General features: G+C 36.0%; 5 protein-coding genes and 1 pseudogene across 5 annotated transcripts; 2 read left to right on the top strand and 4 right to left on the bottom strand.

Moving 5' to 3' along the window:
* The first annotated feature begins 34,145 nt into the window (after positions 1–34,145).
* On the top strand, positions 34,146–38,569 carry AMT2.1 (ammonium transporter AMT2.1). The gene is made up of 4 exons (NM_001361527.1): positions 34,146–35,054; positions 35,611–35,896; positions 36,486–36,589; positions 37,911–38,569. Exons 1-4 carry the CDS (start codon positions 34,413–34,415, stop codon positions 38,337–38,339), a joined length of 1,461 nt encoding a protein of 486 aa, NP_001348456.1. The 5' UTR covers positions 34,146–34,412; the 3' UTR covers positions 38,340–38,569.
* A 2,079-nt stretch (positions 38,570–40,648) lies between these two features.
* On the bottom strand, positions 40,649–44,608 carry LOC100789587 (BAG family molecular chaperone regulator 4). The gene is made up of 5 exons (XM_014778022.2): positions 44,516–44,608; positions 44,250–44,420; positions 42,651–42,907; positions 42,418–42,564; positions 40,649–41,033 (listed from the first exon to the last, which is right to left on the bottom strand). Exons 2-5 carry the CDS (start codon positions 44,410–44,412, stop codon positions 40,836–40,838), a joined length of 765 nt encoding a protein of 254 aa, XP_014633508.1. The 5' UTR covers positions 44,413–44,420; positions 44,516–44,608; the 3' UTR covers positions 40,649–40,835.
* Positions 44,609–49,956: 5,348 nt separating this feature from the next.
* LOC113002129 (transcription factor bHLH140) lies at positions 49,957–50,847 on the top strand. The gene has a single exon (XM_026129086.2). It carries the CDS (start codon positions 50,020–50,022, stop codon positions 50,548–50,550), a length of 531 nt encoding a protein of 176 aa, XP_025984871.1. The 5' UTR covers positions 49,957–50,019; the 3' UTR covers positions 50,551–50,847.
* Positions 50,848–55,516: 4,669 nt separating this feature from the next.
* LOC113002148 (receptor-like protein 53) lies at positions 55,517–57,521 on the bottom strand. The gene is made up of 3 exons (XM_026129107.1): positions 57,513–57,521; positions 55,907–57,187; positions 55,517–55,540 (listed from the first exon to the last, which is right to left on the bottom strand). Exons 1-3 carry the CDS (start codon positions 57,519–57,521, stop codon positions 55,517–55,519), a joined length of 1,314 nt encoding a protein of 437 aa, XP_025984892.1.
* LOC100788882 (receptor-like protein 6) lies at positions 55,607–59,209 on the bottom strand. Its single transcript, XM_026129250.2, has 2 exons — positions 58,769–59,209; positions 55,607–58,603 (listed from the first exon to the last, which is right to left on the bottom strand). The coding sequence occupies exons 1-2, from the start codon at positions 59,207–59,209 to the stop codon at positions 57,587–57,589; spliced, it is 1,458 nt and encodes a 485-aa protein (XP_025985035.1). The 3' UTR covers positions 55,607–57,586.
* A 446-nt stretch (positions 59,210–59,655) lies between these two features.
* LOC100788355 (probable hexosyltransferase MUCI70) lies at positions 59,656–68,136 on the bottom strand (annotated as a pseudogene).
* Between the last annotated feature and the right edge of the window lie 3,953 nt (positions 68,137–72,089).

The raw sequence follows: 72,089 nt of genomic DNA, 5'->3' as shown, positions 1-72,089 counted from the left end.
GAAGTCACGGAAACTTACGGATTGCGCAAAAACTCCTCTTTTCGACTTTCGCCACATTGCGGAATTTCACGGATCGCGCAAGCTTGCTTCCTTTTGGATTTCTGAGACGTCTCGGGACTTCATTTATTGCATGTCATCTAGTAATAATCCCCGGACGAAATTAGGGTATGACAGTTGCCCCTCTTTACTTACCTCTCATCGAAGATAAGAGGAAAGCAAAGATAAGACACTGATTTCGTCCGCCTTGCCTTTCCGTGATGACGACTCTCGTCTCTACTCCTTCTTTTTTTCTTCTGCACAAAACAAAATACAAGCAACAACCAGAACAAATGAATATAATACACACATACACATATACACATACTTGGCGAAGAAACCGATCTGGAAAACAACAGAATAACGTGCTTCCCAGTCACCAGAAGCTTCGCACTTGATAATGGAGAACACATGAACAGCGCTAGGCAATGACATTCATGGTGCTCCGAACAAAGGTGGAGTATGGAGGATTGTCTTGAGGGTCCGCACTTAGGCAATCATGAAACTCAGCTCCAAACTCGAAAGTGGAGGACACATGAACAGCCCTAAACAAGAACATTCATGTGGCTCCGGAACAGGATGAGAATGGAGGATTGCCTTGAGGGTCCTCTCTTAGGCAATCATGGAACACAGCTCCAGACTCGAAAATGGAGAAACACATGAATGACAACGCAATTCATCCATGTGGCTCCGGAAAAGGATCAGGATGGAGGGTTGCCTTGAGGGTCCTCTCTTAGGCAATCATGGAACACAGCTCCAGACTCAAAAGTGGAGAAACATATGAATGACAACGCAATTCATCCATGTGGCTCCGGAAAAGGATGAGAATGGAGGATTGCCTTGAGGGTCCTCTCTTAGGCAATCATGGAACACAGCTCCAGACTCAAAAGTGGAGGACACATGAACAGCCCTAAGCAATAACATTCATGTGGCTCCGGAAAAGGACGAGAATGGAGGATTGCCTTGAGAGTCCTCTCTTAGGCAATCTTGGAACACAGCTCCAGACTCGAAAATGGAGAAACACATGAATGACAACGCAATTCATCCATGTGGCTCCGGAAAAGGACGAGAATGGAGGATTGCCTTGAGGGTCCTCTCTTAGGCAATCATGGAACACAGCTCCAGACTCGAAAATGGAGAAACACATGAATGACAACGCAATTCATCCATGTGGCTCCGAAAAAGGATGAGAATGGAGGATTGCCTTGAGGGTCCTCTCTTAGGAAATCATGGAACACAGCTCCAGACTCAAAAGTGGAGAAACACATGAATGACAATGCAATTCATCCATGTGGCTCCGGAAAAGGATGAGAATGGAGGATTGCCTTGAGGGTCCTCTCTTAGGCAATCATGGAACACAGCTCCAGACTCAAAAGTGGAGGACACATGAATGACAACGCAATTCATCCATGTGGCTCCGGAAAAGGACGAGAATGGAGGATTGCCTTGAGGGTCCTCTCTTAGGCAATCATGGAACACGGCTCCAGACTCGAAAATGGAGAAACACATGAATGACAACGCAATTCATCCATGTGGCTCCGGAAAAGGATGAGAATGGAGGATTGCCTTGAGGGTCCTCTCTTAGGCAATCATGGAATACAACTCCAAACTCAAAAATGGGGGACACGTGAATGACAACGCAATTCACTCACGTGGCTCCGGAAAAGGATGAGAATGGAGGATTGCCTTGAGGGTCCTCTCTTAGGCAATCATGGAATACAGCTCCAAACTCAAAAGTGGAGAACACATGAACAGCCCTAAGCAATAACATTCATGTGGCTCCGGAAAAGGATGAGAATGGAGGATTGCCTTGAGGGTCCTCTCTTAGGCAATCATGGAATACAGCTCCAAACTCAAAAGTGGAGAACACATGAACAGCCCTAAGCAATAACATTCATGTGGCTCCGGAAAAGGATGAGAATGGAGGATTGCCTTGAGGGTCCTCTCTTAGGCAATCATGGAATACAGCTCCAAACTTGAAAATGGAGGACACGTGAATGACAACGCAATTCACTCACGTGGCTCCGGAAAAGGATGTTGGCGGGACCGAACGGTCCACCGGGTTTTTCCACCTAAAGGATAACATGCTTTTTGCAAAGAAAAATAAATCATTCGCGAGAGCACCACATCTTAGAGAAACAATATACTTGTGCCAAGGGTAATCTTCCTTGTAACCGAGAATGAAGGGTAGGATGTCAACTTCTAGCTTTCAAACGAACACGCAGGGGAAACATGGGGCTAATCTGAAAATAAATCACTCATGGTGTATAAACTGACAAGGCAAGTGTCTTAACCTATTCCCAAACTAATAATTGCACCATGACTCTATTTTGCACGCGACTTCCTATCGAATCATAGATCAAACGTACGATCACGGACCAATAGGATTTTCTTGAGGTCAACGTTTTTTGGAGAGGAAGCTGGGTGTTTCGGTCTTTTCCTCTTTGTTCATGTGGGGTGGAATATTGCCAGTCAAGAATGATTCTGAGTGGCAATCTGGCTTTGGAGACTTTCTATTCTCTTTCTTTCGTTGATCGAGAGTTGCTTATTTTCCCTTTTCACTTCCTTTCAATCTTTGATCGGGAATCCTTCTTTCCTTTCTTTTGTTCTTTTCTTGATCTTCATTTTTTCTCTTTTTCTTTCTTTCTTTCCATTTCTTCCTTCTCTTTCTTTTCACTTTTCCTTCCCCATCCCTTTCTTTGGGAAATCAGGTTTAGCATTCTATTTGCTCTCCCTTGAGGAGATTTCACTGTCCTTTGCTTCGGGGAAAGGAGGAGGTTTCTTTTGATAGGCCAAGGTTCAAAAAAAATCCAAGGTTGTGTTTTAATGGGGTCTTTTATCGTGGGAACCCCAATCTTGATATCTGGGGCGAGACAAATTTAGGGGTCAAGGTGTCGCTCTCGGCCCGAACTTCCGTATTATTCCATAAGGCACGCGTGACAATGATGATTTGAAAACAACGTGCAAAATCAGTCATGGCTACAGCCAAGTGGGCACTCAAGCATCCTGTTTATGGCATTGTGATTCTACGGTTGGGAATTTACACAGACAAACCCAACGCTTCCAAATTATGTTCTTTCATCAGCTCAATGCATTCATCCATCTTTATCTCGATTCCTTCCGGAAAATAAACTCTTGGCATCAGTCCCTTGTTTCCAGAAGATGCGTTTGCTCTTTACGAATGATTTATACTTCTCAACTATGACATGTCGACCTTTGCGGTCTTTCTTTCTTTTTCTTTTTGTTTTATATGTTCATTAACACTATATACCCGTGGTCCTTTATGAGGAAAACTTTCCTTTGTACATCTATATGACAAACTGTTTCTGTACACACATTAGAATTCTTCCTTTTCACGTCACACGGTCTATATACAATCCCTATTTACATTCAAAGATTTTTATTTCTCACAACACACACTTATACACAAAAGTACACTCGTTGCTCACACGCACAAGAATTCCTTTCCACGCATCATTTACACACAGGAATCCTTCTGTACACATTTTCCTTCTACATACATGTATAGATAAAAACCTTTTTCTTTTCTTTATGAACATGACTTTTATTCACAACGCTTCTTTTTTCTTTTTATTTTTGGTTCATTTCATTTTATTTTTTAGGACGACGTTCCTAAATGAAAAATTCTACGTGATTCCGGAATTTTAACAAACATTATTGACAACAACGAAACAAGTACTAACGTAACAGTTCAAATGATATGTATGTGCAAAACAAAAGTCAACACATGAAACAAACGTTAGTCCCTTAGTCAAATAAAACAAGATGATATATACCAAGAAAAAATGTAAACAAAGAGAAATATGGATCAAAGAATCTCCCAATCATGCGGCTCCGCTCCCTCCTAAGAAATCAAGTAAATCTATCATCTCTTCGTCCTTGCGGGCCTCATCGGGAGCCTCTGCTGGTGCCCCTGCTGGTGCCTCTGCTGCCTGGGCCTGAGGCCAATCCCCAGGCCACGCGACCTCTGCCCTAAACTGGTCCGGGGTAGGGCACGAAAAAGAAGTAAAGCCTTGACTCTGCAGGCTGAGACTCATCTGATACAGACAATCATGAGTCTGTACATGTGCCCGGTGGTTGGCCGCCTGCTGGCGAACCAAGTGCCACAAATACTGCTCTGTATCAAACAATCCGGCTGGGCCAGCCTGATGAGGTGGCGGCGCGTCCGCGGCCTGTGGAGCATCACCCTGAGCCTGTCTCTGGGTACAGTACTTCTCAATAAAAGCCCGGGTGATGGGCGGCCGAATTACCTTGGTAGGTGCAACGGGGACTCCGAACGACTGGCAGAGTCCTGTGATCAGTGCAGGAAATCCTAGGGCCCTGTTGGACTTATCTGGGTCCAAAGGGTGCCTGGTAGGCGCCATACCTGCAAAAATATAGATGGCATCAGCGATTAACTGAGCCACATGGATGCTCATCCGCGTCAGGATGGCGTACACCAGCTGACACTTCGGCATGGGGAGGTCGGAATTATGATCGGTGGGCAGGATGTTGCTGAGCAGCAGAGTCATCCATATCTGAGTCAGGGTGGTCATGTTGGTGCGCATGATCCGCACCCGTCTTCCGGCAGCAGTCCGGGCAAAATCCTGCCCCGGTATACATAGCAACTGGGCGATGGCCTCCTCATCGAACCCATCAGACCGGTTCCTCCTCTGGCCATACTCGCACTCCTGGCCCTCTTCCAACACCAACGGATATCCCAGGAGCTGGCCGATAGCGTCGGCATCAAACGAGATCCACTGACCCCTTACCCAGGACCTCATGTCACGCACACATTCCTCTGTTGGCCAAGCATTGGCATAAAACTCAAGGACTATTTCTGGATCGAACTTGGCCATGGGGGTAACCAGTGATGTCCACCGCCGGCGCCCTATCTCCTCCTAGAAATCAGTATACTCGTCGTCCCTGAGCTGGACGCGTCGCTCCCGGAGAAACGACCATCCCTTGATGGCCTCGAAGCGCTGCTAGTGTACAGCGCTCCTAAAGCGGTGACTGTCATACTCAGGAGCGGAACTAGTCCCTTCGGCCGCCTTATCCTTCCTGGACCTCTTTGAGGCAAGCTTCCTCGGGGCCATTTCCTGCGAAGGCAAACATTTGGAAAGTTAGTTTTACCAAGGAATGCTACTCTTAAAACAAAAATGGCATACAACCTCCTCCAATAAACACAAACATTAATGTAAATTTAGAGCAAGCTTATGCACATACTTCTTTACGAACGTTCACTTGCACAAGACAGTCTTATAACTAAAAAATGCACCCATGTACAATCAAGGCACCTTCGTTACCTAGATTATTTATATGTACTTCCAAGGTGTATTTGTTACCTACATCTCATGCACTTCCTTGGCTAAATTTACATACATGCGTACTCAAAGCATTTGGGGTACAAAAAATTTCACATGTGCACATTCCGGTATTTCTAATACTTATGCATATACAAACTTTGTGATGAATCTTGGCTATCTACACAATAAGGTGATACATTTCATGCTTTTTTCAAGTGTTTTTGCTACCTAAAGCCGCATGCAAATTCAAGTATATTTTCTTTTGCTGACTAAAATTGTATTCAGATTAAAAGGTATTTTTGTAAGGTATTTTCTTTACATAACATGCAACATATATATATTTTTTGTGAGACATTTTGACTACCAAGAATTACATGTACATACATCCAAGTATTTTGCTACCACACCCAAAGTGTAAATTGCCAAAGGTATTTTGCTACCTATTCTAAACCTATACATTTATGATGAGCAAAATTCCTAAACATCTAGGCGTAGGGAAATTATTGTAGCGTGGCCCATAGCTGATTGCTGGCCAAAAAAGGGTAACTTTACCCAATATGCACCTCCTCTTGTGTTCTTTTGCATAAAACTTTGGTTCCTAGGCCTAGGATATATGTGGGGCAATTACTCTAGCCCTTTCGAAACTGAATGCATGTCCCAAAAAATATGTGCAAACCAAATTGCCCCATGGGTTGTTTCCTTACAAAAATCACGCGCTAATGCCATTGAGGCATTTCAACGAACACTTGGTGGGCGCGCATTTAGGCATCAATAGCAAGAGAACGGGGACAATGTGGCATGTCCCATTGCTTCAAAATGCTTTATAGGACTAGGGCCATCCCATACAAACCCCCAATTCAACCCAATCAAGCAAGAAAACAAACCAAAATTTCCCCCACATATTTGAGCATATTCCCATATTTTAGAGCACCGAAAGGAGATCAAAATACACCAATGAAAAGCTAGAAAGCTTAGGGATGGAATACTTACTTGTTGGTGATGAACAAAAGCGCAAAACGGAATCAAAAAATGCGAAAAATGATGACCCTAGGGCTGCAAATTCGTAAATCCCGTGGGTATGGCTGTTGAAAGGGGGGAAAAGAAGTTTTTGAATGCAAAAACGTCCCCCCTTTCGTCACTTTTATATTTTGGTGCAGGGGTGGCTCGCCCAGGCGAGCTAACCTGCATTTTTTTTTTTGAGGGGAACATTAACCATGTCCCCTCCTTTCTCATGGATTAGCGTCTTGCCTAACTTGAACTTACTTAAGTTAGAATTAGGCGTCGATTACTTATTTAAAACAAACAAATAGTAAAAGAAACTGCGAACACAAAGGATACTGGGCTGCCTTGCAGCGACGTTCTCTGCTTGTTTAGCGCCGGGGAGGGGCAACGGTCAATCGGTCGTGACCCTAGTCCCACTTGCATCCGTCCCTATGTACCTGCAAATAAGAAACAAAACTATGCGGCCAATCGTGATCGGTCATCGTCTTACCTTGGTTGATTTTTGCCATTGATTCGTCTTGATTTCTGACTGTGGCCTGAGACGATTCTACTCTTTGCTATCACAAGATATGCATGTGCATGTGCATGTATGAATGTTTCTAATGCAATGATTTTATTTTAGTGAAGGCTGGTTAGGTTCAATTTTAAAATAGGCGTTTGGGGCACCCCATACACTGAGCGAAGAGGGCTCATGCTTATAAAAAAATCTAAAACACAAAGTTTGAAACATCAAAAGGGGGGACTAAAACCCCGCCCATCTTTTCTCTTCAAAGAAACGAGACAAATACAGTGAATGGGAATCCCTAGGGGAAACCAAGAGGAACGAGAAAACTTAAAAATAAAAAACGTGCAACGGTCCTCAGATTGCCCCAGACTTCAAGCGTAATATCGTTTAACTACATCGGAGTTCACAGGCGAAGGCAATTCCTCGCCATCCATATGGGTGAGTATCAGAGCACCCCCAGAAAAGGCTCTTTTCACCACGAAAGGTCCTTCATAATTCGGGGCCCACTTGCCTCGGTTATCTTTAACAGCGTGGGACATCTTCTTCAACACGAGGTCCCCCTCGTTGAACTTGCGCGGGCGTACCTTCTTGTCGAATGCGTTCTTTATCCTTCGTTGATACAAACGCCCATGGCTCATGGCGACCAAACGCTTACCTTCAATAAGGTTAAGTTGGTCGTAGCGTGCTTGAGCCCACTCTGACTCTTCTAGGCCTGACTCCGCCATTATCCTCTGAGAAGGAACCTCTACCTCAAATGGGAGTACCGCCTCCATCCCATAAACCAAGGAATACGGCGTTGCCCCAGTAGAAGTTCGCACCGAGGTTCTGTATCCGTGTAGGGCGAAAGGCAACATCTCATGCCAATCCTTGTATGACACCGTCATCTTTTGAACAATCTTCTTAATATTCTTATTCGCAGCCTCTACAGCCCCATTCATCTTTGGCCGATAAGGGGTAGAGTTATGATGCTGGATCTTGAAGTCTTCGCACATCTCCTGCATCATCTTATTGTTCAGATTGGTGTCATTGTCAGTAATGATCTTCCTGGGGAGTCCGTATCGACAAATCAACTCCTTCTTTATGAATCTAACTACCACATTCCTTGTGACGTTAGTATAGGCGGCTGCTTCGACCCATTTGGTGAAGTAATCTATCGCCACAAGAATGAATCGGTGACCATTTGACGCTTTGGGTTCTATGGCCCCAATGACATCTATTCCCCACATAGAAAAAGGCCAAGGGGCGGACATAACATTCAGAGGATGAGGCGGAACATTGACGTTGTCCATGTATGCCTGACATTTATGACACTTCCTTACATGAGCGCAGCAATCACTTTCCATGGTGAGCCAATAATAACCGGCCCTAAGGATTTTTCTGGCCATAGCATGCCCACTGGCATGTGTCCCAAAGGAACCCTCGTGGATCTCCTCAATCATGAAATTCGCCTCTTTGGCATCTACGCATCGTAGGAGGGTCATGTCGTGGTTTCGTTTGTACAGGATGGTACCACTTACAAAGAAACCAGTAGCCAATCTCCTCAACGTCCTTTTGTCATTGTCAGAAATCCCTGGTGGGTATTCCTTGTTCTCGACATACTGCTTGATGTCGAAATACCACGGTTTCCCATCCCGCTCTTCCTTTATTGCATAACAATATGCCGGCCTGCCTTGAGATTTGAATTCGATGTATGGCAGATCCCCGTGTGGGGCAAGTTGAAACATGGATGCCAGGGTGGCTAGTGCGTCAGCCATCTGATTCTCTTCCCGAGGTATGTGGTGGAAGGAAATGTCGTCAAAGTACTTGGCTAACCTCAAGATGTGAACCTCGAGGGTGTATAACCAAAGCTGAGTCTCCATACACCTTGAGTAGTTTTACATCAAAATCAATGGCCGCCTGAACCCCGAGGGCGCACGCTTCGTACTCGGCCATATTGTTGGTACAATCAAAACCTAGCCTAGCATTGAAAGGAATACACTGATCATCCGGGGATACAAGGACTGCCCCTACTCCGTGGCCCAAAGCATTTGATGCCCCATCGAAGCAAACAATCCATTTGTCTAGGTCCTCATGCGTCCGCTTCTCTTCAAACAGGGCCATGATATCTTCATCTGGGAACTCGGGGTGCATCGGCCGATAATCCTGGAGGGGTTGCTGGGCCAAATAATCCGCTAAGGCACTTCCCTTTACCGCCTTTTGGGTGACGTAAACGATATCGAATTTAGACAATAGTACCTGCCACCTGGCGATTCGTCCCGTGAGGGCTGGTTTTTCAAAGATGTATTTCACGGGATCCATTTTGGAAATAAGCCACGTGGTATGGCTGAGCATGTACTGCCTAAGCCGATGTGATGCCCATACCAGAGCACAACACGTCCTTTCCAACATTGAGTAGTTCATCTCACATGCGGTAAACTTCTTGCTCAGATAGTAGATGGCTTGCTCCTTCTTCCCAGAATCATCATGTTGACCCAACACGCACCCCATAGACTCGTCCAACACGGTCATGTACAGGAAAAAGGGGTCTTCCTATTACAGGTGGCATGAGTACCGGGGGATTCGCGAGACTCTGTTTGATCTTCTCGAAAGCCTCTTGGCAGTCACTGTTCCATAGGACTGCTTGGTTCTTACGTAACAGCTTAAACATGGGCTCACAAGTAGGGGTGAGCTGCGAGATGAATCTTGCGATATAATTCAACCTGCCTAAAAACCCCCGAACCTGCTTCTCTGTGCGCGGTTCCGGCATTTCAAGGATGGCCTTCACTTTCTCGGGATCTATCTCTATCCCTTTCTGACTTACGATAAATCCTAGCAGCTTGCCTGACTTCACCCCAAAGGTGCACTTGGTTGGGTTCAGTTTTAATTGGTATTTCCGCAATCTTCCAAACAGCTTACGCAGATTGACAAGGTGTTCGTCCTCAGTCCGAGACTTGGCAATCATGTCATCTACGTAGACCTCTATTTCCTTATGCATCATGTCGTGGAACAACGCCACCATGGCACGTTGATAGGTTGCCCCAGCGTTTTTCAATCCGAAGGCCATCACTTTATAGCAGAAAGTCCCCCAGAGAGTGACGAAAGTGGTCTTCTCTATATCTTCGGGTGCCATCTTTATTTGATTATATCCCGAGAACCCATCCATAAACGAGAAAAGGGCGAACTTGGCTGTATTATCTACCAATATGTCAATGTGTGGCAGGGGAAAGTTGTCTTTAGGACTGGCTCGGTTCAAGTCCTGGTAGTCCACACACATTCGAACCTTGCCGTCCTTTTTCGGGACTGGGACAATGTTGGCCACCCACTCTGGGTACCGTGCCACGGCCAAGAAACCCGCGTCAAACTGCTTCCTTACTTCTTCTTTAATTTTTAAAGACATCTCGGGTTTCATTCTTCGTAACTTTTGCTTAACCGAAGAAGACCCGGGATTCAAAGGCAGCTTATGCTGCACAAAGTTGGAATCCAGACCGGGCATGTCTTGATATGACCATGCAAAGACATCTTGATACTCTTTAAGAAGGGTTATCAAGCCTTGGCGGATAGGCGCGGTCATACCGGTTCCTACCTTTACTTCTTTCTTTTCCTCCGTGGTTCCCAAGTTTACCAATTCAGTTTCTTCTTGGTGAGGCTTCATTTCACGTTCTTCTTGAGCGACCAACCTCTCCAACTCTGGTGACAGGGCGTCCTCTTCCTCTTCCTCGTTTATCGTTTGGCTTATATCTCGATCGAAATCGATTGAGAAACCCTCGTTGTTAGGTTCCTCAAAGAATCGACCCTCACATCTAAACAAGATAAAAGAAAGAACATGCAAAATGATATGAGAAAGGGTGGTACTGCAAGAACAGATGAACAAGATCTCTTTGTTTATTTAATAAGGTAGGTTTCACAAAACGAAAGAGAAAGGAAATCTATAGGCTCTAATTACATTAAGTCCGTGGTATAGACTTCTGACTGGCTTACCACGTGCCAGTTCCCCACTTGGGAATCGGGGTGGCAAGGTTGCACAAAACTTGGTGGGTCTTGAGGGAACTCCTCTTCTATTGCGGCCACCTCCTCCTCGGACAACATTCCAGCATTGGTGAAACATTGGCTAATACGGCCAGGCCATACCCTATCTGCCCGAAATCTTGACGGCATGTTCCTCCTCCCCGGCATCCCGGGTTCGTACCCTAATCCATACTTGTATGGATTTCCTTTGATATCGACCACGTCGGCATTCCCGAGGCAGTCTTTGCCTAGACCTATTTCGGGCTCAAATCCGTTCCTGAGCATAACACGTGCCACCATTATGGCCGCGTTGGAGAGAGAAGGTAGCAACGGACTTGGTTCCACAGAGGCGCAGCTCACAACCTCAAAGGATTGAAAAGCCGTTTCCAACGATTCTTCCGCCGCTTCTACATACGGTGCGGGGGAAGGGCAGCTTACTAACATATCCTCTTCACCCGACACTATCACTAAAAGTCCTCCCACTGCGAACTTTAGTTTTTGGTGAAGCGTTGAGGGGACCACTCCCAGGGCATGAATCCACGGTCTTCCCAAGAGGCAGCTATAGGCAGGATTTATATCCATTACTTGAAACACCACATTGCAAGTGTGGGGGCCTATCTGAATGGGAATGTCGATTTCCCCCATTACTTCCCGCCGGGTACCATCAAAGGCTCGTACCACAATCGAGCTCGGCTTTAAATGTGACGCACTAAAAGGAAGCTTTTCCAAAGTGGTCTTCGGCATCACATTTAAACTCGATCCATTGTCGATAAGTACCTTTGCGACAACGTGGTCCATACATCTTACCGACACATGTAGAGCCTTGTTGTGTCCTCTCCCCTCAACGGGAATTTCTTCTTCCGCAAACGCGATGTAGTTGTTGGTGGTTATATGATTAACGATGCCTTCGAAACCCTCCACCGAGATATCATGTGCTACATGGGCATCGTTAAGAACCTTTATCAACAGCGCACGATGAGGCTCGGAGTTTATGAGTAGTTCAAGCAAAGAGATCCTTGCTGGAGTTTTATTCAGTTGCTCGACTACCTTAAACTCACTTTGTTGGATGAGGCGGAGGAACTCATGGGCCTCTTCCAAAGTCACGGTTTTTCCTTGAAGACCTTCTTTCTTTTCGGCTCCTCTTGCCATGGGAGGCTCTACTTCCTTTGAGGGGGTGGCTATGTCTGTGGGCTCTTGGACCATGGGTGCCTTCCCTTTAGAAGGCAATTCCGCCGGGTGAGGGGAAGCGAACACCCGACCACTGCGGGTTACGCCACTGACGCCGGTGATGTTGGTTACCTTAGCTGATAGGGAGTCAACTTCGGTTGTAACTCTTTCACTAGACGCGGGAGGGGTATACTTCCACGGAACGGCCTTATTGCTTTGATATGCAAATGGCGTTGGCTTGGGTGTCGTCCGGGGGTATATGGGTGTGGAGCCGGTCCCTTTCCTAGTAAAACATATCACTAGGGCCTTGGGGGTTAGAGGAACCTTCTTCTCTTCCGACTGCATGCAAATTTGTGGTTCTTCCTTCCCTCCTATGAACACTTCAAGTTGCCCGCAATCCATGAGCCGCTGAAGCAATTCTTCCACCACGGGACAGGTTTCCATGTCATGCGACTCCCCGAGGTGAAACAAACATTCATCCCTTTCATCCCCACCTCGGGGGACCATGCACGCCGCTTGCAGTGATTGATAGATGAAGTGTCTAGAAGTAGCCACGTCTCCTAACCTCTTTGTCCGTGATGGCCCATTCTCTTCGACGGCGTTCACGCTAGCACCCCCATGACTAGCTAGTGGGTTGGTTTTAACATTTGGGCCTTCTTCCTGAAATGCCAGCCAGCCGGCACTAATTAGATGCTGCACCTTATACTTGAACGGGATGCAGGAGTCAATATTGTGTCCGGGAACTCCACTGTGATACACACACTTGGCACCCGGATCATACCACTTGGGGTAGGGTGGCTGGAGAACTTTCCCGGGTATGGCCACCACCAAGTGATTCTCTAATAGTGAAGGCCATAACTCGGAGTATGCCATGGGGATAGGAGGGAAGTTGTCTTTCGGGTGCTGTGCATACTTATAAGTCGCGCCGGGGGCTGCATTAGTAACTGGCCAGGGTGCGACTGGAGCTGTGCGTTGGGTCGGCGCTCTTTCTGCCGCGGGTGGGCCTTTTACTTGAGTCGGGAGGGAATTCCCGGCTCGGATCAAAAAATTTGGGGGATTGGGCTGGTATGAGCTTTGGATATTTTGGGGTGCTTTCATCCATGTTGGGGCGGTGGTGACCGCGTGGGCGCCTCCTTTCTTTTTCCTTGTGCCCACTGCTGCGGCTCTTCTGTTGTTGTTGGGGGCCATATTGGCAGCATATTCAAACTTGCCTTTTCGTAGCCCGGATTCAATCCTTTCTCCGGCGAAGACGAGATCCGCAAAGTTAGCTGGCATGTAGCCTATCAGCTTTTCATAGTAGAATGTGGGTAACGTATTTACCATAATTGTGATCATCTCCCTTTCCGTCATGGGCGGCACGACTTGGGCTGCGAGATCTCTCCATCTCTGGGCATACTCCTTAATGGACTCATGCTCTCGTTTAGTCATACCCTGAAGCTGGTTCCGATCGGGAGCCATGTCCGTATTGTACTGGTATTGCCTAATGAAGGCAGTTGCCAAGTCCTTCCACGAGCGGATCTGGGAAGCTTCCAGATTAGTATACCATGCTACAGCTGCCCCGGCCAAGCTGTCTTGAAAGAAATGGACCAACAACTTTTCGTCCGCAGAATACGCGCCCATCTTCCGGCAATACATCCGGAGATGCCCTTTTGGACATGTTGTCCCTTTGTATTTATCAAAGTCTGGTACTTTGAATTTGGGAGGGATGACGATGTTGGGCACAAGACATAAATCTGCCAAATCTGAGAATGGGTAATTACCGAGGCCCTCGACTGCTCTTAACCTCTCTTCAAGCGCTTCAATCTTTCCCTTATCTTCCGCAAAGGGAACAGATTCTTTTACGGGTGCGGGTGAGGCCGGGATATGGCGGACTATGTTCGGCTGGGGTAGTTCATGCGGGGATGGATCTTTGAGATGGAGCAGGGGGCCAAGATGGGTATCTCCTTCCCCATCGTCTTGCCCGGGATAGTCTTCATAAGGTGGGAGTTGCCCCTCAAAAGTAGGGGCTTGGCTCAAATCTTCCGGGGTGGCTCGGGGGGTGAAGTCCGGAGGCAGGCCATAAGGATAAGCTTGCAGACTATACCTTTGACCGAACACGGCCGTGTTTCTGTCTAGGCCCGGATTCAAGGCGGGTTGCAGCACCGGCTCCGCTTCCCTAACTGTACTGGAGGCGGTTGCGGTGGCTTTATCCTCTATGGTTTTCTGGAGTTTTAACATGACCTCCGAGATGGAAGTCATTTGATCTTTTAAGGCCGATAGATCGGCCTTCATCTATTCCTGCACGCCCTCTTCATTATCCATTTTTCTGGATCGAGTGTTATAGGGGTGCCTTGGTGTTTTCTTAGTTATGATGAAATTCCTAAAGAAATAAACAACGGTGAATATGCCACCAAAACATGAGTATGCAAATGGATGATCGGAGCACTTGGATCCATCCCAAGGTTTTTTAGGTAACGTAATGAGTCCAGAACTTCTCGTTTTATAAAAAGAACAAAAGCTTTCATCTAGCCAAGATTATACAAAGGTGTTACAAAAGAACCTAACGATTCCTAATTATATGTGTCATCAAATCTATCATGTGCTGACAGTAATTGATTAGCCCACGAATCTCCTCGGGGGCAGTACACACTTCGGCCATGGCTTTTGCTTTGGCTAAGAGACGCGGGAGGTCTTGACTTCCATTTAAGGTCAAGGCGAACCTATCCATCCACATAGTCGCTTCTTGATGCAGCGCATCAATCACCCTCCCTCTTGCTTCTTTTTCAGCATACACTTGTGCAAAATCCTCCACTAGCTTTTGTTCATGGGCCGTGGACTGGTTCAATTCTTCCTTGTATTGCCCTATGATGGCTAGCATGCTTTGCTCCGTGGCTTCCAAGTGTTGAGCCAAACTCCTTTTGGACCTTGCGCAAGCAACTAACTCTTCTTTTAAGATCATGCCATGCACCCGTGACCGATCTCTTTCCTCTCTTCGGAGCTTGAGCTCATTGTTGCTACCCCACAATGCTCCTCGGAACTTCTCTCGTCCGTATTCCTCCTTGCGAGCCCTTTTGGTTTCTTGTTCAAGGGCTTTTGCAGTGGCCGCGTTTTCTTCTTGTAACTCGGTGCACTCCTTCCGGATGTGTGTAGCAGCTGATTTGAACTTCTCCTTGGCGAGTCTCGCCTTCCCTAGCTCCAACTTTAGAGCTCGGACTTCTTCATCTTCCTCCGGAGCTTCGAAGTTCTCCTCATCGATAACTTTCAATTTGGAGAGCCAATCTAAGCCTCGCGTGTGAATTCTTAGCCATCCATGATAACCTCCGATGACGCCGTTTCGGATGCCTCTAAGCTCCTTGTCTTTCCTCAACGGACTCCTCCACGCCTTGTGGATTCTTTGTATAACCTTGAGACCTTGCGCACCTAGATCTCTCATAAGGAAAGGCGAGAGACTTTCTTCGGTCGGCGCTCCCCTCATGGGATATCCTAGCTGTCTTATGGCGAGTGCGGGATTATAATTAATACAACCCCTAGTCCCTATCAACGGAACATTAGGATAGTCCCCACACGAGAAAGAACTCCTTCCTTGCCTTCCTTCCAACGAGGAAACCAATTGATCGCGCTGCCCCCTATCCCAGCCAAATGTTGGTCCCAAACGACTCTTCCTTTTTCGGCGCACGAGCGATAGCTTTGAAGTGGACACGGGTGTCTCGCGTCTTGTCGGAATAGGTGTGAAATCAACCATACACAGAGAGCGGGTAAACAACAGACAATTTGCACGTTGTTTTTTCCACACCTCCGGTCAAAGGTGTCAAATAAATCTGCCAAGATAGCCACCACTGGACTTTCCTTGCTATGGTGATATGCGAGGAAAGCATCAATGGCGGCTAAGTCTACCAAGCCGTCAACGTTCGGAAAGAGGACAACCCCAAAAATCAGCAAAGCTAAAATATCTGCAAACGGCCCCCACTTTTCTTGGCTTGCCATATCCCTTGCTTTGTCTTCCAAGTACTTCCGAGGCAGGCCCACTACGCCGTTCCGAGTTTGCTTCATGCGATCCAACTCTTTTGCTGAATCTCCAATCACAGCTGCAACCTTGCTCAAGGAAGGAAGAAAGCCGGAGAAAAGATACGGTTTTCTCCCCCCGAGAGGGCATCCTAATATCTCTTCAAACTTCTCAATAGTTGGCACCATTTGGAAATCCCCAAACGTGAAACACCTCACCGGCTGGTCGTAGTATCGGGCGAGGGATACGACGGCTTCCGTAAATACCTCCGCTACGGTCAAATCTAGAATCTTCCCGTAAACTTTGCGGAAGGCTTGCCTTTGGAGGGGCCCCATCAATCGTCCCAATTCCATGAGGCTGGTGACATCTAGACTTTTAATCTTGACTTGATAAAACCTTTTGCCGTTTTGATTTGTCCCCATCATTTTACCTAAAAAGGGGTGGATCAAGACTCCGACATGAATGATGCAATGCGTATGCATGAAACGGAAAAGAAAACAACACAAAGGGGTAATTCACACATACGAGACCGCCTGGATCCAATTTTAATGCTACGTTTTGGGCATGACGGCGCCTCAACGTAGCATTAAAAGGGTTACGTATTACTCTAAAGAAACCAAACATTACTAGCAAAAACTATAAACCAAAACGTGCATGAGAAAGAATGGCACAGGAGCGTGTTTGCTCTTTGCCCCTATTTGGAAACCTATGGGATAATATCTATGGGTCTCTAGTAACTACTTCCCAACCATTTATAACTCACACGGCAGTTCTCTAGAGGTATCATCACTCAAGATAATAATATTGTGGCGGTATGGAATACCAGCGACAACACATTATAAAGAGAGAAAGCTCTAAACGAGGTTTCACTATTATCAAGCAAGTCGGAGACCTAGCATGATGATAGATTCACCTCCACTCCTTAAATTCCCATGAACCCGGGTGTAGGGCCCCCTCTTTTTTTTTTTTTACTCAAACCCGTGGGTGCTTAGAATGCAGTGTAAAGAATGCAAAATAGACAACAGTTATTTACATTTTACACAGTTCAACAAATGCACACATAAAGTTCACAATTCCACAATTCCTAAAATAGGCCTAACTCACAAAAATAGTCCCCAGTGGAGTCGCCAACTGTCGCAACATGCCCTTCGCGGGCAAGCGAGGGTGAGGCTCGCGGGTGCGCTTTCCAAAGGAGGAAAGATGCATGGAGTCGCCAACAACGTTTATTTGTGGAAAACGTCGGGAAAACCGAAGGAAACCGGTCAAAAATGAAAATTCTAAGTTCGGGAGTTGTATTTACGCTTGAGGAAGGTATTAGCACCTCTTACGTTTATCTCGAAAGACAACAGCCTTATTTCTAGAATTGTGGAATTGTGTTATCTTAACTTTTATTTCTTTTTATTTTTTGAGGTCGACAAAAGCGGGGCTTTTGCTCCTACGTACCCTCCTTTGGAGAGGAAATCAGACCTACGTAGTTCTTCCTTATGCGTGAATCAAGTGATTCTTTTTACTTGAAGAGTGATCATTTTAAGGCGTTGGACCTTACAAATGATCCTTTTTTACTCAGTAAGAAACTGAAATGATAAACTTTCAAAAACCTATTTTTGTGGACGAGCTTGACTAGGCGAGTTTGATTTTAGCCTTAGTTTCACTTTAGTTATTAGTCAATTCAATTAAGAATGAGAAATCCCAAAGAGAAAACGTCCGATTGATTTTCCGCTTTACTTTACTAAAAATATTTTTTTTGGTTATTATATTATTATTTTACCTCTTTTTTATTTCCAACGTGGTTACGGCACGAACGAACGGTCGGAATTCATTTCAAACGAAAGTAACGGATGATACAATTCAAACGATCGGTGGAAATTTATTTTATTTTTAGATTAGGCGAGAAATGACTTAAATAAATGGCTTAAGAACGTCAAAAGGGGGTATAAAAAGTAAATGAAAACGAGAATATAAATACATGAAACACAATGTGGACCACCACGGGTACATATAATGAATTGAAAAGCTTGGTTTGAGGTACTTACCCGTTGAAGATCGAAGAACAATGAAGAACGAATGAAGAACGTCGAAGAACGGTTGAAACCTTTTGCGAAATTCTTCACGGAAACGTTACGGAAACGTTTTGGAAGCGCCTCGGCTTAGATTTTCTTCACGGAAACAATTTTTCCAAGCAAATTCGAATGAGAGGGAAGTGCCTAAGGGGCTGAACCCTTTTCTTCTTCACTTCCTCCCCTATTTATAGCAAAATAGGGGAGATGCTTGCCGCCCAGCTCGCCCAGGCGAGCTCAGCTCGCCCAGGCGAGCCAGGTTGCTTCCTCCAGAAGCAACAGCCTTCTGGAGGAACCATCTAGAAGGCCCAAGTGGGCCAGATTGCTATTTACACCCCCCTTTTTACTAAATGCACCCCCCTTTTCTATTTTTTTGTAATTCTTTTTCCGTAATGTTACGAAACTTTACGAATTTCGTAACGATACTTATTTTCCTTTCGTAAGGTTACGAATCCTTAAGGATTATGTATTTACTCCTTTTTTACCTTTCGAAGAAGTCACGGAAACTTACGGATTGCGCAAAAACACCTCTTTTCGACTTTCGCCACATTGCGGAATTTCACGGATCGCGCAAGCCTGCTTCCTTTTGGATTTCTGAGACGTCTCGGGACTTCATTTATTGCATGTCATCTAGTAATAATCCCCGGACGAAATTAGGGTATGACACAAAATGAGGTGAAAGAGGACATTCTGAAATGTAATTTAGGCACAAAAAACACCAAAAAAAAAGGTTAATAAAAATGAGAGATATGAAAATATGAAATTTGAACATAATTACATAATTAATATTGCGGAAATTAAACTACAAAACAAAAAAAATATGAAAGGAAGAACAAGATAGGCGCCACAAAGAATGATGTTTGATAAGCCTTGAAGATCGCAACAAGAATTGAACAATTCTTGAGAAGATCAAATGGTTCAAGAAAGAACCCTAACAGAGACAATTTTCATGCTTCAATCTTAAAACCCAACAAAAGTCCCTTGTCTATTTGCTTCAAAAATGATTCATACAAATCAATTCTTGTGCACTTGGTAGAAAATAAAAGAAAAATAAAATCTCAACATTGTAAACATAACTAAAATACATTAGTGGTTAAGTAAGATATAATTAAACTTGAGGTCTAGTTCTTATGCACATGGGATTTGAGGGAATTGAATTTGGGGAGGATCCACCTATAAAAAAATCCATTGTTGTGTAAGGAAAATGCATTACACGATAATATTCATTGTTCTCCTTTATCCAAATTCTTATGTACTACACGAGCTATATTTCAAAGAAAATTGTTGTGTGAGGAAAGTAGATGAAAATAAAGACTTTTTCATTTCTATGTTGTAGATAATATCTACATTTCCTGCTTAACAATTTCAACACTGTGAATAGTGAGATAACATAAAGAAAATGTACTAAAATGTAGTCACAATTTTGAACTGGTGATACATTCGGTTGTTATGTATCACTTTTTCTCATTTCTATTGTGTTGTACTTTTTGTATGCCTGAACGTCTGAGCTTAAAATCCTAAGCAATTTATAATTTTGATAAGAGTTGAGAGGTCAAGAAATTACAGAGTTAGTAGTTAGTCTTTTAGTTATATTAAAAGTTAAATAGTTATAGTTGGAAGGCCAGAAGCTTAGGTGAAATTATAGGACGGTTAGTAGAGGAAAGACATTCTAATTTGTTAAGCATTTGTGATCTGAGCATTTGTTATTTTGTAGAAAAAGAGGCAACCCCTTGTGAAGGAGGAGTTCTGGGAGATTTTATCTTCTTTTCTTGTTTGTCAATCATTATTCAATAAGAAATAATTTTGAATTTTTTAATATATATTGAAACAAATTAAATTAATTATTGGTCTATCAATTAGACCACTGACCCAATAACCTATTACTTCAACCAAACCAAATCAATGATGAGATAGAATTTGTTTCCAGTAATTTGATGCACTGATAAATTAGCAAGTATCCGTACGAAGTTCATAATCTCTCAACTGCATTTACGAGACCTAACTATCAGTATAAGTTGCTATCCTTGTCCTGGGTGAGTATCACATACAATTATGAGTATTGCCAAATAGTTAAAAAAATGGTACAAAAATTTGGCGAAAAAAAATATGTTAATACTTTCATTGGTTGAATAATAAGTTAAAAAAAATTTAAAATAAAAAATAATTATATTTATGTTGCTTTGACACCCTATAAAACAAGAAAAGGATGCTTTGCCAGTTTTCGTACTCGACTAATTAGTACCATCCAACTTTATCTTACATTTTATATCGTGACCTACAAAGGTGATAACATTAATTTGGCAAAATGACGGAAAGAAGATAATGCTTTTCAAAATTATTAAATGAAAATAAAATTTAAATTAATATTTAAAAAGAGAAAATAAAATAACATATCACTTTTGAATAAAAAATTATAAACCGTGTTATGATTCTTTTTTATTAAAGTCATAAAAAAATTTATGATTTCAATTTTTTATTTTTTTTCACAAACTTTAAATTTGTAAGAATTTTTCTTAATTTTTAAACTATTTACGACTTCAAGTCATAATATTTTTTATTTTAATTATTTAATTAGTATATGTTTTCTATTTTAGTTTTATTTAATATTTTTTATATTTTTCTAATTTACAAAATAAATAATAATCTTTAACATTAATAAAAAAAATATAAAAATATTAAATAAAATTAGAAAAAACATACATTAGTTAAATAATTAAAATAAAAAACTATTTACAACTTTGAAGTCCTAAATAGTTTACAACTTAAAAATAATAAAAAAACTCCCTTATAATTTTAAAGTTCTGTGAAAAAAAAAATTAAAGATTGAAATACTAAATTTTTTTTACTATTTCAATAGAAAAAAAAGAAAAACAAAGTAGAAACATAATTTACAACTTCAGAAGTTGTAGGTTATACAATGAATCTTATCTCATTTTAGATATTAATCTAAATTTTATTCCCCTTTAATAATTTTGAAAAAAAATTACCCCTTTCCATTGTTTCCCCCGTTAATTTCGTTCACTACCTACTAAGGAAAACCACGACCAATGAATATTCGTCCCAACATCGCACTAGATTCGGTTTACATCTTTGTACAATGATCACGATATTCATTGTTGTATTAAGATAGAAAATAAAAAAATATTTATTAAAAGTACAAAACTATACTCTACATTTAGTTGATAGTACAATATATTTATCTTCTTAAATAGTTAACAGTAGTAGAATTTAGTTGTTGTGTACTATACTATGGCAAATTGCTCAAAATGGACCCATTTTATAAACTTATTCCTGAAATAGGACCCTTTTAAAAGTAATTCCGACATGGTGCTCTTTTTCACATAAACTACATGCATAAACCATGCAAACCGTCATTGGCAATGGCGAGTTCGTTGCGGATTGGACACGTGGAACGCAAACTGCCAGCGGTGTTGGCAACTTCTCTGAACGTGGCATCTCGCCACTTCCACTGGGGACACAACCAGTGGTTCTGAAACCGCTGGTTTGACCGGCAACTTGCGGAGCAGGCGCGCAGGGCTACGGTACAGGAGCAGGAGCTCCAGTGGTAGGGGTGCAGTGCAGACTAGGAGCTGCAGCTTTGACTTCTTGGGCTTCGGTTATCACCATTACTGCTGGCGAATTAAGCTCCAGTGGTGGATTATAAAATCCACTTCAACGAAGGCGCTGGAGAAAATTGGTACTTGGTAAAAAAGTGAGCTTTGAATTTTGACGGAGAAAACTTTCTGGCAAGAAGGAGAGGCTTCATCTTTTTTTGCTTCGTGTTCTTCCAAATTTCTAAAAATCTTAGTAAGTTATTTATTTGATATGTTGTGTCTTTTATTTATTTAGATTTTTCTGTTAAATTAATTTTGTATAGTTTAGTTTTAGTTCTTATGTATAATGAAATAGTTTTAGATACTGTAACTTATTAATTTTGTATAGTTTAGTTTTAGTTCTTATTAATTAGTTTTAGTTATTGTATAGTTTAGGTTTAGTTTAAATTTTATATATTACGTTAGTTTTAGTTATTGTAAGTTATTAGTATGTTAATTAGTTAGAATGTTAATACTAATTAGTTTTAGTTATTGTATAGTTTAGGTTTAGTTTAAATTTTATATATTACGTTAGTTTTAGTTATTGTAAGTTATTGGTATGTTAATTAGTTAGAATGTTAATATTATTTAGTTTGAATGTTAATATTAATTAGTTTTAGTTATTGTATAGTTTAGGTTTAGTTTAAATTTTATATATTACGTTAGAGCGGGTATGGTATTTATTTTTAGTTAGAATGTTTGTATGGTATTTATTTAGTTTGTATGGTATTATTGATGTTATATATATTGCTTAAATTTTTGTTTCCATAGTAATTTTTGGATTTATTATAATTTATTTGTATAATATATGTTATTTAATTTAAATTTTATTAATTGGAAAAAAATTGGTCATTTATTTAAATTTATGTATATATTTTAATTTTTAATTTTGTTATTTGTAGAGTATTTTAGTTAGTATTTTAAGTTTTGTATGTATTTTAATTTATTTGGATAGTATATTTAAATTTTATATATTACGTTAGTTTTAGTTGTTGTAAGTTATTAGTATGTTAATTAGTTAGAATGTTAAATTATTTAGTTTGAATGTTAATATTAATTAGTTTTAGTTATTGTATAGTTCAAGTTTAGTTTAAATTTTATATATTACGTTAGAACGTTATTATGGGTATGGTACTTATTTTTAGTTAGAATGTTTGTATGGTATTATTGATGTTATATATATTGCTTAAATTTATGTTTCCATAGTAATTTTTGGATTTATTATAATTTATTTGTATAATATATGTTATTTAATTTAAATTTTATTAATAGGAAAAAAAATTTGGTCATTTATTTAAATTTATGTATGTATTTTAATTTTTAATTTTGTTATTTGTAGAGTATTTTAGTTAGTATTTTAAGTTTTGCATGTATTTTAATTTATTTGGATAGTATATTTAAATTTTATTATTTGTATCATATATTTTGTTGTTCAAATTGATGTATATTGTTATTTATTCATATTTTAATTATTTGGTATGTATATTTAATTAATTTGTTGTAAGTGTATTAAATTTTTTAATGTTAAATTTTTGTTGTCAATTTTTCGCATTATATTTTATTTTATAATATCAATGACATCTTCGTCGTCATGTTCATCAAGTATTCAAATTAAGTCTGGTCCAATAGATGGAGACGTTTTATGGATGCAACCTAAGCATGTTTCAGAACATGTTTGGAATGGGAAATCAGACAGAAAATTACACATCGGACGAGTTGTCCCCATTTATCAAGGACAACAAGAATTACCAAAGGAAAATATTATTCATCTGCTTCTCCAATCTGATTTTTATTGGATAATGAAGATGGTCTACCTAAAAATAAATGCGTTATTAATTACTGCCTTGATTGAAAGATGGAGGCCCGAAACACATACATTTCACATGAGTTGCGGGGAGTGTACGATTACTCTTCAAGATGTCTCTGTATTATTAGGTCTGCGTGTTGATGGGGTACCATTAATTGGTCAAACTAATATTGATTGAGTTGAATCATGTGAAGAATTGTTGAGAGTCAGACCACAGGAAGGTGAACTTTAAGGCAGTGTGGTTAAATTAAGTTGACTGGCTCACCATTTTTCACAAATAAATAACCATGACGATAACGTAGAACAACTACAAAGGTTTGCCCGTGCATGGATTCTTAGATTCATAGGAGGTGTCCTTTTTGTTGACAAAAACAGCAACAAAGTTTCCCTAAGGTACCTGTAATTTTTACGTGACTTTGAACAGTGCAGCACGTATGCATGGGGACCTGTTGTGCTTGCTTTTTTATATAGAGAGATGTGCAGCGCCACCGATTACAAAATTAAATCGATCGAATGTATGTGCATCTTAATCCAAATGTGGGCATGGGAAAGATGCATGACTTTGGCTCTAAAGAGGACTCCTCCCGTAATAGAAAATAAACCACTCGGACACAGGTTAATTGTTTAAAAAATAAGATTTCATTTGAAAATAATTAATAATGTAACGCGTCGCCACTGATGATTTCATATTTTTTTGTAGGTGGCTGCGACGTGGAAATTAGCATATTAGCAATGATGATATGCTAGTTTTTACTCGCAAATTGGATATCATGAAGCGACATGAGGTAAGAAGATCGTAATGTATTCGTTAAATAATAAATAAAATGTCATGCTTGAGTGAAAATTAACAACTGTTTTGTTGTATGCAGTTTCTGTGGGAGCCTTACACAACAACTGTTATGTCAACGTTGCCTCCAATTTGTTTGGTTGGTAGTGTAGCGTGGTGTGCGGTGGTGCCACTCATTTGTTTCCATATTGTTGAGTGGCACCAACCTGATAGAGTGTTGCGACAATTTGACATGCAACAACCTATTCCCGAGTGTCCTTCGCAACCACTGAATATCCATGGCCTAACGCTGAAAGGCAAACAAGATGAAAATTGGTTCTAGCTGTTGGCCCCAATGATCAGTCAATTGAACAATCAAGCTGAGTTTAGGGTCGACGTTTATCCTCGACAGGAGGGCCTATTGAGTTTTAACTCCGACTACATGGTTTGGTATAGACGAAAAATGAAGATGTTTGTCGACCCAAAGAATGCAAACACAACTACATTGGTATTTATTTCTTTTTGAATATTTAACTTCAAATTATTTTTTAAAGCATCGGCATTAATTTCCTGACCTTAATAATTGCAAGCTGAAGTTGCGAAGACATTACAGTATATGGTGTCACCACAAGGGAGGAACACATGGACAGTTGATGATCTCGTGCCTTATGTGGAGAAGATAACGATTTTATCCGAAGAGCAAGAGAGAATCACTGAGCCTGTGGCACATGGTCCAACATCAGAGCGTCAATTTCCACCACAAGAGTTTCATATGCTTCAATCAAGTGTTGAAACTCGGGGTTTTGGCAGACGAAGGGAGGTTGTTGAAGCGGAAGAATTTTCCCAACAAATGGAGCAGCATGGCCATGGAATGTATTACACGCCACCAACATTTTCTCAGTATCCTTCACAGATGTATCAGTATCCTTTCGAAGGTCATGACACTGATATATCTGCAAGCGAACATTCGTTTGGTGGTGTTGCAAAAACACATCCTCATTTTTCATGGCCGACTATGACCCCTTCACAGCAACATGATGCCCCAATGGCAACACCTAACGCCCCATTGGCTCCACAATGGAATGTACCCAGAACTATACCTGATATGGGTGACTTATTAGGTGTTGATTTACGTCACGAGTTTTCTACTGAGGCTGAGCAAGTAGAAGCGGGGAGACATCGCAGCAGAAGAAATCCTGATCGTCAAGCGCGAAGATAGGATCGACCATGTGGCACATCCTCACATCATCACGGACACCATAATGAATGATTTTCATGTCTCTGTTTAAATTTTTTGTTGTATGTTTCTCATTTGAATTTGACACTTAATCTATCGTATCTCATTTATTAAGTCTTACTCATGGATACAGTTTATGTTGCGCATCAAACTATAATAATAAACAAAGTTTAAAAAAAATAAAGTAGACAAACGAAAATAAGTAATGGTACTAACTAATGATGAACACCAATGTCATATGTCCACTATGATCTAGATACTCCGTTCAACACTTTAGGGTTTATGGTTAGGGTTAGGGTTTAGGGTTTATGGTTTAGGTTTTAGGGTTTATGGTGTAGGGTTTAGGATGTAGAATTTATGGTTTAGGGTTTAATGGAAGGGTTATGGTTTAGGGTTATGGTTTGGTTTAGGTGTTAGGGTTTAAAGTTTATGGGTTACGACTTAGGTTTAGGCTTTAGGGTTTTCTGCGTAGGGCTTAGGGTTAAACTAGAGAAGCCATTAAGAGACTGCTACATTCCAAAATAAGTAATGTTAAAAAAATAACTAAACTACACAAACCAAAATAAGTAATGTTTCTAACTAACGAGTTCATTGAAGACCACAAAGTAAATACATTCAAGACAACTTAAACCAATACAAGTCACTCGTGTAGCATACATAAATCAATTAAATGAACAACTCCCACGGTCAGATTGCATTGGACATCGACGCTTGTTGTGCCATTCTGCTCCACATCTACTACATTTTTGTCAGTGCTCAGATGGTTCGAGCCAATCCATCTCATTCCTTATCCTTGTTGATTTTGGCCGACTTTTCGCATGAATTGTAATTGGGTCAGGGATATGTGTCCATGCATCATCAGAAGGAGGAATAGCCGCTTCATTCCCAAGAGGTCACCATTGTGTGGAGTAAGCTTTTAAGATGTGCTCATTTGTGTAAAGAACATCTATATATTGGTAGTAGTTCATGCTCACGTAACCACAAGCTACAATAATGTGTGAACATGGATAGTGAAGTGCAGAATACCTTCCGCATTGACAATGATGACCATTCAAGTTAACTGCCCACTTTTGTCTGCCACGTTGCGTTATAGGGTTGAAGGTCTCTTCTACTTCAAACCTTGTGGAGTGGATATCATACATGCGAACGATGTGCGAACAAGCTTGTTCTTGATTTTTTCTAAGTTCTTTAATGAGCTTAGAACAATATACTTGTCCTTCATTTAACTGTCTTTGGGCTTGGCGGCCACGATCAACAAAGTACTTTCGACACCTATTGTATGTTGATTTGACCAACACTGTTATGGGTATGTTGCGACAATCCTTCAAAACCTTACTGATACATTCTGAGAGGTTGGTTATCATGTGGCCATATCGACGCCCTTCTCTATCGTAAGCCATCGTCCATTTTTCCTTTGAAATGCGATCAATCCATGTTGCTATGGCTGGACTCAGTTGACAAAATTTTTCTAAATTTTGATCGAAAATGTGCTTGCAAGGAGTGTAGCCTGCATAAAATTAGTTCAACAATTTTAAGTATATATGAAACTTAAATTAACGTGACCATCATAAATGAAATCTTACCCAATTTCTTTAACATTTCTTTTTGTTTGACATTATTGAATTTGCGATTGAAATTTCTTGCTATGTGTAGGACGCAGTAAACATGATAACCGTGGGGAGGTTGCCAACCAAGTGCTTCGTTAGCCACAACAGACTTTATACTCGCGTGACGATCAGATATGAGACAAATACCATTTTTATTTGTGACGTGTTCACGCAAGTGTGCCAAAAACCATGACCACGCTGTTAACGTCTCACCTTCGACCACAGCGAATTCTAAAGGAAGGACACCACCATTTCCATCTTGTGATGTGACCATTAAGAGGGTCCCATGGTATTTACCGTACAAATGTGTGCCGTCAACTTGTATGATTGGCTTACAATACTTGAAAGCCTCTTTACATTGACCAAAAGTCCAAAACACTCTATGAAATTGGCGGTGTTCACGACTAACCGTATTCCCAATAATAAAATCGTCATGTAGTATTTGAAAATATGATCCAAGAGAATGATTTTGCATGTGTGTTAACCACGATGAAAGTTTTGCATATGACTCTTCCCAATCGCCATATTCTATTGCAATGGCTTTTTGTTTCGCCAACCAAGTTTTTTTGTATGACACCTTGTAGGAAAATTCACTGTTAATCCTCTCTTGAATCAAAGAAACTTTTATTGGTGGATCTTCCCTGATCATGCCTTTCAATAAAATAACAAAATTTATATGACAATTAACGCAAAAGTAGGATAATATGAATATAAAATACGTACCTACTACATAAGTGGCAATTAAATCTGAATCAAGCTTCTCGTGATCTTGTGTCATGGTCATATTGAGACATGTGTGTGGTCCACCCCATTGTGTGACTTTCCATGAATAAGTTTTTTTAGATAAAATTGCCCTCATATAGAAAGGGCAAGGACACTCTACGCTTTTATTTAAGCAACAAACGACATACTTGTTCGATTTGCTTTCAACCACTTTGAAACTTTGATGCACCTTCATAACATATTGTTTGACTGCATTCTTGATCGCATCTTTACTATCAAAATCCATGCCAACATATAATTCTTGGCCAACATTAAAACTTGATGGCATCTCCAAACTACAAATGTCCTCCTCATCAGGATGACTCCAGTTGATATTATTATAATGCAAAAAATCATTCCAAAATGGATTTTGAATTCCTTGTACACCTAATAGTCCAAAAAAAATTCAAATCATACTTATTTAGCATTAAATACAATTGTCATCAAATGATAAATGTATTCACGTATTTTTTTAGAGGAAATTATACCTTGTGTTGGGTGAACAATTCTTACTGGTTGAATCATGTCGGTGACTTCATCGTCTGTATCAGATATACCGTCAATACTATCATCTTCTTCTAAAGACTCTTCCACGTATGAGTTAGACACAAGATAATCATCATCATCATCATCTTCATCATCATGTAAATTGCTCACATTTCTTGGCGGTTGCGCCTCATTCTTAGATAAATTATTTTCACATGATGTAAGAGAATTTGCCGAACGAAACATAAAACCACCGGCCACATCCTTTTCTATGTGCAATTCCAGAACTGACATTTGATCTTGTTGTTGAAAACTTTCAAGCATGGTTTCAACATCTTCGTCATCACAAATTTGCAACGCAACATATTTTCCAAACACTAAAAATCTACAACTGATAGCAGAAATAATTTTATTATTTTCTAACTTTACCTTATCTCCAATTTTTTTCTTCAAAGCATTGAAACTAATTTCACGTTTAATTTGAATTGCTTTTTTACTGTCTTCCAATATTACACCATCATTCTCTTCATATACCCTTCCATTGAAATACAATACTGTTATAACTACAAAAACAATATTTTAAATAATTAATCATAATAAATTCAAAATAATAAAATGTAATCATAAAAAGTCCCTTTACTGGAACTTCACATTAAAACTTTATTCTAAAAAAATTATTAACTTCAAATAAATATAATGGTAGACACTTAAAAAACATGAACAATTTCAAAGTAGTAATTTTAAAGGCAAAATAAACCATAAACGAAGTTAGTATTATAAATAATTAATCTTAACAATCATAACTTCAAAATAAAAAAGGTAATTAAAAATTACTACAAATACATTAAAATAAATATGATGTCACCCAGAAACTTAAAAGTATAAATTTAAAAAGGCAGAACAAACCATCAAAGAACACTTTCAAAGTACACATTTTAATTACATTACAAAGCATCAACGAAGTTATTATTATAAAGGCACAGACCATCAACACCAACCTAATCTAATTAAAAAAATACTGCACACTTCATATTGAAATTTTTTTCCATACTAACTTACTTACTACAAATAAATATAATGCCAAAAAATTTTTATTTTAAACACCATTCAAGTCGAACGCTTATAAATTTTTAACACACACCAACAAACTATGAACATCAACCTAATCTAATTAAAAAATTACTACAACTTCATATTAAAAAAAAAATTCACGCTCAAAATACTTACTTCAAATAAATATGATGCTACAATTTTATTTATTTATTTTAAACACAGTTAAAAGTACAATATTCATTAATTTTTAACACACTAACAAAGCATCAACACCAACCTAATTAAAAAGTACAATATTCAGTTAAAAGTCAAAATATTTTTTCCGCACTCAAAATATTTTCTTGAAATAAAGATGATGACAAAAAAAATTTTATTTTACACACAGTACACTTTTACTTCAACCCATACATAAATTTTTAACACAAACGAACAAGCATATGAGATATAAAATTAATTTATAGAAAAATTAATTCAAAAAAAGATTTGATGTCGCAGTTGCTTGATTGGGACTTTCGAACCTTCAATGGAACTTTCAAGACTGACAAATTTAAACAAGGAGACAAATTTGGAGGATTTTGGTAACTTCTCAAGAACACTGAAACTGCAAGTTTTCAAAACACTGAAGCCGGGATACGTATTTAAAGGCCCAGCCTAAACCGCCAAAGCAAGTGGGGAGTCCCCTTTTATTTTGCCCAAATCGCCAAAGCTACTAGTGAGTCCCCTTTAGTGTAACTCGCCAAAGCTAGTGGCAACTCCCCTAAGCCCAAGAAGTCAAAGGCTGCAGCCTGCACCTGCATGTCCTGCACCCCCGTAGCCTGCACCCTTCCTGCTGTCCTGCTCCGCAAGTCGCCAGTCAAACCAGCAATTTCAGAACCACTGGCTGTGTCGCCAGTGGAAGTGGCGATATGCCACGTTCAGTGAAGTCGCCAGCACCGCTGGCGGTTTGCATTCCACGTGTCCAATCCGCAGCGAACTCGCCATTGCCAATGGCGGTTTGCATTGTTTATGCATTCAGCTTACGTGAAAAAGAGCACCATGCCGGAATTAGTTCTAAAAGGGCCCTATTTCGGGAATTAGTTTATAAAAGGGACCCCTTTTGGGCAATTTGCCACTATACTATCACTGTCTCAACTAACTAAAAATCATTGGTAGGATAACTTTTAGAACATACTAGTATCTTGTTAAGGAAAAAATGGAAAGGAATAAAGGGAAAAGAAATAAACAAATACAGATAATTTTGTAAATTATTTGATTGATTTTTTTTCTTTCATTTCATATAATTATATAAGAAGTGAAAGAAAAAAATTATAAATATTTTTTAAAAATACACATGTTGAATAATTAAATATTGAGTTTTTTAATAGCTAAATCATTTCATCAACAAAATAAACTTACACAAGTAGTGATCAAGTTTAGTAAAAAAAAGGGGTACAAAACAAACTGGAGTTGTTACTTTTGTCCCTTTTTCTCTAAAAATTGGAAGGTAAATGATGCAGGCCTCATTCTGTTGTACCTAGTAACTTTGGGGCTTTTTTAACAATTGGGGGTAAAAAAATTCAAGAAATTTTCATTTGGGGGTATATTTCAAAAAATTACTCAAAACGGGATAAGTTATAATAGTTGTTACGACTTATGAAGTCAGAAGTCGTAATACTTGTTACGACTTATTTTTTTTATTTTCTTAACTGAAGTCGTAAAAATATTTACGATTTCAGTGTAAATATATTTTTTTTACGACTTTAAAGTCATATTTTAAAAAAAAAAAACCAAAGTCGTATTTTGTTTTAAGACTTTAAAGTCATAAAACTATCTTTTTTTAATAAATTTTTTTGAGGCATGTAACCTCTCTTTTTTAAAAAAAAAAACGTTGCTTTACTATTTGTAGCCTGTTTTTAATTTGTTAACATTTATTTTCATAAATTTGTTTTTTTTTTAATTTAATAATGTTTATGATTTTATTTTTTTAAAATAAAAAAGTTAAAAAAATATATTTAAATATATAATAAATAATATTAAGTTGATTTTATTAGTATATTTTTTGTGAAAATATTAAGTTAATATAATTTACTTTAAATGTTTTTTATTTAAAGTTTAAATAATCTATCAATAAAAATACATTAAAAAAATTTGAAAGACTTTAAATTAAAAATTGATTATATTTAAATAAAAATTACATATTTGTTAGACTAATAATGAGACGATGTCTCACAGCAAGTTCTTCTAGATATGCGTCTGGATCTCTCATCTTGTTGGATTGGATTTGTCTGTGTTTGTTGTCCTCTCGGTCTGCAACCTCTACCTTCTCTTGTTATAGGATAGTGACGTGTGTAATTGTCTGTTGTTATTGAGGAACATGATGACCACTGTTGTCTCTTCTACCTCAAATGTTTTTTATGGCTCCTCACAGATGTTTTAAATAATCTATCAATAAAAATACATTAAAATTTTTTGAAAGACTTTAAATTAAAAATTGACTATATTTAAATAAAAATTACATATTTGTTAAACTAATAATGAGACGATGTCCCACAGCGAGTTCTTCTAGATATGCGTCTGGATCTCTCATCTTGTTGGATTGAATTTGTCTGTGTTTGTTGTCCTCTCGGTCTGCGGCCTCTACCTCCTCTTGTTCTAGGATAATGATGTGTAATTGTCCGTTGTTGTTGAGGAACATGATGACCACTGTTGTCATCATCATCAACACCATCACCATCATCATCGTCATCGTTGTTATTGTTGTTATTTTCACCCTCGTCCTCATCTTCGTGACTCATGTCACGTATTTGAGTAGGTAATGATGGACGATAACAAGAACTCGATGGTGCAAGATTATATGCAGATGATGGAGTGTTGAAAGTGGTGGCAAACATTTGTGAGGAGCCGTAAAAAACATTTGAGGTAGAAGAGACTTTAAATAAAAAACATTTAAAGTAAATTATATTAACTTAATATTATCACAAAAAATATACTAATAAAATCAATTTAATATTATTTATTATATATTTAAATATATTTTTTTAACTTTTTTATTTTAAAAAAATAAAATCATAAACATTATTAAATTAAAAAAAAACAAATTTACGAAAAAAAAGATTAACAAATTAAAAATAGGCTGCAAATAGTAAAATAACGTTTAAAAAAAAAGGAAGATTACGACTTCAAAGTCCTATGCCTCAAAAAAAAAATTTAAAAAAAATAAGACAATTTAACGACTTTAAAGTTGTAAAACAAAATACGACTTTGGTTTTTTTCTTTAAAAAAAATATAACTTTAAAGTCGTAAAAAAAATTATATTTACACTGAAGTCGTAAATATTTTTACGACTTCAGTTAAAAAATAAAAAATTAAAAAGTCGTAACAGGTGTTACGACTTCTCACTTCAGAAGTCGTAACAATTGTTATGACTTATCCCATTTTTGGTAATTTTTTAAAATATACCCCCAAATAGAAAATTGTGAATTTTTTTATCCCTATTGGTAAAAAAGCCTAACTTTGGTCTCCCGTTAATCTTAATTCAAGAATTTAGTCTTTTTATTTTTTTTCCTCACCATTTCAATCTCTCTATTTTATAAAATTTGTAATTTTTATTCAATTTTTAATTTCACGAATAATTATTTTTTATTTTTATATTTAATTAGCTAGATTATTTTTTAGAGTATCTTAAAAAATAAATATATACAAAATTAAGAATTTGAAATTACAAAATTTTAAAATTAGAAGATCAAAATTACAGAAAAATTGGAAGATCAAGACTATAATTTAGCTTCTTTTTTTATCATTCATCCTTCATGGAGTATTGCCTGACAGGAGAAGGACCATGAATTTTGGGACTCGTTTAGTTCTGTTTTCACTTTTAATTTATAAATTTACTACTTTGTTTTCATTCTATTCTCTGTTTTCATATATTTATACAAAAAAAAAACATTAAAAACAAAATTCTTTTTTTTCTCTTTTTTTTTGTTTTGAAAACTTTGAAAATAATATTTTTTTTTTTGAAGACATGGTCATCGTTTTGTAAATTAAAAGTGAAAATAGAACCTTTCTTGCACAGCAGCTTCATGAGAAAGAAGTTGTAAAAACAAAAGTAAACATACCCTTATTTTTTTCTACCCTCTTCCATAATTTTTCTCTCATTCATTATAAATGGTTAATCAAGTAATATCATAGCAAAAAAGATATTTGGACAAAGTATACACCAAAAGTGTGATAAAAAATAATTGATTAATATGATTGATAATGTATAGCTAGAAAAGAAAGATAGAAAAATTATGAGTTTAAATAAAGTGAGTCATTTACTTGAATGAGTAAAAGTTTATTTCAATAAAATTACTATACATTGATTATTGTAATTAAATTGTCAGTGAAAATTTTCTTACACATTAAGTACTATTTTAATTAAATTCTAATTAATGCTTTGTAACAACCATCAATAAGAAACTAATTTCTTTAAAGTTTCATTTTCCAATTTTCATCTACTCCAGTGTGTCTTGAGACCCACCAATCAAAGTACTCCCCATCCATTCACACCACGTGGTGGCAATTAACATTCTCCGGTCCTCTTGCATTCCAAAACCACACCCATCATTTTCAACTAAAAGTCAAAGTTGGCCTACGAAACTTTGACTTTTCCTTATAACTTTAGTGAGTTGCTGCAGCCAGTTACGAAAAACCAACGACAGTTTACACGTAGCTTCCAAAGATTCAATCAAACCGAGTATCCGAGTTTTCAAATTACTATGAAGCTATATATATACTCATACCATCGCCCCCCAAAAAAAAACAGTAAAATTGCCACAAACAATTCATCAGCTCATACACGTAATTTCTTTTCCTCTTTTCCTCTTATCCAATTCTAATCACGATCAGACATTAAATGTAAACACTTCTCTATCAAAAATTTGAACTTAGTTCGCCTCACACTTTTGTTTTGTCACCTTGTGAGAGACTAATTCCCTCTAATAAACGCAACGTTGTTCATCAGTGGCACATACATATACAGCATCACAATTCTTTGAAGGGTGAAAAAGCTTGATCAAGAATTGAAGCATATTGATCTTCAGCCATGGCTACACCCTTGGCCTACCAAGAGCACCTTCCGGCGGCACCCGAATGGCTGAACAAAGGTGACAACGCATGGCAGCTAACAGCAGCCACCCTCGTCGGTCTTCAAAGCATGCCGGGTCTCGTGATCCTCTACGCCAGCATAGTGAAGAAAAAATGGGCAGTGAACTCAGCTTTCATGGCTCTCTACGCCTTTGCGGCGGTTCTAATATGTTGGGTGCTTGTGTGTTACCGAATGGCCTTTGGAGAAGAACTTTTCCCCTTCTGGGGAAAGGGTGCTCCAGCACTAGGCCAGAAGTTCCTCACGAAAAGAGCCATAGTCATTGAAACCATCCACCACTTTGATAATGGCACTGTTGAATCACCTCCTGAGGAACCCTTTTACCCTATGGCCTCGCTTGTGTATTTCCAATTCACTTTTGCTGCTATTACTCTTATTTTGTTGGCTGGCTCTGTCCTTGGCCGAATGAACATCAAGGCTTGGATGGCTTTTGTGCCTCTTTGGTTGATCTTTTCCTACACAGTCGGGGCTTTTAGTCTTTGGGGTGGTGGCTTTCTCTACCAATGGGGCGTTATTGATTATTCTGGCGGCTATGTCATACACCTTTCTTCTGGAATCGCTGGCTTCACTGCTGCTTACTGGGTACGTATATTTTACTTTCATTTTCTTCATAAACACAAACTCTAGTCAAATTTGCTTCAAAAGTCTAAAGGCTAGCTCCCTAGCCAAAGTTTTTAATATTGTGATAAATTATGGAAAGAAGATGCGGCTGTGGTTTTGTTACAATCTTTCATATTGTGAGAAATTGCAAAACAAAGTCGTCCATGTATCCGCAATTGGGATCCCATGTGGGGTTATGGAGAGGCCAAAAACTTTGATGTTAAGGCCATATTTAAACTGTCTTTGGTTGTTGGTTTTTGGTTTTCAGCACAAATACTAAATTCAGTTATTTTCATTTTAGAAGAAATAACCTTTTTTTTCTTCTTTTTATCAATTTTGATAATAGTTTTTTTTTATATAAAATTAATGTTATTTTCCTAAAGTAACAATTTCCAAACATGTTAATGTTGGTATAAAAATCAACCTATTAATATTTGATCATTAATTTTGGGCACCAAAGGAAACCCACATGCTGATTATTCATTTATTGAATGCCAATTTGGTTTTTGATTGTGTGTGCATTAAATATGTTGTGCAGGTTGGACCAAGGTTGAAGAGTGATAGGGAGAGGTTCCCACCAAACAATGTGCTTCTCATGCTTGCTGGTGCTGGGTTGTTGTGGATGGGGTGGTCAGGGTTCAACGGTGGAGCACCATATGCTGCAAACATTGCATCTTCAATTGCGGTGTTGAACACAAACATTTGTGCAGCCACTAGCCTCCTTGTGTGGACAACTTTGGATGTCATTTTTTTTGGGAAACCTTCGGTGATTGGAGCTGTGCAGGGCATGATGACTGGACTTGTATGCATCACCCCAGGGGCAGGTATATATAGAGAGAGAATTGTCGTTCTTAATCAATGATCACATTTTATATGACTATGCAATGAGATAAAATACAAGTTACTCTTAGCATTAATGCTTAATTTGAAAAGAAAAATATTTTTTTTTTTGGATTAAATAATACTTATTTTGTTTTTGACTTTGCAACCCGGGTTATATATTGAATAAATTTTCCTTGGATTAAGTAGTATTGTGAAATGTTTTAGAATTAGTATACCAGAGTTTAAATTCGTTGGCAAGATCACATGATATAGCGTGTAGTCCCAGAAAAATAATACTACTAAAAACTACGAGGGAATAAAATAGAAGCTACACCAGGTAAGACAATTAAAAAATTAAAATTCGGCATAAAACTAAAAATCCTATCCTTCCTTTCCACAGAGAGGCCAAATTTTAACATGTGCATCAGTCACCTGATTACAATTATGTATATAAACTAAACTCTTAATTTTATCCAAAAAAGTATTATAAATAATGAAAATGACTAAATCTATTCATTGATGATCGAGCATGTGTGGATGCAGTTTTTGTTGACAATTAATTAATGCAAGGGGTGTGACTATAACGTGCAGGGCTTGTGCAATCATGGGCTGCTATAGTGATGGGAATATTATCTGGGAGCATTCCATGGGTGACTATGATGATTTTGCATAAAAAGTCAACTTTGCTACAGAAGGTCAGGGTTTCTTTACTCAAGTCACACAAATTTTTCCACCCAAAATAACTTATAGTACTCATTTTATCTTTCTCTTTCATTTCACTTTCATTTTATCTTTTTTTTTCATCTCTTTTTTTTTCATTTTTATCATATCATTTGTTAAATCTATCCTACGTTTATCATTTAATGTAAGTATAGAATTTAGGTGTAGCTTCACTTTTTCTGTGCACGTTTTTGTGAATTTTCATTTAATATTAGGGAAAAAAAGACTAAAACTCCAGGTCATCCGTTGATTCCAACAACTTTCATTTCTTTTTGCCCACTTACGTGTTATTTATTAATTTCTTATATATATAAAAAAAAAAAGATGATGCAAGATGAAAGTCATCCTCTTTTTCTTGGAAAGTAGATGGGAGTGCCTGATGTCACCTAATTTTCTTAAAAAATTTAATTCATCATTTTTAAAAAAAAAATATTTTTTAATTAAATTAATATTTAAAGAGCAGAAGTAATTGACCTAATAAAATGACGATAAACACTACCCATTTTATCTTGTTCTTCGATTTTTCTCTTCATTGCTTAATAGATTCCTTGAATCCTTCTGTTTACCATAATGGCGTAATGACATTTTCGTCTAAGCATTATCTGCGCTTGCCTAATTACTCCTCAAAGATCACTATCATACCACCAAACTTCAACTACACATTAATAATAACATTTTGAATCTTATTTTTCGTTCCAAAAAACACATTTCGTGGATCAATCATGCATATTTAGCTAGTTCGGTCACCTTCCATTTGTCTATTTATCCACCTTTAGTTATATAAATTTGATCGTATTTCATTAACCGACTTGAATTTTTAGATGAAAATTAATTTGAAATGTGCATAACTGATCACATACGGAATGTAACAAGAATTAATACTTATTGGTGTAAAAAAAATTATACTATCAAATAATAACAAGATATCATCGTATATAATTTTCTTGTCGACTTTTATGATAATTAAAAGTCTAACCTGACTTAATGATTAGTTGATTATATAAAATTATTAATATATATATATATATTTAAATTCTTTTTTTAGCAAAAAATATGTACATTTAGAATTTTTTTATCAGCTATACTTAGACTTTAAAGAAATTTTTATATTATCACTTTATTTAATTTTGTGATGTGTAGTAAATTTATTGATTTTTATAATAATTAAAAATCATATTAGTCATATTTTTTTATTAGTTGACCGTTAGACTGAAATGTGTATATGTATTAAACTCTTGATTTTTTACTTAGTATAATTTGTACTTACCATAATTTTGTGAAAAATATTATGTTCAGGTAGATGACACCCTTGGTGTGTTTCACACACATGCTGTGGCTGGCCTTTTGGGTGGTCTCCTCACAGGTCTATTAGCAGAACCAGCCCTTTGTAGACTTCTATTGCCAGTAACAAATTCAAGGGGTGCATTCTATGGTGGAGGTGGTGGTGTGCAGTTCTTCAAGCAATTGGTGGCGGCCATGTTTGTTATTGGATGGAACTTGGTGTCCACCACCATTATTCTCCTTGTCATAAAATTGTTCATACCCTTGAGGATGCCGGACGAGCAGCTGGAAATCGGTGACGACGCCGTCCACGGTGAGGAAGCTTATGCCCTTTGGGGTGATGGAGAAAAATATGACCCAACTAGGCATGGTTCCTTGCAAAGTGGCAACACTACTGTCTCACCTTATGTTAATGGTGCAAGAGGGGTGACTATAAACTTATGAGTCAAGAAATTAGGCTGTGCCTTGCTCACACATGCATGTGTATAAATTTATATGATTAACAAATGTGATGAATCCGTGAGTGGTATAAGTAGATATTTGATTTTGTCATGAAAGAAAATTTCCAAATTTTGAGATCTGATGTTCCTCTGGTCATCTTGCATTCGAAGACCTGGTCATATATTTCTGGCACAGAATGTCTTGGCATGTGTATAAAATTTAGATTTGTCAAATTTTAAAGGAACTTATGATTAGTTTTTTTCACTTAGAAGAAGATCAAATTTTCTTTTTATGAAATGCTTAATACGTATTTGTTAAAAAATTTGTCCAAATGTTATAAGTACGAAATATTTATTAGTTTTATTAACGAGTAATTTATACTAAAATGTGTTTGGATAGAGAATTTCAATTGAGAAAAGTAATTTATTAGAGAATTTAAATTTTTTTAATTTAAAATTCATTGTTTGTATGTTTTTTGTGAAAAATTTAAATTTTTGGAATTATAAAACAGAATTTTAAATAACCAAAAATGTGAAATTTTATTTTTTTTCTAAAAGGTGAGAAATTGAAATTCTTTTCTTGATAGAAGAACTTTCCAAAACGTTTGTGTGTTTTTTTTATCACCTTCATCCTCTTTCCCATCTGAAAGTTCTCAAAATCATGTTCTCAAACTCGCGATTCTTCCCTCATGTCGATGATACTCTTATTCGAGAAGTACCGCCCAAGCTCGCGGAGCGTCGGGTGCAGGCGTAGGGGGACATGTAGAATTGCACCCGTCAAACAAGGGAGTAGTCGTCGCCGTCCATCATGCGACGGAGGTGCTCGCCGGCACAGTTGTGGTCGGATGTGGTGGTGTACATTACCCTATCCTAGTTCCCTGCGAACTCCACATATCGCATAGTATTATTCTCTTTAGAAGTAAACTAATCATATCTTCTTTTTTCTTTGCATTCATTTTCTTTCATCCTCACAATTTTAGTTTTTTTTATTCAAACATAATTTTAAAAATAAAAGAATTTCAATTGAAGTATTTGAAATTCTTAGAATTTAAAATTTCTCATAATTTTAAGTTTTCTTATCCAAACACACTCTTAGGAGATTTATGTTTAAAAGAATGATTTCAACTCCAAAATATTCACCTAGTTCTTCTCAAACAGATTTTATTTTGACTCATGTTGTTTTTACTGCATTATTTTGGCTCACTTAAAGGGTAAAAGTTTGTACATTATTTTTAGTTATGCATTTCTGAACGAAGTTTGGTTCGAAATACTTTCAGAGCAGGTCAAATATAAATTCTTCAAAAGAAAAAATCTAGATTATTTGACAGAAAAATAGATAAGTTTCTCATAAACTGAGCACAAGTTTTCCAAATTGATGGTACGACAGATGTACTTCTGTCCAAAGCTATTGACTCTGGAATGGAGCGACTTCGAGTGTAAATTATAATGTGGAATGGAGCGACTTCGAGTATAAATTATAATGTGGAATGGAGAGATTTCAATGTTTGCGGCCAAAGTATGCTAAATTGGTGTTTTAATATAAAAAAAAATGTTTTTATTTTTTGACGATAAAATTGGTCTTTTTCACAATTTATACGTATAGAGGAACCTTCTATGAAAAATTTAAGTAATCCATGTGGAAAAGTGACAATTGGTAGGTTAGAAGAATCATAGGATAGGATGAAAATTAAGAAGTTGGAAAAATCCATCACGTTAAGTGGTTTTGTTTTATACGGAAATTGAATGAGGATGCAATTTCATTTGTTCGCTCGTGAGACAACACCCGTCCTCACTTACCTTTTGAGTTGGAATGTGGCCATTTGTCGTTTCACTTATTGATAATTAGTAGCTCTTTTATTTATTTATTAGTCATGTTTATTTTGAAAAGTCTTCCATTAATTGGAGCAGTCTCTTTGGACCTGGATGTTAGAGTTTTTCTTTATGATTATCATGGTAGAAGCAAGAAAGCAATCATATCTGATATATTTCTTATGAGATTACTTACCTTTTAATTACATCATCTATCATAAATGTATGTAGGATCATATAGTGCAAAAGTTTGCAGTGTCTTCATCTTGAGTATCTTGTTCTTGGATTAATTTGACAAGAAAATATTAAAATAAACTCTAAGTCTTTTACCATATATCCAGCCTTAAATTCAAGAGTGAATGAAATGGACTAAGTTCTGACTTTTATCAAACAATGGTTGTAGTGTACTTGCTATCAACAATCTTTTCAGTGCATATCAGAACTGACAATGGATACACTCTCCAAATTTCATGGAAGGATTTATGTAAAGGAATAACCAGATTATGCTCCTCCATTTTCTTCTTCATTCCAAATTCTAACTTCAAAGTATGCCCCCTAAGGCAGTCAAATGGTTTACAGATATTTTGTCTTCAGCAAACTACAAAAAATTCAACCTTGATTGAGGAATCAAGGTCTAAAAATATGGTGTTCTATATGCTTTGTCGTTTTATGTTACATAGAAATTTCTTAGCTAATCAAGCCGCTCCCAATCTTGACTTACATTTCTAGAAGATGACATTGAGGTAGGGGCATTCAAGCTTCCCATTCCAGAGTCAAAGGTCTCCCATTGGGTTGCTACAGAGACAGCTTTACCAATGGGGGTAAAAGGATTGGAGTTCTTTGCCTTCAGAGAATCTAGTGTATCTACAAAGTTCTGCACTCGACGCACCTGTTGACGGGTGAAAAAGCTGATGTTCAGGCCTTCAAAGATAATTTGAAAAGATAATACAACTATGAATGATTATCAAAATGGTATGTTCATCACTCACCACCATGCACAAAATTAAGCAAAAAAAATAAAATTATTTCACTCCATGCAAAATTAAGCAAAAATTATATTTCATAATTTCAAGTTTCAACTCCCAATGCACATCAATATGGCTAACTAGACATGATTTATGGTCATATTGATGATGTAGCAGGATCTAGTTTACAGAAAAACAATGATGACAACAGAGAAGTGTAAGACAAGAAGACATGATTAGATGATCCACATACTTAACAAGGATAAAATCAGTAAATTGTGATGACATAGCAAGAATTCAAAAATGAAAAATAATAATTTTAAATAGCCGAGGCATAGAACTCAAACTTTCTCATGGTAATAGACAATAACCGTGACCTATAGAGATAAGCTTGAAAGGAAAGGGGGAGAAGGTTAAACTAAAGCCAATATAATATTTCTATCAACATCAAAATTTGGGTTATAAGACTTATAACCTAAATGCAAGAAAACTACACTCATTCCTATAATAATCCTTTAACATCACCACATATAATTTTCATCCCTAGGCTACTTCAAATGCATCTGTTCTTGATGAGAAAAGTCTCATTACTTGACCAGCAATAACCATTGGCATTTTCTTAATAAATTTCCATGACCATGTCAGGAACTAAGACTATACCAAACAAACATAATTTTCTAGTGGAACTGATGTTAGAAAAATGCTTGCTAAGAAAATTCACTCACAGGGGGTAGAAAATATATCAGAAGTCATCTTAAAAAAATGCACAAGAGAACATTTTTAAAGAAATTCATGCAATAGGGGTTCATTAATGCTGAATTTTCCTGGAATATCTAATGTATATTATGAAAATCTTATTTAAAATGTTTGCTGATACAAGTCTCACATTATTTTCTAAGGTAACTACTCTTCCAAATATCACCATCCACTTCTAGCTCTCTAATCCAGAGGATCACATCCAGTAAACAAAAATCTCATATACATTGATACTATTAGGTTAGGAAACAAGGCTTGCTGGCACAACATATTGAGCCTCATTGCATCAATGACAACTGATTTATAGAAAAATGCTGAAATATATCATGGTAAATACCACTTCAGAAAAATCATAGCAAGCAATCCCTGTGTGTATAATATAATATAATATAATATAATATAATATAATATAATATAATATAATAATGCTAAGAGAAGTCAGTGTCCATGACTTACTAATAGGTGGGATTTTGTAAATACCAAAATAAACACAATAACTAATACACAATTAGTTAGAATTTAAGTTATAAATTCTAACACCATAAACACTACCTCAGCTTTTCTCTGCAGCTTTACTTCACCTTCAGCCTCAATACTATCCAGTTTCAGCAATTGCCTCATAAGCAACTCTGTGGACATCAAAAACTCTTTGTCAGAAACCCTGGTCCCTCCATCCACAGCCACTTCCAAGACAGATACCTGCAAATCAAAATCACTCATATCCTCATTCTCAGCTCCAGTTATTATGTTTCAATAACCAAAGATAATATGAGAAGCAGGCTCACCCTCTCAGCGAGCTTATCCACCTCTGCTCTGACTTCAGCAACAGCTTCAGAAGCCTTTAACATTTCATTGTGTTTTCTAATTTCCTCGCGTTTCCTCTCTTCACTAGAAGCATCCTCCAAAAGCAAAAGCTTTGACTTGTCCCTCACACCTTCCTCATGCAAATTATCTTCATTGTCCTTTTCTTTTCCTCCAAAGAAGAGTTGTTGCTCTTCAGGCTGTAAACCAGTTCTATGTACAAGCAGACTCTTAACATCCCCTGCCATTTAAGACCAAGTTAACACAAAGACACATACCAATAACAACAGAACATAATCTTATTGAAAGCTTATAACATAAATTATTATGCAGAGCTTATTTGGCTTATCAAAATGGCTTATAAACTTCCCATAAACATTTTCTAACTTATTTCAGTAACCTTCAAGTTTATGATGGAAGCTCCCATGTAATAAGCTCACTTTATAAATGTTTCATTAAGTTATTTATCCATAAACATCTTCTAATTTCTAAAGTATAAGCTACTAGGAATTGCTGTAACTTCTAAGACAAGTTCCTCAAACATATTCTAGATGAAGGAACAACCAATGCCATGATGTAGGGCAAAACTATATGTTATGAACTTAGTATGGATAGAAATCATGCAATTTGCTTCAGGTCCCTGAACTCTCAAGTTTATTAACATATTCCTCTTATTTTCTCAGAAAATACAGTTTAGTTGCTGTGGATATCAAGTGTGTGTATAAGGAAAAATTTAGGTAGTCCCGGACCATCATGTGTCCATGGTCCCAACCAATCTCTATGTAACATACTAACATGCATTTAAGATTTTCAATTCATAACACTCAATTACATGTCATATGCAGATTACTCAGGGACCATGATGACCACAAACCCTCTAACAATTTCTCGTCTATAAGAACCCAAGATAACAAATAAATAATTCATAGTTTTAAAAAGGGTCTGCAGCCACAAATTTGGCTGAGATGTCAAGGACCGCAACAAAATAAACATACTATGTTTGATATAGGGCAAAACTATATGTTATGAACATAGTATGAATAGAAATGCAACAGTGGTTTTTTTACTCACTAGCAGTTCCACATCCACATTGTCCTACAATGTCAAGGACCCCCCGACAAAAACCCTTGGCCTAAAATATGGTCTGCAAACGCAATTGCGACCGAAACATCAAGGTTTTTTTACTCACCGTGCCCGCATCGTAATCACAAAACTGACTGCGTCAGCCGCATTTTTTCACAGTATCAAGAATCGCGACAAAACAGCAATTGCAAACACTACCACAATTTAAAAGCATGAAAAAATTAAACAAAAATAAGAGAAAATTCTGTTGGCACACAAATATTCCCAAATTATGGTTCGTCTTTATTTTAGGGCAATTTTTTAATTTTATTTTATGTTAATTCTATTTCTAATCTCATCAATCAATCACTTCCCATCTAAACATATACATAAAGTGAGTGAGAATGAAAATGTTGATCCATGGAAATAAAATTAAGAAGAAAAAAGTGAAATATGGTTGACCATATGGCATAAGTCAATCTTCAATTCACCAAATCAGATGATAGAGAGCAGAGACTAACAGAAAGTGGAGTTGGTAGGGAGGTGGAGGTCGTAGTGGGAGGAAGCGTGGACGACAGTGATCAACACCGTCGTCGTCATGTTGCCGTTGCCGCCGCCGCCGTTATCCGCCGCTGCCTCGCGTCTCTGAACGAACATGCCGCCGGGCCTCATCTCCCACTCCATGGAGAGATCTAATAATATGTGGAAATTGGAATCACAAATTCAGCCTTGTAATTGTAATGAAAAAAAAAAAAATCACTTTTTCTTAAAGAACGGTGGCTGCTACTGGCAATGTCATCCACTTTCAATTTCAATTTCAATTGTCTTCCTCTTCTCGGAAACACCCACCAATTATTTGGCGATAAATGTGACTCAAATATTATACCTACATTTAATAATTTTTTATATATACATTTAATAATGTAGTACTATTATCTTAAGTTATTTTTTATGAATATAAGATTTAAATTTATAGATAAGATTTAATCTTAAGTTATTTTGTGAATAGAAAATATGCAGTATTTTATTAGAATTTAATTAAAATATTTTAACAGGGTTGTGATTTAGTCATAGGTTGTAATTATATTTTTTTACTTTTATAATAGAATTTCATTATTTCATTAATAGAAAAATATATTTATTAGAATTCAATTAAATTGTATTAACAATGTTGTAATTTGGTGAAAGGTTGTGATATAAATTTAATTTGTTGACTTTATAATTTATTAACAATTAGTGTAATAACTGATTTTCCGCTGTGTTAAGTTTATAATTTATATTTTAATTATTTTTCAACCATTTTAAATTGTATTTATAAATATATACATTAGTTATAGATGAAGCTTACATTGTCGTAACAGAGCAATCGGTTCTTTCACCATTGATGCTCCCATTAGTATATATGCATATAAATATTTGAAAGATATGCAGTGAAAAAAATATTTAAAAGATATATAAACATAGTTAAAAGTATTAATATATATCTTATATTGTTTTGATTTATATAAATATTTATTTTCAAAATACTATCTTTATAAATATATTTGTATTTGTATAAAATTTATATTAGATTTAGATACATAAAAATTTTAAAAATAAATTTTAATAATAAAAAATACTTTATATTTTATAATTACTATTCAAAAAATGTTTTATTAGAGATATACGAATAAATAATATAAAACAGTCTTTACTTTTTTGTGTGGGGTATCGCTTTTTGCCGTGCTCCTTCAAGCAATGACAACGAGTATGAAGATAATTACTTGAAAACCTAACAAAATCCCTCAAGAGTCATAACCATAGTCACCAAAATTACACCTTTGCTCCGGTCCTTCAATTATTTGGCTTCATCTTATCTTAATTATCTTATTTAGATAACTAAGTTGCTAGAAATATTTTATAATTGTGACATGTTTTATTCATTGGGATTAGTTGTTTTTATAGCACGAAGACAAAATTATTGAAACTAAGGATGCTTGAAGATTTATTATCTAATTTATTTAGTTTAATTTTAGGCTAGTTAGGATGTATTAGAATAAAGGGCCGCTTATGGCTAAATAAATATTGTTATTTCTTATTTAGTGGTCATGTGTTGTTGTCTGAAGCTTGTGTCGTCCTATTTCAATGCCATTGTTGTTGTGTGAAACTGGTGCTAAATTCATTTGCTTTAACTATAATTGATTGTTGAGTTATGTAAATTCATCAATTTAATCGACTATTTACAATTTGCCTGCACAAGTATAATAAAGGTAGAATAATAAATTTACACAATTATGTAACTCTATTTTTTCATTCATCTAAACCAAACAACTTAATGATATTATTTATACTTTATTTCTCTTATATCAGATAACCCAACATTCAACTTTATTTATCTTTTCTCAAATTATAACTATTCTATTTTTATGGGCTCTACTTATGTGGTATGAATCAATAAGAGGGTTGACCTAATTCTTTTTCTTGTTTTTTCACCCAAGCTTTGTCAAAAGGGTCACTGTCCATAAAGGGAGTGCAGTGCTAGTTTTCTCTATAAGACACACATCTAGTCCATTAGGAAGAAGTGCATAACGTTCCATGGTCCTTTTGGTAACGTTTCTGTTACTCAAAAGACTGTCACTAGTCATAAGTATGAAGCAGCCTCCCCCCACTCACCATAAATAGTTGAAGACAATCTGTGTCTGTCCCGAACAGGGCCTCTTTCCCCCCTTCCCAGATCCTTGTTAGAGCCATGTTTCACCAACATATATAAAGCAAATGGCAACCACACACACACACACAGTTTTATTACCACCCTCCATGCGTGGGACCCAAATCCAATGGCTACCTAGCTCACCTACTTGATTTATATTTTCACCTTTTTTTCATTTGGATTCGTTATCAAGTCCAGTCAATAGCTAACCCCCACTCACGAGGCATTTGCATGTGTGGAAAATGGAAATAGGAAACATCATCACTACATAGAAAATTAGAGGATCATACTGTTTTCTTAAAGATAATTAAGAGAGAAAAAATCTACAAAAATAATTGAGGGACCCTAGCTAAACAGCTAAGAGAGAATATAATTGTAACCTATTTAACACTTACGGTCCATTTGGTAGAAATGAAAAAAACGAATTCGGATAAAAAATTTAAATTAAAGTAGAAGGTAAAAGTGTGATTTTACATCTTTTTACTGTTTATTTTTCTTCTTTTCTATTATCTTTTTCTTCAATCGAATGTACTCTTAGTCAGAAAAAGAGAGAGAAGAAAGAAGTAACATTTAATCAAGAAATGGTATTGGTAGGGTAATTGATTTCTTAATTTACTCCTTTATACATGTCTATTAGATTTTATAACATATATTTTGGTGCAGAAATTGATAACTTGATATGTGTTTGACAAGATGAGCAACAAATCCGAGTGGACAAGTAAAGCTGGGGATTTTGATCATATGCACAAGTAAGCATAACTAGAGTTCTATCTACCCCCACTGAAATGCCGGAGCTACATGTGCTTCTGCTCTATCTTTGTGTCTCTGTCCCTTACTAAAAACATGTTCACAATTTCCTGCAAGTCATAAGCATTATTTTCAGCTTGTAACTTGTTTTTTCCAAACCAATATTTTGTGATATGATTAGTAAATTGTTGTCTTTTAAATATATGGTTGGAAATTTAATCTTTAAGTTTGTATATATAAGAAAATATTTATTAAAAAGAATCAGTATCAGTCTCTTAAACAGATCATTATCTCGAGAGAAATTAGACTTTAACTTTTGATGAGACTAGCTACTTGAGTTAATTTTATAAAATAATAAAAAAAAAGAGGTAGCTGAGTTTTTTTCTTTTTAAATCTTGCTTGTATTTCTGGGATATTTTTTCTGCCATCAATCACCCTTTGTGGAGCAGAACAAATACTGATCCTGCAGCATTGTAATGTCTACCACCACAAGGATGGAACTACTAAACCACTTTACAGCAAGCTACTATACAGATTCTTCAAGTTTGCCCGTGTGACCCAACAGATAGAGAGGGTTTCAATCAATTTGAAAAAAAAAATAAAAAGCAATTTTAGATGTTGTCAATTTGTCCAAATCTACCATGCATGGAGGGTCCCTTTGTGATTGTAAAAGGGTTTCAAAAAAATTTAATTTGTAACATAAAAACACTGCTTTTTGGGTAGGATAGCCCCAACAAAGACCCCGCAAAAGAAAATTTAAAAGTATAGCCTTTGTAGTGTGAAAGCCATTTAGAGGTGATCCTAAATATGTAAGATTACTTATTTATATGTAAATTCCTGTATAGATTCAATATTGAACATAGCTTTTTAATAGGTAAAGTAATATTTGCTTAGCCTCTTTATTGTTTTTTAAACAAAACTTTGATACAAGGTAGTGGTTCAAATAAACTTTGGTTTAACAATTTTTTTTTTCTTGAAAAGAAGAGCTAAATGCTTGATTGGACCTTGAGCTCTTTTTTTCCCTTTGAAAGAAACATCCAAATGAAATGAAGGGAGAGAAAAAACAAATAACATGCATAGTTATTCTCTTTTTTAACGAACAGTGTATAACCTTTGGATGAAAAGCACAAACCGTACATAATAAAGCCAGGCAACTAATGGTTTATTTCGTCCTTGGATTTAGACACCCTTGCTATTGTAAAACATTTGCTTCGATTTCAGAGGAAGGACCCCCCAACAATTCCTTGCTTTCTCTCTTTGATGATCACTGACCACTGTAATCAAAGACAAACAGATGGCCTAATTAATCTCTGTCACTTGTCAGTTGTCAATTGGTTAATGTTGTTGCCCTCTTTCTGTGGTGGGCCGGGTTATAATGTCACAATAGATTTAATCTGTCCCACTAATTAATAGTCGAAGAAATGAGGATACCCCTTTAACCATTCAGTTAAACATTAGCTAGGGTGGTAGAAGTGTGTCTAATACTCAAATTAATGAAAGTATAAGACTTGACATACACAAAATTCGAAAAATCTTTATACATATTAGGTTATATTAGGTTAAGTTGTTAGTAAGTCTTTAAATTATTTGAGAATTTTAAATTAGATATTTAAATTAAAAAATTTTAATAAATCTTGTAAGTTTATTATAATTAGATTTCTTGAATTAATTTAGGAAGGCTTAAAATTACAAAATAAAATAAATTGTAGCGATTTTAAAATTTGTAGAAACTCAATTAAAAGAATTACAAGATCAATGACTTAGTTACAATATTTGTTTAAGTTTGAGACTCTAATTAAAAATTCTTAAATAATTCACGGAATTATTGATTAATTTAACTCAAATATTTAGTTTTAACATAATCATTAAACTATATAATATTTTCAATCAATGCATGTTTCACTTAGATGATATTTAAAATGAATTAATATAAAAAATCCCTCAGTAAAATTTGTAACTGTAAGTTATTTTGACCACAAAAATATTAGGCATATGTTTAGATTAAAATTTATAAATTTAAATTTGAATGGACTTTATTTTACAAACTGAATTTTACATTGAGTTTGTAAAAGCAAATCCTCCCTTTAGTTTCTTTTACTTTGAACTAAGTTTTAAGACAGAACTCTCAAATAGTTGGATTTTATTTTTAATGATTGCTGGAAGCCTCCCAACCAAAAACACAAACATAACCTAAATATTATAACAGAAGTACATTTTAATTAGGTTTATCACCCAAATCAGTGTAAAGAAATGATACAAGGCAGTGACTGAAGAGAACCAACACAACCAAAAGAGCACAAAGAGAAAAGCAAAAAGAAAATGAGCTGATACTGGGCCTTAATTAGCCCCCGGGTCCCTACCTAAATCTGCCGTATCCTGCGCCAAAGATGGCTGATTCACATATTTTTTTTATGGACTGATTCACATGACTGACACCTTTTCCATTCCTCATTCAAAATAAGTGATATCCACCAAATGTTAGTTCAATCAATAAAGAATGAATTCATATCTCAAGAGAAAATAAGTTTACTTTGATATAAAAAATTTATTAGTGAATAATTTATAAATATCCCATTTAATGCTGATTAAGTCTTAATTAAGGTTTAACTTCTAAAATCCAATTCATCTTAACTTTATATATATATATATATATATATATATATATATATATATATATATATATATATAACATTGATTTCCAATGTCACTCACTCATCACTCACATCTTTCATGCTATATAAACATGTGTTACAACATAAAAGGAACTACATCCCCTACCTAGTTCAAAGCCAGTTAGAGACCTTTCACTACCCTCTTTTACAACAGTACTTTTTTGCAAAAGTTAGCAGCATTACATGGAGTGCATCAATAACCCTACCTCTTGTGAAGGGTCATCATCATCTTCCAAGCACCCCAACAAGAGCAATAGGGAGAAAAAAGGTGTGAGGAAAAGTAACAAAGGAGGAGGAGGAGGAGTGAGGCTTTCCACTGATCCACAAAGCGTGGCAGCCAGAGAAAGAAGGCACAGAATCAGTGACAGGTTCAAGATCCTTCAGAGCATGGTCCCTGGTGGGAGCAAGATGGACACTGTTTCCATGTTGGAGTGTGCCATTCACTACGTCAAGTTCCTCCAGACAGAGATTTTGCTCCACCAAGCATTGATAGACTTTGTAGATGTTGATCATCATGAGTCTCCACTGTTCCTCCCCGCAGAGTATAATAATTTCCCTGATGAACACTCCAATATTTCCCTTCAGCAAAACCCTTCTTCAGTTTCGGTGCATTCTCATCATCATCAGCAGAGTTTACCACAGCTACCACTGTCACAGTGCTACTTTCAAGGTGAAGAAGATTTTAACACCTTTGATGCCATCATGCCACCATGAAATATTTTGGCCAGCTTAGTGTATTGTCTTGTTTACATGACTTATGTGAATGTGATGTTCAGTTCTTTATTTAGTAATGTAGTGTTAATATAGTATTAGCTGTGAACTTGTAATGGTTAAACTGCTACATCTTATGTGAGTCACTTAGCAGTATTAATGTGTAGATCATGCATGTGATTTAGTTCTTGCATGTTAGTGTCTTTCTCTATTTTCACAAGTACTCGCTATTCTTAGGTCATGTTTAAGTAAATTTTTCCATAAATATTTACAGGAAAAAAAATAAAAAATTAAAATGAATTAAGTTTTTCTTATATGTTAAAATTAATTAACTTATCCACTATAGTTTTTGAAGAAGTTATATAAGAATGTTTCTATAAAAGTTAAGTGTATAAATTAATTTTAATTTATAAAAAAGTTAATGTATTTTATTTTTTATTTTTATTATACTATAATTATTTATGAAATAAAATTATCCAAACAGAAATTACGCAATATGGTCTTGCTCAGTCATGCTTATTTGCGTTCTGCTAAGCTTTTGAAAAAGACATGACATGTATAAGAGAATTCGTAGAAGGCCAAAAAGTTCGAAAGGGCCACTTTATTTGTCGTCATATTCTTCTCTAATCTTGGATTATTACTATGTCTTACATGCCACACACATACATGACACATGTTAATTTAAAGAATAACTTGAGCCTTACTAGGAGAAATTAGATGCAATGGGGAGTTCTTAATCTCATCAAATTCCACCCGAACAGTTCTACTTAGTACTTATACAATTGCATTTTAGATGTTTATACCGGCCACCTTTATATATGTACGTGCATATATATAGCAGTTCTACTTAGTTAACTATGTTCCATATATGGTTCATCAGTTATGCATATGGCAGATTTTTCCATCTTAAAAACTCAATTTGAAGTTCGATACTTACTAATGTTCTCTTCGAAGACAGATTTCTCAGCAGTAATCTTGTCCAATGACTTTTTTTTTTCTTTAAGACGTCGTTAATCCTAGTATTGATTAATTACAAAGTGAAACCAAAAGGCTTAAACTCAAATTTTTTATCACTCCACTAATTATGATTAGTAAATTTTAGTTATGGTTCAGCCCACTAATCCAAGATCAAGTCCAAGGTTCTTCACTAAGTGTGTTTAGGTGTCATGAGACATTTAAAGTATGAAGGACATACACAAAGTGTGTCACAATGGGGTGTAGCAAGTAAATATTGTTCAGCTCCCCCTTAGGATGGTCCAAAATTTAATTGGATTGAGCTTCTCCCAATTCAATTAAATTTATTTCCCAACACACACACATCAAATAGTGTACTTAATGCATATGAAATTACAAAATTACTCATAATACAAAAACTAGTCTAGGTGTCCTAAAATACAAGGACTGATAAATCTTATATTACTAGGGTACCCTCCCTACACTATGGAGTCCTAAATACAAAATCCAAAAATAATGAAATCTTAATCTAATATATACAAAGATAAGTAGGCTCATACTTAGCCCATGAACCCAAAATCTACCCTAAGATTCATAAGAATCCTAAAGCCTTCTCCTACATCTCTGATCCAATTTTCTTGGAGTCCCCTAGCCATGACTCTAGTGATGGGTCCCCTCCTTGGGAGGATTGCATCACAATAAACCCAAGAGAGGTTCGGTCCATTGGAGATTTCACGATCAGGCTGAATGAAAGACAGTGTGAATGTGCCAAATTCTAGAAATTGCACATGCCATATTCTCATGTTGTTGCTTGTAAGCATGCTAACCATGAACATAAGTACATAAACTACATACATCATGTGTATAAGTTGGAAAGTGTCTCCAACGTATACAGAGAATTATTTAGAGAATGCACAACAAAGCATGTTGATCATCGTATCACGAGCCAATGATTCGCCTTGACCAAACAAGAAAAGAAATTCTAAGAATTGTCTTGTCTCCTCTCGTATCCACACCAAAATGGAAATTTGAGAATCGGGTCAACCGAATGATGTTCCGTAAGTTGCATCCCAGACTATTCAAAGAAAAATTATCCCCATCATATAGACTTAAGCCAACAACGTTAAATTTATGTCATATTTTTTGTAATTTAAACATTTTGTTGTATTGTTTCAAATTTAAATATTTTGTTCAATTGCTGGTAATTTTATATATATTTTGTAATTTAAATATTTTAGTTCAATTTAACTTGTTAATTATATATATTTTTGTTTTAATTTCAAATATATATTTTAATAATAAAATAAAATGAATATACAAAGGAATTGAAATGTATGTTAGGATGAACTATTGTTCAATCTTTTTTTTAATGTAAAAGTAATTGAATACTAAATATTGCTATTTTTAAATAATTTTTTTAAATCAACTTTATTTCATTTTAGTAAAATATTTTTAAATTAAATATATGAAGGGATGTGTTCAACAAAATGTGTGTAAATGTTCAGAATGTGTGTAAGTGTTCCTAATAGTTTACCTATTATTTTATATCCTTACTTTATATTTAAAATAAATAATCATAATTTTTTATTTATATAAAAAGATTGTGTGTGTGTTTTATTTTATATTTAATTAATTACATAAAATAATTTTTTAGTATAACAAGCATATTCTAACCATTTTTTTTATATGTATGCATATTATAACTTTAGTCATATTATTTTATATAAAATGAATATAACAATGAAATTAATATTTTTAATTTATAAATCTTGTACTTTTTACCTTAAAGAAACTTAATGAATGATATTGTTTTAACTTATGCTTCTATTTTTATTGACCTTTTATAATTAAATATATCTATGATATTAAAATTAAGTGAACCTAAAAATAATAAAAAGATCAAGATAAAACAAACAAAAAGAGAATTAATTAAATTTCATATATAATGAATAATTACATTTTTTACACATGAATAATTAGAATGCAGTAAAATATAAAAAATGATTTAGTAAAAATAATTAGAGTTATTTAGTGAAAATAAAAAAAAAGTGATTTGAATTATCCAAGGTAATAAAATAACAATGTAGTTTTAAGAAAAAGTGTAAAAGTTATACAAAATTTCATTTAATAACTTATGAGAGTTTCTTTTTTTATACTAGCATATAGATAATTAAAAAGAAAAAATAATTTAAAAAAATAAAAGAAATACAAAAAAAAAATCATGTTTAGAAATTGGTTCTCCCTGAATTGATTTCTTTTAAACCTGTGAAAGAAAATAAAAAAATGTAGTTTAGAAATCGGTTTCTCATAAACTGATGTCTAAATTACATAAAACAAAAAAAAAAACTGCAGGTGAGAAATTAATTTAAAGGGGACGATTTCTCATTATGAAGAATAATTTGTATTATTGGTATAAATAATTTTTAGGATGTATTATTTAGATAAATATATTTTTTTTATTTTTTGGGTGAAAAATCAAGGAAAAGCTCATCCGAACCCGCACCACGCTCACCCCTGATCATTTTTTTAAAATACTATCAAAATATTTAATTATTGAAATTTAATATGCACAGAGACTTATGGAACGAAATAATTTTATAAAAAATTACCTCCGGAATAACTTAATTCTCACCGACATTACACACGTAATTCTTGGAGTTTAATTGTTATGTAATTATCCGTGTAACTGTCCAGCAATAAAAAATATTTTTTTAATTATTATAAAAATTAATAAATTTATATATATGATTTTTATAATTAGATATTATTATAAAATTGTTTTATATTATCTATTGTTTCTCACAATAAGAAATATTATCATTTAATTTAATATGCTCCTTTTATACATATGAAGAGAATATTTATAATAATTCATATACACTACTTAACCAAATAAATTAGATTATCTTAACTTCATATATGTATATATATGGTTAAAATGCAATTTTTGTTTTCTTATTTTCTCAAATTTGTAATTTTAGTTTTTTTATTTTTTAATTGAGACATTTCATCTCTAAATTTAAAAAAATTGTAATTTTAATTTTCTATTTTTTAATTGAGATGTTTTGTCCCCCATTTTTTTAAAAATTCATAATTTTGATTCTGGTAACCAATTTCAATTATTAATCCATGTACTATCATAAAAAATTTTAAGAATTATTAAATTGCTAACAAATTTAATTTATTAAAAAAAGAATTAAAAAGATACATAGTCTAGCCTAAAATTGAAAAATAGAACAAAAATTACATATTTTTTAAAAAGTGAATCACAAAATGTCTAAATTAAAAAATAAGAAAGTAAAATCGTGGATTTAAAAAAAATAAGAAAATAAAAATTACACTTTAACATATAACATATTATAATAAAAGGGTGAGAAAACAAATCTAAACCATACAAACACTCATGAATAATTAGGATCAAATGACAAAATTATGTGACTTTTTTAAATAATAATTTTATTGGTATTAGGTAATTTCTCCTCTTAACCGTTATAGATTTAGATTTGTATGTTAAAGATGTGTTCCTAATTAGAAACATACATCTGCTTTTTTTGGTTGCACAAACACATCTATCTATATCAGCTGATTTGCATTTTTTATACTTCGGTTTGGGGCAAGGAAAAAACTAGTAGTGCATTTAATTTAGGAAACAAAAACAAGGATGTAATTGCGTAGCTTACCTGGTTGTGAGTTGTGACGCACTAATCTCCAATTATGAACCTAATCTTCACAATGCCCAAACCCCTTTATTTATTGGATTCTAGTAATAGTTTTCAGGATACCACCCCATGTTTGCTTAACTACCCACACCACTCACTTTTTCCCTCTACTCTAAAACCTCTACGATCTTTAAAATCTAACCACGACTTTTGCTCCATCAATACTTTCATGTACGTAATTTTTGCACTCTTTAATTATTTAGCCATTTTCCTACCAGAGAAAAGGCTGGTACAGGTGCGTGCAATTGTGCAAAATCATAAGCGTTGCAGCAGTTCAGTCAGTGAACTATTGAGTCTCAAATGTTCGATGATAATCCTGACTGAGAGCATTGACATTCCATTATTCAATGAGTTTTCTAATCATAGAATACCCACAAAAAACCATCTAAAAAATCAAAGGTACATGGTTGCTTTCTCTCATTGTATTTTGCCACCCTTGGGTTTATTTTCTATGTGTAGGTGCATGCAAAATAGAAAAATAAAATAAAATAAAGGGAAAACAAAGAATAAAGGGAACAATCAGAGAGGTACATATATGTAATCTGAACAAAGAATGAAGGGAAAAACAAAAGAAACAGATGATCATGTTTTCATCATGCGTGTGAATGAGAAGAATATGAATCTGGATAAGTTGATGTTGAAATGGGTGGTGAGGGGTAACATGTACACCTTGGGTCGTGAATTACCTTCTTCTTACGGATATCAAGCTTGGAACACAAGACACAATACCGCCCTTGAAACCTTTGATGGCACAAAATAGTTTGTTCCTCATTGTAGTCACACTCCTCTTCCATGTCCGAGTTATTTTCTTCAGTATCTTCCTCTGCTTCATCATCATCAATGGGTATCCAAGTTAAACCAAACATTGGAAGAACGACAAGGAGAACTTTATCAATTTTATGGTTGCTCCATTTTTTCAGAATCTCCAAAAACAATGATGGAGCTACAACCAATCCTGCTCCAACGCCAAAACCCACTCCTATTGATACATAAGTCCAGTCAAACTTAACTCCAAAATCTGTATGTACTTCAGGCACTTTTTCTTCTGCATTGCTCATATCAGAGCAATTTTTAGGCAAAGGAACTCCACATAATTCTGCATTTCCAGCATAGGAAGATGCATCAAATGATTGAAGCTGTGTACCTACAGGGATTTTTCCAACCAGACGATTATAGGAAAGGTTTAGGTATGAGAGGAAGTTTAAACTTGCAAGCTGCGAGGGAATTTCTCCATCAAAACGGTTTCTAGACAGGTCCAATGATTCAAGCTGTATTAAATTCCCTATAGATGAAGGGATTTGGCCTGCTAAAGCATTATGTGACAAGTTGAGAAAAATAAGTCTTGTAAAATTCATAAGCTCTTCTGGTATCGTTCCTTCAAAATTATTGGATGAGAAGTCAACAGATGTGAAGATACTTAGGATTTTAACAAACTCCATCTGTAAACCTTTGCTTGTAAGTATCACAGAATCCTGATAATATATACCACTATATATAAGGACTTGAGATCCAATGCGAATGAGCTTTGATCCATCATGATATTCGTCAAGCATCATTGCCTTCCAAGTTTTGAAGCATTTTGCTGGAAGTAAACCACTGAAATTGTTGAAAGCCACATCAACAATTTGAAGCATATGCCAAGTACTATTAGTATGAGAGCATCCAATGTGCCCATGAAATTTGTTTCCCCTCAAAACCATGACACACAGTGTGGATATTGTTTTTAAGAAGCATGGAAATCCATCATCTACCTGATTGTTTCCAAGATCCAACACCTCTAATGATGTGCAATTTGCTAGAGATTTGGGAATTGGGCCCCTCAATAGATTACTATTGAGATCCAGAGTCTTTAAAGCACAAGATAGTGGAAATTTATCTGGAATGCTGCCATTGAACTGGTTATGTTGCAGATTTAATACCACAAGTGTGTCACTCTGTGTTAAGCACTCCGGAATTTTCCCATTGAACTGATTATAGGAAACATCCAGAACTAGCAGATTTGAATTATTGCACAAGGAATGAGGAATATTCCCAGATAAACTGTTATTGGAAAGAGACAGGAAAATTATGGAAGACAGATAAGTACCAACATTTGATGGAATAGTGAAACAAATGTTATTGCTTGAATAGTCCAAATAAATTATATTCTTTGGAAATATAGGAAGCTTCCCTTGGAGTTGGTTAGATTTGAGGTCAAGGAGCCTCAAATTGGAACTAGTGTTCTGCGCAGCTCCTTCTAAATTTATGAGCAAATTGTGAGAAAGATTTAGTTGAACAAGAGAGTCAAGTTGCCAAATCCATGTTGGTATAGATCCTTGAATATAGTTGCTTGAGAGGTCTAAAGTTGTTATTTGTGTCTGATTTCTCTAGAAACTAGGGAACTCTATCAGATTACAGGAAGCCAACTCTACACTGCTCATATTGGGAAAGGAAGATATTATGCCTACATCTGTAACATTCATGTCTATTGACAATTCGTTGTGTGAAAGAGATAATGTAGTTAGATTTTCAAGTTGCTGAATCACATCTAGCTTCAATGTGCCATTTAACCTGTTTGAAGATAGTCTGAGGACATTAAGTGATCTGAGACTAAAGATATCTGTAGGAATGGGCCCTTCTAAATCGTTACTACTTAAATCAAGGATCTCTAACACGGAGGAAGAGATATTTAAAAATTTATTCAACTGACCCTGAAAGTTGTTGTTGGAAAGTTGTATACTTTGTAGCAATGAGAGAGAGAAAATTGACGAAGGAAGGTTTCCATTGAGGAAGTTGTCCTGCAAATCAAATTGGACCAGTTTTGGTAAGCCTTCCAAGTGAACAGAAGTGATTGAACCTGTGAAATCATTGTGTGAGAGGTCTAAATACACGAGATTCCTGGACATATTCAAGGACGGAATTGGACCAATGAAGTCATTAAATGACAAATCCAGATAAGTGAGTTCCCTGAGTCTTGACATTGAACTCGACAGTGTTCCATTGAAATAGCAATTAGAAGTATCTATGACGAATAACTGCCTAAGATTATTTATAGAAGCTGGTATTGACCCTGAGAACTCTGTGTCCCTTACAATCAATGTCCGAAGAGGACCATTAACTGAGAATTCAGGCAAAGATCCATATAGATGATAATTGAATGATAAGTCTATATCAGACAACGTTGCTACCTTAAAGATCTTATCTGGAAATATTCCTGTCAATTCACAAGAACTAAGGTGAAGGGTTGTCAAATTTTGAAAATCAGCAAAGGTTTCTGGCACTGAGGATGATAAATTGTTCTGATCAAGACGAATGACTGATAGATTCTCAAGTCTTGTCAGCAAAGGATCAAGGGGCCCAGAAAGATTGCAGTTTGACATGCCTAGCTCCTGCAGGCTATGCAGCTGCAACAAAGCATTGCACCATTCATTTCCCTGAGCTGATACACTTACACCATCCATATACTAATCATGGTAAGATTTTGGACAAGCATATGTAGATCTAATTTTTCAAGTTTCAGTGGCTGACCATATAAATAGGAAACAGAAGAGATATCAAGAGTTACCAACCTTGTCAGGTAGGAACCCCACAAAGCCTGCATGCGACAAATTCAGATATGTTAATCTCTTCAACTTGTTGAATCCGGATGGTATCTCAGAACCCAAGTTATTAGCAGCCAAATTCAATTGCTGGAGATTTTGCAGTTTGAAAAGAGTACTTGAATTGTCAAGTCCACCATTGATTGATTCTCCACTCAGGTCAAGGCCAATAACACGTCCCTCCTTATCACAGGTTACACCCCTCCACTCACTGCAATCTATGCTTGAATTCCAGGACACAAGTTTGGTAGAATTTTCATTCTTGAATTTGAGGCTGTTCTTCAGTTTGAGCAGTGATTGTTGTTGATCCTCAACAATATGGGCAGAAACCCCGGTGAAGTAAACACTGTGGTATATCCAGAAGCAGTAGCAGAATATGATGGAAAAGAATGAAACATGGGGATTTCTCATTGGACTCTATGAGAGAGAGACGCAATGAACCAAAACAGCATAGGCTGAAGAAGGGAACAGGCTAATGATGGGCTATAGACCCTTTGTTTTCCAGTGTTTATGTTACAATGCAATTTGGCAAGGAAATGTCATCAAAAGTGATTCTACAATGCTATTTCTAAGCTAGCAGCATTTTGCGACTTATATGTGTGACCGTTGGATATAAACAAAATAAACTTTGAACTTTTGGGTCTCCTACTTTCTCAATTTCACAAATTTTGTACCCCTATTTTCTGTTTTCAAATTTAATCCCTCCGCTATTTTAATTATGTAATTTTGATCTAATAATTAAATTATATCTAATATTTAACAAAAATAATAACACCACAATAAAAATTGAGGGTAAAATTTGTAAAATTGAAAAAAGGGTTAAAAATACAATTAAATACAATATCTATGTGTTTTTATTACATTCCAACGGTGAGAGGTGCACCTGCATTTGGACACATGTTAAGAATAACTCAACTCACAATTATATGCAGAAGAAAAGTTGAGTGAGAGAGACGGCTTAGCCACAGAAAAAAAGTGTAAGATAGTGAAGCCAAGTCAAAGTAAACCACGTCCTAAGGTGCCAGTCTTTTTTTTTTTTTTTCTATATTTTTCTTCGCCGTGTGCCGTTTGCAATTAATTATCCTTACCAGACAAGAAAGAAAAACAAAGTTGCCATTATTGGGTTCATTTTCCAAGTCACTTCTTGTCTGAAGATTTTTTTGTTGGCAGCTGAGCTTGTTAAATGGAGTTGGCAATATTGGCAACTTATATAAAGAGGTAGCATGAAATAATTTTAGAATTGCATGGTTAATAAAAAAATTCTGATTTTAATAAAATTCAATCGAATTTATTGAAGACACTTGGATTAGATAAAATTATAAATGTCACTATTTTATTCCAAATTCAATAAATATGTTGCTTTTATTATTTTTGGGGCAAAGAAATGTACACGATAAAAATTAATTGTCCTGTTCTTCACTTGTATATACACTAATACTAAAATATATTTTTTTAAAAGGAAAAATAATTTTTTGTTTCAAATCATAAAATAACGTAATAACAATTTCTACCACAAAAAAATATGTAAGCAAATAATAAAAATTTCTATAATTTGGAGGATATTAATTATTTTAAAAAATGTAATAACTATTTCTTAAAAATTATGTTGAGCAGGGTGATACCAATCTAGTGTAAATATAGGACATATTTGAGTTGTCGTTGATTTTACGGTAACACATGTTTTCAAAATAATCCATGAACAAAGACGAAAAATATGTCCCTAATTCTTATGAAATGTCATTCTGCGGACTCAACGAGAAGTCAAACATATACATACCTATTGAGTAATATGTATGCATATTCTATATACTTTTCAATTTTATTCATTTTCCTATTTCTAATCCACTATCCACTTTAAATTAAAGCATTGTATTAGAACTAAAAGTCGCAGAGTATTCAAACATTTGTTTGCACAATTTTTACTAACCGGCCTTGATCATTGTTGTAGTAACATAGACACAGGTAACTTAATTTACAGATGGAGCTCGAATGCCAATATTAGAAACTAAAAACCAGTTTAAAGCACAAGTTGTGCCATAAAGTGATACACCACAAGAGTACAAGGCTATGCTTCATATTACAAATTAAAACAGTACTTCAAACCATCAATCATTAGTAAATAAAATCAACATTTCAATACTTCTTTTTCCATCTTTAAAAGTAATAATGGCCAAAATATAATTAACTTGAGATATATGAATTTAAGTAATTATTTCATCTTTTTCTCTTATTTAAGAATTTTTTTATGTCTTTCCGATATAAATTGTTAAGTTGTAATTTATTTTCTTTAACTTATTATTTTGTTAGATTTCACATGTTGGATGACCCAGATTGAAGTTCCTTTTTGGAGAAGATAAAAAAGAAAATTATATAAGAAAATTAACTTAATCAAAACAATTTTAGTTTAAGTTGAATTTGGACAAAGTTGTAGTACTGCAAAATTGTAATATTTGTTTAAGTCCAAAGTTTTTAACTTGAGGAGACACTTACTTTAAGTGTAGATTTTTTTGGGCATGCTCTCTCATTTTGTAAAAATGGCTCATTTACTAAAGTTTTTCTTCCCCAACTTTTTTCTTCCATTGGTCCTTCATCTTTCTTGCTTTTGGATGTTATTCATGGACATGGGTAGCTAAACCCTCAATTGTTAGAATTAGATTGTATCTGAACCTTAACTTTTATGTATATTTTTGAAATAGTGTTATATATCCATCTTGTTCTTCAATATTAATTTTTTACTTCTATGTTTCATGTCTGTTATGATTTAGCCACTCATATCTTGATTCTTGGATGAGATTGTTATTGGAAAATAATTTTTTTTTTCTTGAACTGTGTTAAAATGTCTATTAAACCTCGAAGCTGGGAATAAGATGAGAGGTAATGATTATCTTTGGGTCATTGAACTTAAAACAATTTCTTTTGTTAAAAGTGCACGAGATTAACATTTAATGGAGAAACTTATGTCTTTTCATCTAAGGAATTAGGGATTACAATATCATTTTTGAATTGTGACTAATATTAATGTTGGATTATACGTTGAATATCATGTTTTAGCATAAAGAGACACTACTAGAGAAGCTGGATTCTACATCGGTTATTTAAGGCTTACTACATCCGTTCAGGACCGTCGTTGTAGCCGACGTCGTCAAAAGGTCTCACCTATTCTACGACGGTCACGTAGACCGTCTTAGAATGTGTATAATTCTACGTCGATGTCTCAGAATGATCGTCTTAGAATGGTATGCATTCTACGTCGGTCTTTGACACGTGACCGACGTAGAATGCAATGCATTCTAAGACAGTCTACGCACGTGGCCGTTGTAGAATTCACGTGTCAAGGACCGACGTAGTATGCATAGCATTCTAAGACAGTCACGTGTCAACGACCGTCTTAGAATGACATGCATTCTACGTCGGTCCTTGACACGTGACCGTCGTAGAATGCAATGCATTCTAAGACGATCATTGACACGTGACTGTCTTAGAATGCGTTGCATTCTACAACAGTCTCGACAGAATTGACATAAAATGTATTTTTTTTCTAATTGGATCTATTTTTTTGTACATTTACAGTGTTCAAACAGTTGTTGAAATACCTTGTCCCTGCAATAAACACATGACAATATGAAATTAATTAAATTTTATGCCATCAATTAATTATATTTTCTAGTTTCATATTTTTCCAATCAATCACATATATTTTGTAGTTCTACTGATAGCATAAAAATTAAACAAGAAGCCAAAAATTAAACAAGGAAAATGAAAATCCACCCTGGACAAAAGTTTGTCACTGACAGTTGAGAAACTAATCTGGTCCCTAGAAGTGAATCAGCCAACTTCATTGAACCAAAGACATGTAAAAAGATCGCTAATGGGAACATGGTCTCATACTATTACACATCCTTCAGGAACATCTGCAAATTAGCCATAAAGGTTGAGAAATGAAAATGAACTAGAACCAGTTGCATCTCATCCAACAAGGAAACACGAAGTTTAGCTTACCACTTATAAAAGGAAGTTTGGCCTCTGCATATGGAGTTAGTCCTTCATTCTTGTAAAAGTCATTCTGAAAGTCAATAGAGGCATTCTCATACTTTCCAGCAGCTTTATTTGCTTCGGCCTCAACAAATACATCAAAGCATCTATAATGTTTAGATATTGCAAAAATTGCATTCTTCCTCCACAAAAGTCTAAATAAGGATGACAACAATTAATGTGCCAACACATGTATTCTATCAAGAAAATTTAACATAAACCTAGTACAAAGTCACCATAGGTATGATTATGTGAGGCTTAATAAATAATATTCAGGGATAATATACCCCAAAAGGCATATATGAAAATCCAATAAAAACTCAACCTTGATTTTCATGCAAGATACATTATAAATTGTCAATAGCCACCCAACCAAGATGGAAAACAAGACTTGGCATAGAGCAGGAGGAACAAAAAGATCTAAAGAGGAAATGCTAAAACCAACATATAGAGCAGTGGACAGAAGAAGCTGCTAATCATTAAATTTTAGTATCCAAATAATAGTTTCATACACTAAAGTAGGCAATTGCCAAGATTCTAGTACTTCAAACCAAAAACAATGAAGCTATAATCCTACAAAAAAATGTTGTAGTGGTTAGCTCTACAAGGTGATAACTAAACTCTATTTATGCTAGCTCCTAATGAGTACTAATGTTGATGAAATAGCAATTTGCATTTTGAAGAAATGCCTATGTTGCATGGAGACAATTTATTATCTTAATTCATAATAAGAGCAAGCTAAGATGAAGATCTCTGATCTAATCTTATACATGACAATGTTTTGATTTACATAGCATGTCTTAGGCTTGCACTCTGTGTGAGCATAGCTTTGTTAGTCCAAATGGGAATTTCTAGATATAGCAATCTAAATGGTATCTTAGGACCTGGAAGTTAAGGAAGAAAGTAAATGACTCAAACATGATTTATTAGGAGTTGAATAGAGCTATTGTTCCTTTATGGAGGATAAATTTGAACCAGGACCAAAAACAGGGTTTTTTAAATTTCAGATTTAAGTTATCCTCACTTTTCATTGCTATGCTCTTTAAAGACTACCTACTGGTATTTAATCCACTGAAATAGGCAATAGAGGTAGTTCCACATCTTGAATTTTAACAACCATATTAAATGCAATAAACTCTCTATTGTAAGACCAGTTATAAGTTTTCTTCATTAAAACTATGCTTACATTCACCACAACATGTCAATTAAAGACAAATATAGACGCCTTTGATGGTCTAGAAAGAGTAAGATGCCATGTTGTGTGGGAAGGAAATCACATTGTCGAACTTCCAAAATATAATAATGGCATGTTATGACACAAATAACCATTCTTGGTAAGTTCAATAAAACATACTATTGGCATATATCAAGATTCATAACTCAGTGCATTTGTAGTTGTAAGCAGTACCATTAAGGTGGAAATAAAATAATTGAATCAATTCTACACATGCAGTATACTGTATCTATGACGATAAGAATTAGAAAGATGAATCTCGTATCAAATGATGTATGAATGTAGGACTGAAATATGATCTACAAGTTTCACATGTAAAATGAATCAGTATATTGTATTAAAGAGCAATACTGAAATATACCTTTCAAGGATTTGATATGGATCAACAAGAAGCTCAAGCTTTCTATCAAGCCATATAGAATAGTGGGCATTTGGAACCATTCTATGCAACAGAAGCTTTGGAATCTGCAGAAAAGATAGCTTAAGTTACAAGTACATAAAAGTACTATTTTATCAACAAGAAAATACAACAGTGTCTGGCTGAGATATTTTTGTTATTTTCAATTCAAACCAAAAGGAAAAGTTATATTTGAATGAAAAGAAAAGCAATAATCAAATCATAAAGAAAATAGTAATTATTTAAATCAGATCATAAACAAATGAGTATATGACTAACAACAAAAATGCTAATTTCTTGATGGTGCTAGCTTGCATATAATTCTAACCTTCCCTGTGCCTCTTGGATCTGTATAAGGAAGATTATGAGAAACAATAATTCTCCACAAACCAATCTTCTTTCTGGTCCCCAGCCTGGCAGAACTCCTCAAATTAGACTCTATTTCTTCATCTACAAACATAAGGAAGCATATTGTCTCCTTTGAATAATCACTTATATTTGTTGGGTCGTTTATCTCATCAAAATTTCCTGAGCAACAAATATAATTCATTAGCAACATGCCAGATTAAACATCTAAATGAAAGCAAAAACCACATAATACAAACCAAATATGGCTAATGCATCAACTACGTCGTGACACTGCTCCATTTCAATGAGGTCATCTTCATCCATGTCAAATCCTGTGTTGTGATCAGGTTTAGTTCCTCTTACAAATGTGAATGATGTATACATACATAAAAAGTAATAATTTTTCTTCGAATGTTAGCATTGTAGATGCCGAATGGACAGATGTGAGTAAAAGGATAGGAGAAATACCTTTTATTACTGAAACAAACAAATTATAACCACAAACACCCTTCTTCAGTACTCATAGATATACAGAAGGGAAACATCCAACAAAACATGAAACATACCCACAGTGCACACTCATTGACTCTCACATATCAAAAGATTCATTTCTTTGCCTCAAAATAGGATATCCACCAAAGTTCGAACCACCAAATTCACCATTCCTGCTAAGAGTTTCCTCATAGATAAATGCTAAGTTCTTAAGTACTGGAGAAGGTGACGGAAGCTTAGGCATAAGTGCAATGGCTTCATCCACGGGAAGGTAACATACTGGGCATGCTGAAACACAAACAAGCCAAAATGTTCAAGATCATACCACTAACGTTAAGCAACCTAAAATATTCACCTGCCTTCCATATCCTCATAAACTACCCTAGCTCAACAAACTTACTACTATCTACATGGAAGAGGGACACTATTGAAAATACCATATAAAATTACCTAACATAAGATATGTGCAGAAACAATAGATCCAATGGAAAAACCTGTCATTCTCCTTCAGCGTCTTCGTGGGTTTGCGTGTTGATTGAATAAGTGACACACCATTGTTCTGTAGCTGTTACTGCTGCTTCTCCAAAGACCCATGATCTACAAGAATCAACATACATATCTATGTCCCCATGATATTATGTAAAAGATCAGTTACTTAAGCACAAGAGAATAAATTGGAGCTTGTCTCTGATATGCCAACATTCTTTGGCTCATCATCAAATCTAAAATTGACATTGGGGGCTTTTCTTTCCTTTCAAAACACCAAGCCATCAAATCCAAGGGCAAGTTGCTCAATGAGGATGGTCATTTTGTGCTTCACTCAAATAACAGAATAGAGAAGAACCAAGGTAGGTAGATCGACCTGAGCAGAACAAAAGATAGAGAAAAAGAAATGAGTGTGGTGGCAGCCTTGTTTGACAAGAGGGTATATATAGTCCCATGATAAATTTGCCTAAAGTCATGGCAGTATATGTACCTTATTTTTGTTCTTCTTAATTACACAATCCGTCAAAGGGAGTACCATAATGCGGATAACGCTAACCTGAACTCAATCAATGTGCCACAACAAAAACACTTATCCTATGGGGATAAGTACAAATCGCAACCCGAAAACATTGTACAATGACTAAGGTACATAAAATATTAAGAAAGACTTATATAATAATGTTGAATTAAATGTCATGACCATAATTATTCATGAAAAATAAACAATGAAAATATTAAGTTCCAAACAACAATGTTCCTATGTCATCTAAATTTGTCTAACTTCCATGTTTTGAAGTTGTAGAAAATAGGCTGCCCATTTCTTCCGTAGTGTCGTCATGGTGTCATTGTTTAATGTTGTTCCATCCGAAAACCACTACAAAATGTTAAATATTAAATTAGTTTTGTACATCAACCATTGAGGTAGGATTTCATACCAACAAACTGATTACTTATTCTTATAGTATGCTTACCTTATTCCATTCGTTCTTCAAACCGCCACTAAATATGCACCACATCCAATGCATGACATAGTATCTACACTCATAGCCTCCGGCTTGAAGATGACTCTACATGAAAATTTAAAATACCCAATTAAGGTGCCTCATTTTTTGTTAGACATGGTACTAATTTCAAATACCTATTGATGAAATAATGACATACCTTTGGTTCAATCCATCGAGGTGCAGGACCATCCGCCTTGCCTTCCAGAGTAGTGAATATTTTCTTCATTGCACTAATTTCGAAAATAACAAAAACGTATATAACATATAGAAGACTTTGTTGCTACATAACAACTGGTAAATCGTACATTTTTTTAAGCTTTCTAATTACCTGTTAATTGCAGCCTTGATGTGAACATCAGGCTTTTTCCGTAAAGAACAAAACCAAACTACAAGATTCTCTCATGGACACAAAACAAGAAGTTGCCAATGTGCCCTGAAGTGAACAAAATAAAATTAACGAATTTATAATGCAAACTTTTTCACAACAGTGACATGAATTTACTTACTGATTCAAGAAAGGTCCTAAGTACACTTCTCGATGTGATTTCTTGACCCACGTTTCTATGTATTGTTCACATTCTTGACGTCTGTCCTTTGCGTTGTGTATAGAATGCGGCTCAAGGAAACCATAAACTGGGGAAAAACCTATGCTTGTACTCCAATCATTCATAAACCTTTTTGAAACACGATAAAGAATATTGTTAACCAAATGTTGTAAGTACAATTAATTATGACTTAGATAAGGAGATCTAATTTACTTACATCATCCACAGCTGTAGTATAGACATGTTTAAACATTTGTCACCTAAAATGATTTCAGTAACATTTGCATGTGTGATGAAAAACCCATTTTTTGAATTTGGTATCCCAAATTTCACCCCGTCCCACGATAACTCGACTGGCTTTTGGTAAACGTGAAATAAGTTCTTCACCAATTCTCCCAGGGAATCAACTGCAGCCATTGTAGTGCCCCTTTCAGCCGATCCAACCGAGTTGGGCAAAGGCTTCTGCGAATCCTACAAGGTTAATGATAATAACAGTTAGTGTACATGTAATTCATTACGACAAAATCACAAATGCTTTCCGAGGAAAAATAAATAACCTCATGAGATACCACTTTGAATAGATGTTTCGGCCAAGCGACGAATATGCCAACAGCTTGGCTGACAAACCGAACCTCTGACATCAAAAAAGGGATCTGAGCGTCACCGTGGTAAACTGTGACAACACTCACCCTAACCACGTCATTTGCATAAGGCACATTGTGTGTGGAGGATGAAGTGTCGTATAGTTTTCCCAATGCCACGAGCATAGTACTTTGATCGTGTACTACGTACAAGCCCATTAGGTCCACAACAACATCAGAAGGCTCTTTAGCTACTCCTTTTGTCTCTGGTTCAGTGCAACTACCCTTTGTGCTCACACGTGCACCTAAAACTTTTATTTCTACCGACTCTAGGGGGATGATTGATGTGATGCAATATGAGATAACTCTATTTTAATTGATTTTTTTAACTCCAAATTGCGCTTGTGTTACACTTCAACTTCCCTCCTCCACGCCTCCTGCTGCTGCTTGTTTTCTTCCTCAACCTCTTTTCGTACCTGATCCTTGAGGTCACCGATGATGTCAGCCAATTGTTGTTGGGTGATTGATGGCGGCGAAGTGCTTGAGCTACGTGATGCTTGTCCAAAGTATTGGTTGATTGTGACACATGTCCCTGCGACACGAACACGTCCTAGATGCTCAGGTCTGCCAATAGTTGTGTTTACGATATCCTGACGACCATGGGGAACAAAGCTTCCCTGCATCACCTGTTCCTCTAAAGAATCTTGCATGCAAACACAATTTATCAAATTAAATGTGAGTGGCTATTGCAATGACACAATTATTTGACAATGATTGTAAACAAACAACAAATCAACTCACAATTTTGTCTGATATCTGTTGTGCTGCTGCAGAGGTCATTTGCCCATAACGCTTTGTGCGGGCCATCTTTCACTTGAGATGTCTCGACACGGGGGATGAAGGGTCATTGCTGAGTGATGGATTTTTAGTAAACTCAGCTAGATGTTCTCGATGCTTCCTTTTCTTGTCCATAAGTTTTTTTGTCTAAAAGATCATAGCCCCCACAAGACAGTAAGTGGGGGCAGTCATTGTATTTTTGAATCTCCTGCACCTTCTTCCGTATTCCCTTAGATACACAACCAACAATTTCTGTATATTACATGACTTTAATTTACTGTCTGAATTCATTTTGAAATACAAGAAAAATTCACAAACCTGCCAATTAGGGGTTTGGCGGCTTTTTGCAAATTCTGCCCATGTAGCTGGATCAAGACCATACTTCATTGTAGGATCACTTATTTGTTGACCCTCATTGTCAGCATACACAAATTTAGAAGTCAAGAAAGACTTAAATTGCCTCCATCTAGTTGCAACTGTTGACATCACCTTCTTTTTGGCATCCTCACCTTCAGGGATGTCAAATTTGCGCCGAACATGAAAGTTGTTATGTAAGAGTGCATGAATGATTCATATTAAAGTGACTTATAAAGACAATCATAAACATACGTGTACTTAAAACCGCTTACCAAAATATCTTCCCAAATTAGCTTCTTCAGATCGTTCGGGACAACATTCTAGTTGGAGTGGACAATAGGAATTTTTTCCCGTGCAACAACCCCTAGATAACTATGAATTTTTTTTTATGGGGCCTTGATCCTCTTCCAGAGGCAGGATTGATGTTAACAATTGGTCATGGCTGATCTAAGCTTCTAGTAGTCAGCCTTCTGAGCCTGGTGGATTGTCTAGTCCTCCTTGAAGTAACCTCCAGAGGATTATCTGAATATGGTGGGGACATTAGGGGTGTTGCCATGAGCCTACAGATATAAAACAAATTCAGTTAGGACAAAGTTAGTTATGTAATACGCAATAAGTTGTAAATTTAATTACAAATTTATGCATTACAATTATGCGACATGGAATAGGTATATGGTACTTTATGCTTACGCAGTTACGTAGGAATGTTCTCCTATAAACCCTCGTCATGATCAATATGATTTACATATACATCATCCTATTGTTGTTCATCATTAATCGAAGGCATGTCTTTGGAGAAAGGCAGCATGTCAGTGACATCAACTGTTGAACCATCAAGATGGTGACTGCTAGAAATTGTTCTCCCTTGCAAAACCACTGACCATCTAGAGTCGTAGGGATCTTCTACATAAAACACTTGCCGAGCTTGCGCTGCCATGATGAATGGGTCGTCCTTGTAACCTAACTTTTGAAGGTCTTCTAAAGTAAATCCCATTTTGTCTTGACGCACACCGGTATTTCCACTGACCCACTTACATTTGAAGAGAGTTACTCTAAATTGACCGTAATCAAGCTCCCAAATATCTTGAATGACTCCATAGTAAGGCATGCATGCTTGAATGGGATTGTTATCTGAAGCACTACAAAAGTGATTCAATTGACCATCAACAGTCACCCCACTGTTCTACACACTACTTTTATCATCCTGGGACTTTGTGCAAAAAAAAATAATGATTGATATCATATCCCTTCCATGTTGGCACATTCAAATTTAGATCGATAGCTAGCAATCTTAATGTATTCGAAGCACTATGATCGGTGAAGATTGTTTTTCGAAACTAGTGGATGAAACTTCTATTGTGCTCCTGCAACAACCTCATCATGTTCATTTTTGGGTGAATACTGCTAACATGTTGTTTGTGAGCATCTATGTATGGGATGACCTCTGTTGTGTTGTGTAATACGTATAGATGAGCTTGTGACAGTTGTTGGTGATCCATGGTTACAACATTGAATCCTCGTGTGCCCCGACCATCAATGGTGCAATCGTGACGATTTTGAGGAACTCCCACTAGTGTAGCGATGTGTATATATTCTGAACAAAACTCAATAGCTTCCTCAACAACATATCTTTCAGCAATGCCTAGCCTCTGGTCGATATCGATTTTTTTGTATATCCTTTCAACACCTTCATGTAACGTTCAACAGGATACATCCAACGTAAAAACACGGGCCCACACAACCGAATCTCACGTACAAGATGAACAATTAAGTGAATCATGATGTCAAAAAACGATGGCAGAAAATACATCTCTAATTCACACAGGATAATGGCAGCCTGATTCTCCAAATCATCCAATTGTTTTGGGTCAATAACCTTGCTACAAATAGCATTAAAGAAAAAACTCAAACGTTTTATGGCAACCCTAACTTTCTCAGGCAAGATACCATGAACGGCCACTGGCAACAGCTGTTGCATTAACACATGACAATCATGATATTTCAAGCCAACCAACTTCAAATCATTAACTGACACAAGACTCTCAATATTGGAAGAGTATCCTTATGGTACTTTAACATTTTTCAGACAATGACAAAAATGTTTTTTCTCCTTGGTTGACATTGTGTATCATGCTGGGGGTAAATACGTTCGCCGACCTTGTGCCTGTGGATGCAACTAGTGTCGTATACCCATCTCCACCAAATCCTGAAGACATTTTAAACCATCCTTTGTCTTGCCTTTGATGTTAAGAAGGGTGCCTATTAAACTATCACACACATTCTTCTCCACATGCATTACGTCGAGACAATGTCGAACATGTAGATTGGTACAATAAGGAAGATCAAAGAATACTGACCTTTTCTTCCAAATGTTTTTGTCAGCATGATCCTTCCTGTGTGTCTTACCAAAAACAGTTATGATGTCTTTCACTCGATCATACACTTCATGTCCAGCTAACGGTTCCCGGACATCTTTACTCTCATGGGTTCCATTAAATGTTTTCTTCAATCGCCGATACGGGCGATAATGTTTCAAAAATCTTTGGTGCCTTGTATATACTGTCTTCTTCCCATGTTTAAGTTGGATGAAACTTGTGTTTTTCTCACAAATTGGACATGCATGGTGTCTTTTCACACTATATCCGCTTAAATTCCCATAAGCTGGAAAGTCATTAACGGTGCAAAATATCCTCGCACGGAACCTGAAGGTCTGTCCAACATTTACATCATACACATCAACCCCTTCTACTCGTAACTTGCGCAAGTCTTCAATCAACAGAGTCAGATAGACATCAATATCGTTTCCTGGCTATCTTGGACCCGTTATCATCATACACAACATCATGTATTTGCGCTTCATGCACAGCCAAGGAGAAAGGTTGTAAATCATTAGCAAAACAGGTCATGAACTGTGACTAGTGCTCAAGTTACCAAATGGATTCATGCCATCCGAAGCAAGACCAAGTCATAGGTTTCTT

The sequence above is a fragment of the Glycine max genome, chromosome 7 (genome assembly GCF_000004515.6).
Source record: "Glycine max cultivar Williams 82 chromosome 7, Glycine_max_v4.0, whole genome shotgun sequence".
Classification (NCBI taxonomy): domain Eukaryota; kingdom Viridiplantae; phylum Streptophyta; class Magnoliopsida; order Fabales; family Fabaceae; genus Glycine; species Glycine max.
This window is presented reverse-complemented; position numbering and strand designations above follow the sequence as displayed.

Bases quoted from the DNA above. Each gene is read 5' to 3' on its own strand.
- AMT2.1 (NM_001361527.1), top strand. From the start codon at position 34,413: ATGGCTACACCCTTGGCCTACCAAGAGCACCTTCCGGCGGCACCCGAA. The intron at 35,055-35,610 runs GTACGTATATTT...TATGTTGTGCAG, and splicing joins GCTTCACTGCTGCTTACTGG to GTTGGACCAAGGTTGAAGAG. The intron at 35,897-36,485 runs GTATATATAGAG...TATAACGTGCAG, and splicing joins ATGCATCACCCCAGGGGCAG to GGCTTGTGCAATCATGGGCT.
- LOC113002129 (XM_026129086.2), top strand. From the start codon at position 50,020: ATGGAGTGCATCAATAACCCTACCTCTTGTGAAGGGTCATCATCATCT.
- LOC100788882 (XM_026129250.2), bottom strand. From the start codon at position 59,209: ATGAGAAATCCCCATGTTTCATTCTTTTCCATCATATTCTGCTACTGC. The intron at 58,604-58,768 runs GTTGGTAACTCT...GCTTTGTTGCAG, and splicing joins TGGGGTTCCTACCTGACAAG to CTGCATAGCCTGCAGGAGCT.
- LOC100789587 (XM_014778022.2), bottom strand. From the start codon at position 44,412: ATGGAGTGGGAGATGAGGCCCGGCGGCATGTTCGTTCAGAGACGCGAG. The intron at 42,908-44,249 runs GTTAGTCTCTGC...CTTAAATGGCAG, and splicing joins CCCTACCAACTCCACTTTCT to GGGATGTTAAGAGTCTGCTT. The intron at 41,034-42,417 runs GTAGTGTTTATG...ACCCGTCAACAG, and splicing joins AGCTGCAGAGAAAAGCTGAG to GTGCGTCGAGTGCAGAACTT.
- LOC113002148 (XM_026129107.1), bottom strand. The intron at 55,541-55,906 runs GTAATTCACGAC...CAATGCTCTCAG, and splicing joins TTGATATCCGTAAGAAGAAG to TCAGGATTATCATCGAACAT.